Here is a 72,089-nt window from a genome sequence, read left to right as displayed (position 1 = left end):
TTCTCGTTTTGAGATTAATTCATGTTGAACTCGAAGATTATTATTCAATAAATAATATTAAATGAACTTTGATGACAAACATTATCAGTGGGAATTATTCAATTGATTATTTAGAATAATCAGTGTTCGGTATAACTGTATTGTTTTGGATTTTAGTCGAGGATAAATATTATTTGTATTTTCGATATATTTTTTATATTGTTTTTACGAGAAAATACATTTTTCGAGCATCATTTGTAAACTAAATTTCAAGGATGAAAATTATGTTGAATTAGGAGATTATTCAGTCAATGGCCTAAATATTCAATTTGTTGGACTTGGACTACCATTAGGAGATTATTATTAGAGACTGTCTAAGTGATTAATTAATGGGACTGACCTGATATCTCACCCTCATACACAACATCGGACTATTCCCATCCCTGACCTCCATTTTCCCATCGTCTTTTATTTTCGGTCGAATCCAAGAGTTTTCTATGGACCCAACCAGGTATACGGAATCTTCTGCGGAATGTCCCCCAAGTATTCAATAAAAAGAAAAGAAAAGCACAAAAAAAACGAGAAAAACAAGCCAATATATTTCCTCGACTATCACCCGAGAGAATATTTTTTTATTCAACCACACAAAGCAAAAGGATTTCTCATTTCGTGAAAAAAAAAGAGTCACTTAATTCTAGGACTTTATGCTAATGGAAATTAATGTGCCTGCGGTCCTATGAATAAAAGACCTCCTCACTGGTTTCAAAGATTCTTTTTTACTCTGTGAAAAAGAATTCTGGAGTAATTGTTACAAGTAAGCAGTACACAGGAAAAAATTCCACGATGTACTCCAGAATTATTAATTCGGTAGTAAAGTAGTGAAGGTTAATGGCTCGACTTAATAATTTTTTTTTGATAACTTTTTTTTAGAGCGAAAGAACAGCTACAAAAAAGTAACTGCAGAAGTTTTACTGTTCCTCAGATCCAGAGATATCCGTCCAAAAATTACTTCTCTTGTCTGATTAGCCTTTACCACTTCACTTCAAAATTATATCAATTCAAGATTTTCATTTCAATTTTTTACTTTTATATAGTGTTTTTGCCGTTACTTTATTTACATTTTTATGAAAGTAAATACTTCGAACGGTTTTAATATTTTTTATGTCTTCAATCGAGTCAGTCCCCAAGAATAATTAAGTTTGAATAACAAAAATTATATTGCTCGTGAGGATGTTGACCTTGAGTTCATTCTCTCGATAACTATTACTATTAAAACTTGGAGAAGGCAAGTGACTAATATCTTCTCCATATAAAAACCTATTCCTCAACGAAACAAAACTTTTTAAATGAAGAAACGAGTTTTCATAAATCTAAAAACTTTCTTTATAACCTCAAGATGTCTTTTCCCCCGATCACTAATGTCCCCAAACGGAATAAAAAAAAAACGATGTGACCTAGAAAATATGTATGACACTGGCCGTTGATATTCCGCTTTTCACCAACGAAACAAACCGTTGATGCATGGAATTTTTGGCCTTTACAAATACGCAAGACAGCCATTTGGCTGATGCCCACGAAATTCATTTTTAGCACAGTGTCGGACAACCGAAGCATTGAGTCCCCCCCGATTATGCCCCCATCGATGAATAAATGATCCCGAGGTTCACCCCAACCCCGACATCCCGAAATCCCACAGCACCACATCCACCCATCCCATCCCAATCCCATCCTGATTGATCGAATCCACGAACACTAATCAACAGTCACCAATCTCCACCACCCCCACACTTCGATCACCATCACCCAGAACTCATTCCCCCCACAACCTCATCTCCGAGATTGATAAACGACCTAAAATCCACCTCAACCCATTGAATGGCAGATCCACCAAAATCCCAACATGTTTTCAAGTTATTTCCAAGTACTGGCGCCCAGCCAGAAACATCTCGTACATCCTCGGATATTCCAATTCGCGATACACGTGAACAACATCTAGAAATCCCACCAAATAAAAGGAAAAAAAGTAAAAATCCCAAAGCAGACAGCAGATTGTGTGGCAAATTGCTCTAGAATTGGAATTAAATTTACCATATGGCGGGCAGATGCATTAGTGATGTGATACCATGAAGTGCCCTTTCGAGACTCCCTAATGCGTCATCATATTTACGAGTGAAATAAAAAAGAGCTATCAGGTACACCAGATAAAAGGTGTATAATATTTAAAAGCTCCATGTCACTGCTTCGTCGTAGCTTTCACACCGCGACTTCAACAACATTTTTTTACATCGCAACTTTTTATGTAGGTCATTCCAATTTTTACAAACATTTTTCCAACAATCTCGAAAGCGTTTCACGATTGCATTAAAAATTAACTAGGAAAACTCGAGTGCTAAGGGAATGTACAGTGTCAGGGTAAATATTTGTCAGTGTAGAGCCTGAGGTGCACCAGTTCCAACGTATCTGCCTCTGTCGTCTTGTCATTGAAATACTCGCTACACACCGGGGCCAAATAAAACTGAATAATTTAACCCGTTGAGCTGATTGCCATCACCTGTTAACCGACATTCCACCGATAAATAGTAAACAAATGCGTATTGAGAGCACGTGAAACCTTGGGTTGAAAAAGTCTAGATGAATATGTGAGTGGCTTAGATCAACAATCGGGGGATATTATATATTACAGGGTAAATCAGGCAGTCATCGACCGTTTGAGTGTTTATATTTGAGGAGGAAGCCTGCGCCCAAGGTATCACACTCGGTACCTGCCAGGAATCTAGGGGGAAAAAGCCCTGAAGAAGCTCAGCAACTGAAGTTAATCGGCCCTTACTTCACTGGTCAATAAAACAAAGGGGAAATTTTATGGACGATCGACTACCAATTTTCACGTGAGTGACACCCAACGTGACTTCGGCAACGAGAAAGAACGGAATTTATTTCGTTTCACAGGGAATTCAGTGTCTAGAATTTACCCTGACATTTTTTTTCGGAAAAATCACAATTTTTTAAACAAAATTTTCATGAACAGATTGAATTTTTCCTCGGAATATTATAATTTTTGGGACAGATTCACAGATGTGTTCTGTCCTTCGTGGGATTTATATTACCTCTACCTCTTTAAAAACAATAGTGATATATCGTTAAACATAATTATTTTTCACCATAAACATTTTCTACCAGAGACTTCTGGTTTGTTTCTAGAAAGTCAGGGCAAATTTGCCAATGAATGTCCCACTGAGGAACATCGAATTTCAAATGCGAAATTCGAACGAAAAAATTCTTCAAGTAAATATCGAATCTGCGGAAAAATTGCCATTTTAATTACGAATTTATAAATCTCCGCGAATGTATCGGATTTAATTTGCTAATTTACCTGAATCAGATGCTCTCGGTTGCTCGGACGTTGTAGATTGGGGTATTCCTCAGCAGAACGTAATCAACGCGAACAAGTTGATTCCTCTGATTCAAGTCATTGGTCGATTTCTCCTGAGCTTTTCAACCCTTTGTTCTACTCGAGCACTGATTTCCGTAGTTGCGCGTTTATTACATTCTGGTGCCGGTTATTCAAATTCACAATAAGCTCAACGGCCTGAGCTTATTTGTTTTGGTGGTGGTGCGGTTTGTACTGCGGTTATTATTTTTTTTTGTTGTTGCTGACGCGACGTACAATCGTCCTCGGTGGCACGTAGACGAGTACGTTTTGGCGTTCCGGATGAACCGCGGCCAGGACGCGCCTCTCAACCCAACCTACGCGCAACCTCCGCGCAACCCTCGCGCAAGCTAAACGCAACTTACGCGCAAGCTCCACAACACGAACCCATGGCCTTTCGCATTTATACCCGCAAGCACAACACCACCAACTACCGCGTTCGACAACCCTGTCGCCTTTGTTTTTGTTTTTACCCTCTGGCTTGAGGTTTTTCCTACCCAATACGGGAATTTTTAATATTACACGGAGAGAATAATACTCGAAAAAAATTACGGAATCTTCGCGTAATCGTGGGGTGACCAAGCTTTTCAGGGAAAGTTGAAAATTGTTCTAGAGAACAGGAATTTTGACGGAAATTTCGGGAAAATTTTCAAAAATTTCGAATTTTCACATTTCAGTGAATATCTACTCGATTTTCATGCTCCCCTGATATTTTTATAAAAATTTCGAATTTTCAAATTTCAGTGAATACCTCCTCGATTTTCATGCTCCCCTGGTACTTTTTTTGAAAATTTTGAATTTTCAAATTTCAGTGAATACCTCCTCAATTTTCATGTTCCCCTGATAATTTTTCAAAAATTTCGAATTTTCACATTTCAGTGAATACTTCCTCAATTGTCATGCTCTCCTGATACTTTTTTGAAAATTTCGAATTTTTCAATTTCAGTGCATGCCTCGTCGATTTCCATGCTCCCCCGATACTTTTTTAAAATTTCGAATTTTCAAATTTCAGTGAATACCTCCTCAATTTGCATGTTTCCCTGATACTTTTTCATAAATTTCGAATTTTCACATTTCAGTGAATACTTCCTCAATTGTCATGCTCTCTTGATACTTTTTCAAAAATTTCGAATTTTCAAATTTCAGTGAATACCTCCTCGATTTTCATGCTCTCCTGATACTTTTTCATAAATTTCGAATTTTCACATTTCAGTGAATACTTCCTCAATTGTCATGCTCTCTTGATACTTTTTCAAAAATTTCGAATTTTCAAATTTCAGCGAATACCTCCTCGATTTTCATGCTCCCCTGATACTTTTCGAAAAATTTCGGAATTTCAAATTTCAGTGAGAACCTCCTCCATTTCTATGCTCCTCTGATACTTTTTTCAAAATTTTTCATTTTTCAATTTCGGTGAATACCAACCGGGACGATCCTCCCATTGCGTGTAGCGCCCTCCCTCTCTTGGGGTGCAGTACGATGCCGCCGGGGTCACTCAAACCCCCAGAACTGAGCCTCTACTTTAGTCAACCCTCTTTGAGACGATTCTTCCAGGGGAAGTTACCTTCGATCGATTTAAAAGAGTTTCATTTTATTATCGGGTAATATTATGGATGTGCATTTTTTTCCGCTGTCGGTAATAAAATCCGTCAATTTTCTAATAATTGACATGTGTCGGAGACTTAGATTCCTTCCATATGGCTTTCAGCTGGAAGTCTCATAACCTGTAAAAAGTATTTGTGATTGATTGTTGAGAATTTTCCAGTAAACAAATCTAGCAGGTGGGTGAAGTTTTATGGTATTAATAATTAAATGTCGACTTGGGATGCATTGAGGTCATATATTGGATATATTGGCTATATGGATATCCTATTTCTTGAAATGACAAATTATTTTAGCCAACGTGTGACCATTTATAATTACTTAACCTGATAAAATCTTCATTTGTCTTCATTCATAAAGTCTTCATTGGTTATCCCTTTTTTTTATTGTGTCAATTAGAAGTGAAAGTAAAAGTCTATTTAATAATATGGAGAATAAACGATTTCAAAGCTTTCGTCATTTACCCGCATAATTTCTGCCAAAAAGTTTTTTTCTAACTTGAACTCTAATCATCTGATATTTGCATCCCTCCTTTTTGCGCATAAACAAAATTGTAAATTTTTATCAAAGTGGATTTATCAAGAAATAGATTGATAAAAAAAGAACTGTTTTTTTTAAATAAACAATTAAATTTAATAAGTTCAATCTCCTCGATTTTTCATGGGGCACATCAAATGATGTTTAAGTTCGATTTGGCTGACTTTCCCAGTTCATCGATGAATTTGTACAGCGACTTGGCGAAATCCTCTGAATTTCCCATAAAGATTACCCACTTATGTGATGACTTTAAGTGATTAATCTGTCGAAATTCCAGGATGAGACACACGCCATTTATCTCTCGAACAATCCTGGTGCGAGACGGAAACGTTGACAGTGCATTTCGACTGTTGAATCGAATTTTGGGGGGTGAGGGACTTCTTGAACAATACCGAAGGTGCAGGTTCTACGAAAAGCCGACTCAAGTACGAAGAAGAGTTAACTACGAGAGGTGCAAAGCATTGTACGACGAAGACATGAACAGAAAAATTCAGTTCTTGCTGAGAAAAAATCGGGTGGACCCCTTTCCAGGATGTCTGTAGGCCAAAAAGAAAGAATTGATGGAATTATATTTATCCTGTGAGAATAATTAATTAAGTTATGGTGTAATTGAATTGAAAAAAAAATCGTACAATCTGGGAAAATAAATTCAATCGTTATTAGTGACGAGTTTGAGTGGATTCATTTCAGTGGAAATTGGGGGAAATTGAAATTCTACAGGGTTTGGAGCAATTTAGGGACTGACAAGTGGCGCCTCACTATTCCGTATGAGCAACAGAGCGATGGCAATGCAGATTATCCATCGATTTTACATAATTTAAGGTAATTATTTCGAAATCGGGTTACATGGATCATTCTAATCAGGCGAGTCATCCAATTTCATGGGGCGTACTAGGCGTTATTGAGATGTGTATTGGGATATCCAACTGTTAAGTCTAATTATTTCCAGTTTCGATATTAAATTTCGGGGGTGAACCTATTAATATTGCACGTTCGGTTCGCGGTGGTTCGCGACGTCCTCTGAATTATCGAGTTGAGATATCCATTGGTGGGTTGATAGAAATTTATCAGAGGTAAATTTTCATGATATCATAAAGTACCAATTTCTACAACCGAGAGTAATTTATGTCGAAGCGGGGCATCAGCTTTTTTCAATCGAAGAATTTCCATTCTGAAACCATGAAGTGTTTCCTTTATCCGTGAAGCGTCAAATAAATTCGCAATGGAGAATTGAAAATTGTGCGAAACAATTACAGCAATTGATTTTCGATATACGAGTGGGGAGAGTTCAGATTCATATCTTTGTCTTTAAAATTAATTAAAAGTTTATTGTAACATCATAATTTGGTAATTGAAAGTAAACACCACTCCTGAAATGCACATTTACTCTAGAAAAGTATTAATGTTTTTAGAATGGCATTTTCTATCATTACTGTGACAATTATGACACATGAATGTGGAGATATTTATTTTTCAAGGATTTTTCCATGGAAATCTCCGCGTCATTTCAGTATTTTCATTATGAATCTCTGGGAGGATAATCGTCCGCTCCATTTTCACTTATTACAGAAATAAAATTGAAGTTCGGAGATAATTTATCACTGAGTTTCCATACTCCTGTGTTCTAGAAAAACTTGGCAAGTGTATGAGCTTTTCCCTCGCTCACGGTATCTATTCAATTTTTGCAAAGTTGGCGTGACCGCTGCCAAGAAGTCAGGGCTGTACGTTTTGTCTTTTACCACTAGTGCCTGAATTGCGATTCAACACTTGGATATGGCGGGAGGTGAAAAAAGTTTCGGGCGAGAGTTATGAGGGTTCTTCTTACCCTACCGTGGGCTCAGCCAACATTACTGACAATTTCAGCAGATAATTTGTTGAAATATGCATAACACCGTTCTTTTTTACCTAACAATACGGTATTCTTGATAAATTTAGAGAGAAATAATTACACAGATTCCGATCGAGATGAATAACACTTTGCAGGACTTTTGTACTCATGGAACATTGAAAAAAATCTTTCGTCCATTTTCTCCGGCAGTCATGAATGATTATCTCAGAATTTAGGGCTTATATCGAAATTTTAGTTGAAACCCTTTTTTCCACAGTTGTTTACGAGTTGTATAAAAGGTTATTTCAATTATCAGCATGTCTCGATCTATTTAGATCTGGAGATTGGAATTTTCAAGATAAATGAGCCTTCCCACGCACAATACAATCTTAAAGTAAATTAAACTCCACAACGTTGAGAATTCAGTTACAATCGTCAAAGAGAATTCAACGAATTGCTTACCGTGTGAGTAGTGTTGCCCAATTCATTTCGACAAGTCTAGAGCTTGAATCTTAATACTCGAGTCATCAAGTGCCCCGTTAATGACAGAAATGTTTCACGAATTCAACCCTTCAGACTCCACCCGCACCGAAATAAAACGACAAGCAAAGAAACAAGAGGACGGGGATTAGAACTGGTGACGGATGAGTGAAGAGCTGGCAAAGGAGAAACATCATCTCCCAACCGTTCTACCAACAAGTGAGAATACACTTCCGTGCAAACTGTCTTACAAGTACTTGTAAGATAGTTTCGAGGTCCAGATTTTGAAGGAGTTAAGTCAAAACCACGGGGCTCAATTCGTATGTCGAGGTTGCCATCACCGCAGAACTGGGTTTCCATGGACCAACTCAAAATGAGCTCTGCTACCAAGTGAAGTTGACTCGGGGATAGCTCATACCTCTAACCATCTGAGGCTTCTCCGATAGCTTCCACCATTCATGGAGAAATTCAAACTCTGACACGATATCCTGAATTGCCAGTGCTCCATAAAAACTCCCACGTTCTCTGTTGCTTCCGGATTTTAGTCAGTTAATTTTCAGTGTTCATAGTTGTTTCAATCAAACTCCTTTCCCTCTCATACTTCAACTCATTAGTGATAATAATAATTGACTTCGTAATAATGCTTACCGGTAGCTCCCCAGGGCTTCTATTAGTCAATTAGACATTGCTTTGTAATTAAAAATAAACTTCGTGAAAATTATCCCTTCAGATCCATTACACTATCACTTAACGGCGGAATAGAATTAATTAGAAAACATATATATATATAAAATTAACAATTAATCGTTATTAAATTCTATACATAAATATAGATATTAAAAACTTTCATTTCAACACTGAAAAAATATATTTTTAAAACATCAATGGAATGAAAATGTGAAATTTAAATGACTCATTTTTCTCTACTTCTACTGACACTGAAAGATATACATCTATATCTATACATCTCGTGCGCGAATTTACAAAAAAAATTCTGAAAAGAACCTGACTAGATTCAAGTGCATCACCTCCATCGTTTAGACACTAGTTTCGCACGATTCATAACAGATTCACTGAAAATAACTTAATCCCGCAATTTAAATTTATTCGCATTTCGTAGTGCTCCACACAGGATACAACTTTGTCGTGACTTTTTTTTTCTCTCCTTCCCTGTAAAACAGTAGAGATGCAGTAGCTCAAAACCCCAAAGGCAGGAGGCAAGAGGCTTGTTTAACGATTACCCCTGTGTCCGGTGGCTCATGAATATTACTTACCCTTCGGTTACAAAAGCGCTTGGGCCGTGGGTCTCGTGTTCGTGATCCCTGCACCACCCACCCACCCCCTGAGCCCCTGTATATTGCAGTGGCCTGAGCCGACTCCACTACCCAAATTACTTTCCCAGTCACCGATCAACTCCCCCGTGTGGACTTTAAAATACATTCCACCGAGCTTTACATATACGTCGAGACCAAGTGAATTTTTACTTTAAATTTACTTCGGTATCATTATCAACGGAGGCATTAGTAATCATGGCGAGTTCTTTTTAATCTACTTTTATGCTTTCTTTGGAGCCGCGGGACTCTTTTCAGCGTCGCTGGCTTGCATCGGAAATTCTCCCAACTGGGGAATTTTTTTTTTTTTTTCTCCCGCTTTTGAAGCAGTGTCAGAGACGTGTGCATGTATGGGTTTGCATGCATTCACCATTTCTAGATAGATCAATCTCGATACGAGGTCGTTTTCCACACCGCTGTAACGCAATTTTTCTGCCCTGTCAGCCTCACTTTTCGACGTCGTAAAACCGAACAATAAATCAATTCTCTCGGGGGAGGATTTGTTTGAATTAAGGACACTGTTCTTAATGATATTTGTCATTTAAATTGCGTCAGAGAAATAGTGAAAGCCGTTTTTTAAAATAAAAACTGGAGTTCATCATTAAAAAATAATATTTTTTCAATAATCGGTTTTTTTGCTATAATAAATTCCGTTAAGGCCAAACATTTATTATTAATTTTATTATCAACTAACCAACTAATCGACTAACTACCAATTAATTTTATTAGTTTATTATCAACAACTCATAAATGTGTCAGTGAAGTTGGCGGATTATAATTGAAATAAACAAAGTTAATCATTCAATTTGACCCGAAAACAACTTGAATAATTAAATACAGGTTGAAAATTGAAAATCCAATGAAAACCGTGAGTCTAAATAATAAAAGCACAGCACATTAGAATCCCAGGATCAACAAGAATTTGCGCAGTAGCTCCGATGAGGCATTTCAATGTTGAAAATTAAATTCCCCCCGTCATTGAAATAAAAAATGATGTCAGACATAATTCTCCCAATTGACGGTATACTAGGTCAAAGGGTTGATGTAAACGACCTGAGAGGGGTGAGATGAATAGAAATTAATGTTTTGCCTGAAAACGTGAACCGGAAATCTGCAGGTGGATTTCTTCGCTCGTCAATGATATTCCACTGATAGCGTGCCCCATTATTCTCGCTGTTCTGCCGTGTGATCGTTACATTTCCGTGTGGGTGCCCCATTATACGAGTTTTCACAATAGAAAATCCAGTGGCACCACCACCACCCTCTCTCCACCTTTCTTCATCTGCCCCTCGTACTTACCATCTGTTTCCGGCTTCCGGTGCAACTTCTGTCTGCACGATATTCCACTTGAGCTGGATTCTTCATGTACACATAACGATATCATCTGGTTTGTGCCCTGAAACTAACTTCTAGGTATTTTGAATTTAATTAAATTTCTTCGCTATACATCTTTCACTTGTGCTCATTATTCCCCAATCAGCCGTTGAACATTCATTATTTTCAGATTTATTTCGCACTATTGGATTGCACTCAGTATCTATAATTATTCCTCCATTTTCCCCAACAAATTTGATAATATTCCATTGAGATATTAGATTAGTAGACTAATTACGATTTTATTAATATCAACTTGTCAGAATTTTAATTAATCAATTATTTTAATCTCGCCTCAATGAATTCCATTTTATTTGTGATTTACCTATTATTCCAAGGTGCGTTATTAGATTACTTCTCGATCATTCCGATTTGCCATCCCGCGCTTTGAATTGCCAACGGAAATCTTCCACGAGCGATTGGAAATTTATTAATGCCCAAAGGACACGCGATTTTCCACGCGTCAGAATAACGTAGAAACGTCTGGTTAACACAATCGTCTCACGCGAATCCATTTACGTTCACTCGGTTTGGCCCAGTTCATGGAAATTCACTGTCAGTTTATTTTCCTCAAATAACTCGGTAATATTTCAACAGGCATTTCGATCCCTGTGAAATATCCATTGAGCCCGTATCGTCTGGGAATTTATGAATGTATCGGTATCGTTGCGCCAAGAAAAAAAAAGAGATATCGGTGAGATACGCGGCCCTTATGAGGATATTTATTTAATAGACCGTTGGAGAGTATTGGGCGTAGCTTAGGTTTTTCATCTTTTCGAAAAGCAGATTTTCCGCATCGAAACTCACGGAGTGTAATGCCAGTATAAGCCCCTGAGCTCAGCAACATATCGCACTCGTTTACCGAAAACTCGTTGCATAGAAGCCATCCGCAGATATCTCTATCGCTATACCACCGCATCTCTACTTCATCTCAGTCACTTCACCATCGGAGGAGCTTTTTTTTTTCTCTTGCGCCATGACGCCGAGTCTACTAGTTTACGCCACGTTGATGTAACATATTTATTTTGACGCCGAGAACGGAAATCGATGAGGAATACGGGACGAGAATGGAAGATTATCGGGGAAATACGGGGTAAAGAAATTTTTTTTTTTTTAATTTCCACTCAAAACGTGACCACTGATCAGGCATGTCATGCCTTTTTCTAAGGATATCTCCACCTGCCAGCCTCAAGCAATTCATTATAATTAAATTATCATTGAAGTTTTATTAAATTTTGAGAGTAAAAAAATCACTGCTCCTAGCTGAGAGTCGAACTCGGGAGTTTTTCTTTTTTTTTTTTTTTCTGTTGAGAAAGTTTCTGGTGGTTAATAACAAATATTTATATATATGAAAAAAACTTTTTGTAGTAAGCAGATATGAGATATTTAGTAGCTCTCTAGCTGAAATACTAGCTGAGGCTAACGTTATTTTATGAGTTTTATCTTTCAGTATTCGCTTATTATATACTTTATTATTATATACTAGATTCAAGTATTATTTTTTTCCCGGTACGTAAAGTATTTCATCCCAGATATTGTGTGAGCACCGGATGCTCTTACCATCCGAACTACCAGGACACTCACGAATTCGCATTTTCAATTCTCGTCATGCCCGAGTGAAAATTCAACTCAGCTCCCCATCAGGTATAGATCCAATCGGAATTCAGGCACTGGTGAGGCATGTAATGTTTTTTTTCCGTCAGGACAGTTTTTACGAATTATCTCCCTCTTTCTCAATTTTCCTATTTTCAATTTCCGTCTTTTAATTGCGGGGTCTTATCGTTACGAGAGTCGAAGCAATTGGAAAAATCGTTTAGAAATTGTCTCTCAAAATAAATGGTACATGGAAACGACTCGGGGATTATGGGGAATAATGGAGGGCCTTGAGGATCTTCAGATGAAAATAAACAATATTGGAGGTGACTTGGGCCATCTTCGGGTCAACAAACAGCGAGTAAACAACTAGTTTCGAAGTACAAAGCATTTATCCTGGAGTGCCCGTTTGTTGTGACTATCGTCTAGGAAAAAAGAGTAGTACGGGGAATTTCTAAAGGTTCTTCCTTAATTTTTACTCCACTTTTCCGATAAACGGAAAATCAGACGATTTGTGATACTCCGGTTGCTGGAAAATTTCGAATGGAGAAATCCCAGGGACTGAGTGTTTTCTCGTCTTCTTGCAAATTAAAAGGCGTTGGGACAAACTGGGTCACTATATTAATATCTGAATTCAACATGATCTATGTACTGTTTTCAGACAATTCTGAAATAGCACTGACATAAATATTTCTGCCAATTAAATTTATTAGAGTTGCGCAAATGTACGAATGTCGTTTTTTAGATTTTGTATATGTCGGAGTTTTTAATTACTTCTCCAATGAAAAACCAATAAACTTTCTACGGCTAACTGAGAAATATCGTGACCTTTTGATGGAAACATAGTGTAAGAATTCATGACCCCAATAATTAATAATAATTATTACAAATAGTCATGGGAATCTGCATGTTTTTGTGACCTGAATAATGAATATTATTTAATATTAATAGCGATGGGAATGAACGGTATTAATATTAATTAATATTAATAGCGATAGGACTGAACGTTTCAAGATGAAAGGATTAACCCGAACGGATTAACATTGGAGAGTTAATCTAAAATTCATAGTTTAAAGAATTATCACCTTAATTTTCTCTAATTAAAAGAGAATTTCAATTTTTTTAATTTTCTGACATAATTACCTTAAATTAAATGTTCCAATTACCGGGCTCGAGAGTTCTTTTCCTCCGACTTTAAGAGAAATATCCTCAGAGTAAGTGAAAAAGTCATTCATTCGTAGAATCTCACGCTCATTAACTCCCATGAGCATAAAATCCTAGACTAACTTCCCCTAAAAACTGAAATAGCCAAAAAAGAATTTCAGCGCCGAAAAATAGTTCTCTCGATCCCAAAAATTCCTCACGGATTCAAAATAAATAAATGATATACCCCGTGTTGTCCGCGAGCCTGATTTTAACCCAATTTCATTTCTACCAGTAATGAGTTGATTAAATCTGCATAATTATAATCAAATAATGATAATCAGCTCCGGGCTCATCGAAACCTATTGAAATTTCGATAATTGAAAACATGTGACACAAATACGTTTTGTTTATTGAAAAGCAGAAATAGAGGATTGGAGTATGCCATGGAGATGAGAAAAGGGTGAAAGAGGCGAGAAGAGATGGAAAAAAAAATTTTTTGAGCAGTCAGCTAGGGGAATTCCCCGGTGAAGCCGCGGTGTGAATATTTTCTCCTCTATATACACCACATTCTTATTACCCTTTTATATTATATATCATACATCATATATCTTTTAGACATATCTTTTCTTTTATTATCCCACTATTTTTCATCCCCAACGGGTGAGGGAGTGTGTGAGAAAAATCGAAGACGCATGCCGCAGGCCAAACCGTATATCCCAGGCAAAATTGACTGTGAATATGGGCTCGCAGCCTGGCAGTTGCAAAAAAAAAATAACAGATAAACAATAATAATACACTCGTCTGCGTATACGCGGTAACTGGTTCGAGCACGTACCGGCTAAACTATCCGCATATATTACCGAAAATACCGAGTATTTCGTGTTTGTGAGACGGCTCAATGGTGCATTATTCCCAGCGCATGTTAGCCAGCTCCACTTTATATCCAACCCGCTTGTTCAATGATTTTCCGGAATTTTAAATGTGGAATAATATCGTTGGTAAAACAATTAACAACAAAGAAAGTGCACAGTGCGCATCTAACAGGTCGGAAGGGACTTTAGAATTAATATCTCCACCGGAGTTTAATAATCCTCTGGGGTGCGTGAAAAAGCATTTAAGCATTAGTCCCGAGTGTCCATTTTTTCATCAAGTATTTTTCTATTCCACTTGCAGATAAATTGAACAGCCCATTGAATTGTTTTTAACGATTCATTTTTACCCTCCATCCAAGACTCCTCGAAATATTGTCAGCGTTGAGTGGCCGCTGGATTAATTGGAAACAGATTGGTAAGTGAAAACGCGTATTGATTATTCCTCGTACCCGATTCCGCTGTCTTTTCGCCGACATGGGGCAATTGGGTTAATGCAATCATGTCGGATTAATAAATAGTTAAGTACGGAAGGGGAGAAAGGGTGGGTGACAAATAAGCCAATTATTTGAGTTGCAGATAAACCTGTCGTGAATTTTCCAAGCGTGAGGAATTTACAAAGTTAGGGACGTGGCCCGTTCGGAGACGATTCCCAAATCTCATCCCCCGGTGCATCCTTGGCTCGTTAGGGCGTGTTGCCAGTGGGTGAAACGGTAGAGAGAGCTGTCCAATTTATAATTTCCTTGGGGGGAAAACCAGGAGTGGAATCGAGCGAGACAGGGAGCCACCTGGGGAAGTGAGGGGAAAAAACTCCAGGGGGTGGAGTTTGTGTCGAGGCCCAACGTAAACGGAAATCTCATGCGACAGCTCAAATCTTTCGTGGAGATTACATTTTCGTTTTATCTCCGAGTTTCCAATGTAACTCTTGTCTATTTCTTGGCGTCGTTATGTTAGTGGGGGTGGAAGGGGGGAGGGGCTAATCTAATTGGGTTTGCGTTTTGAGGGGAGCAATTGGCTGGAGGGGTGAGGAGGAATATGTTGTGGAGGGGGAGGGGAAGGGGGATTATTGAGCTTAATTTGGAGATTTTTGTTTAAGGGGTGGAAAGGGGTGGTGACAGTGATGGCGAGAAAATTGCGTTGTGTTGTTATTTTTATATTTTGGAAGGGAAGAGATTGTCGGTTAAGGGTATAAGGAAAAATTCCAGTGTCGCTGCTGAGAATTTAATTTGGTGACAAGCGAATTTTTCTCGGGTTGACGTACAGATTTTTATATAAATTCTAGAAACTTGACTAGAGATGTCCATAATTTTTACGTGAAAATCGTAGGTGAATCTGGTAGTAAATGTTTTTCACAGAACTTTTCTCGCTGGGAAAATTGCAAATTTTAAGAGAGAATTAATGGGGCTTGTGAGTGTCCAGGTTTTTCGCTTTGAATATAACTGATCCCTCGAATATCGTTACCGAAACGAAAAAAAATATGGTGAAAACCTGAAATGTTTAATACCAATAGTTGATGAATGAAAAATTTTTCATTCAATGGAATTCATGTTTAGGCAAAACCGCACAAAGTTCTGACTATATTTCAATTAATTTTCGTAATAATTATTAATCCCATTGTTTCATGCATTTTTCACTTGCTTTTCATCGCTTCCGCGAATTTAAAGAGAAAACATTGCACACGAAATGGAATAATTCCATTGTTAATGTTGAAAGTGGAATGATCATTGTGAAAACCTCATTTAGAAAGGATTTTCGTTCGTGCAGTTAACTTGATTATCCCCGCAGTGCAACGATTCGATAAAAATTATTAACACGAAAATTGGAAATATACCAATTGCGGGTAAAAAAACATTGAAGCATTGGATGTGTGTGGAGGGCGTAATACCGAGGCGTTTACGCGTCCGACCGATTACTGATTGTTATCACTGGAAATTGAGTCCGACCGATTTAACGATTATTCCCCATTACAATTCGGCCCTGAAAGGGTACAATAAAAACATAATAAGCTTTCATTATTCAATGGAATGCATTCATCGTTGCGGGAAAAATAAAAGTGCCTACAATATGATAAATAAACAATATCAATTACGAAAACTTTGGTCTGGGATTATCGTATAGAGCACAGACCAATTTCACAACACGTAGCCGATATTTTCTTTTTCATATCCCCATTTGCATGATGACGACACGATAATACAATAATAATAATAATAATAATAATAATAATAATAATAATAATAATAATAATAATAATAATTTCAATAATTATGTCACAATTTATTGGAACATAAAAACATTGATATAAACATTGGAAAAAAAATATACAATAAAAAACGAGGGAATATTTGATTTTTAATTGATAAAAATTCCAGGATTCAACTCAGACAGCTAAATTGAAATTGTAAACAATATACTGAAATGATAAAAGCCCACTCTGAAATGAGTGAATGGATTGGACTTATTCATAATAATTAAGCAATTAAGTAAATTTGTTTAGTGGAAAAGGACTTATTCTGCTTCTCATCTCGAAATTACGTTTGTACTTTCCTTCCAAGAAATGAATTTCTGCGCCCCGTAGAGTAAATTTTCTATTTCATCTGGAAAGTATTACTCCCCCGTGGTTAATCTTTCCAAAAACCCTCTCCCAACAATTCTCATTAATAAAACTTGGTAATTATATTTTTATTCGTGATACTGTGTCAAAGCAATCGGGCGCAATTTATTTAATGGCATGTAGTGATACGGCGGTCGACGAAATGATGGTATTCAGAATTTATATGATTTTATAGACTTGCCGATTCACCTCGCGTGTGGTCATTTTCACTGGAGCGTTTGAACCCGATGGTTCACCCTTTTTTCACCCCTCGCCCCTTTTTTACAACAACAATTACTCCCGTTCTCGTAGCGCACTCGATAAATGCTCTCCGTGTTCCGGGGGAAAAAAAGGGGAAACATAATTAATGATATTACTCAGTGTTTTGACCTGGTAATTAAATATAATGATGTGGTCAGTGGTTTGTATCGTAATAATCTTTATTAGCCACTTGACAGTTTTTTGTTGCAGTTGCCTGCACGAAAAACATAAAGTATAACAATATTTGAGTATATTTTATCGTCGATCGTACATTTGATTTTTTATAAGAGATCGATCAAACCATTAAATAATATTCTTATTGATATTCTATTTATTTAGTGGGCGAGTGGAATTTTGTGGGATACATTAAAAAAATTAATAAATGAATAAACAATAAATTAAATAGATTTTCAAAAATCCATCATTCCTCCTGAAAATTCGTCATGGACTATATTTGGGATAATTTTCCATAATTTTCCCATTTTTTCTCGAATTTCCATTTTCGTGGTCCGGAAGCATAAAATCCTCAGTTGAATAAAAATTCACCGACAATAGAGCCAACAAATTTCGTTCCCTCATTTGGATCCCACATTTTCAATCCGCGAGCACACGAAAAATTCAGCCTCCAATGGATTTGCAAAAACGAAAATTTTTCCACCGCAGTCCATCAAATTCCAGCCCGGATTTCTGTTCTTTGATCTCCAACAAAACAAGCCAGACAAAAAAAAACACAATTAACGGTTGAATTAATGAGGAACACATGAACCCGAAATCCGAGAGTGAGTACACAAAGAGAATTCCGAAAAACCGACAATGAAAACGGAAACAAAAAAAAAGACGTATTATAAACCGGCAGCACAAATGCAAGAGGAGTAAATTCACTGTACGAGACATTCATTTTCCAAATGGTTAATTTCACCGTGGGAGAGATGAGGGGGTTGTACAACGAACGCGTTTATACTAATCAGCCGTCATGTGACGACGAGGACGAAACCGAGCGTGCAAATTTTCCACGAGACTGGCCGCTAATCTTATTTTTTCCGCTTTATCAAATTTACTTTTTCCCCCATTCCCTTCCATTTCCTCGGGCCTCCACACCAACCGCACAATAAAAAAGTGAATAATTTTTTTTATCAACAGCAGACACCAACTATTGAAATCATTCTCCTGTTCAATTTTTTTTTTTCCCAATCGACGGACTGTGTATACAATTTTTTCTCACCTTCTGGATGAAAAATTCAAATTACTCTAGCGTGCCCACTTTTTTGATCAATCAAGCTTCATGCACCATTCATTGAAAGTCATGTACACACGTAAAAAATTGACGTCTATGAATAAAATAAACTGCTGTATGATTTTTGGCGAGTTGACGGGACAAATGGAATGGTAGGGAGTGAGTTCTGTGGGAAGAGTTGAGCCGAATAATTGACCCTGTGTACCATGGAGATTTACCAGAGTGTAATTGCAGAGTGTAACATGAATAAACATAAGTGTACAAATGTGTTCAATAGTATTCCACAACAAACACTGGGACATCAAATATTCGAGGGGTCGATTCGAAATGACGCGGAAAATCACTTCAATCTGGGTGAAAACGTCACTAAAATTGCGGGTGATTTTTCCGCGCATTCTATTCGCCAAATTCAATTGGCATTATTCAATTGGTGAAGGATAATTTTTTTTTCAACGGCGACAGTTTGCAAATGGTCTCCTTTAAAAGGCGTGGAGTTTTTCCGGTGTAAGACTTCCTTTTCCTGAATCTTTTGGAGAAGTTCAACAGATATTTGTAAGGGCAAAGTTGTGACTTGTCGAAAGTTTTTTATCTGTATCTCGGGGAATTCGAGAGGTGGCATTTCAATGCGTGATTTCCGACGGAAAATCCTGGTTTCGTCCTGAGGGATCATTTCATAACCACAAGAGATCATGAAAGACGAAGGGGAAACCTTCTTCAAGGTTTCCAACGACTTTGTTAGTGAAATCCTCCCCATATTCACTGGACTTCACAACTTCTATTTAATTTCAATCTTCATGGTTTTTTAAATTCTTCATTAATAATTCCACAACAAGATTTCGCCACCGGTGAAAAATATTAAGAGATTGTTTCAAATTTAATTAGAATTTAAAAGTGGAAAAGGGAATTTTTATTAACATTCCCTTTAAAAAAATCAATAAAACTACAATAAAGTATAAAATATACTTGAATTAAGTACCACATGTACACTAGAATCAAGAAAATTCTTTCAATATTTCCGAGAGGTTTTCATGTTGAAATGCTGTTGAAATAACTGCCAATTAAACTCTCAACTAGTCTCAAAACTTGCACTCCTCGAAGGCAACGCATTACCGAGAAAATCCGAGTTCATCATGTTAATTAGTGTGTCCCATAGGTGTGATGATTCGTCCGGAATTATTCAGTGAGACGTGGAGCTTACAGTAACACAAATCCAAGGGAAACAGTTGTTACCTCCATCACTTGGGTGTTAGCCCATTGGAAATTCGAACAAGTGGTACCCGATGAGAGGGGAGTCAGACGCTTCGATAAATCACGGGCTATCGTGGTGAAGCAATTATCGAACTCGTAAGCTCAGCACTCTGGCCAGTGAGAAGGGTATGCGATAGAAGTGCCAACGGGAATATAGTTAAAGAGGGTGGTATGTGCACAGGGATAATTAGCAGTCCGTTGACGTGGCGTAAAAGAAACCACCGGATAACCTACAACTGACTAACGAGATCTACTCACACATGCACACCGTGTTCCACTGATTGATATTTCATTCCATTCTTTTATATCATTCGTATTAATTTTTATAATTGAAAAAATTCATCGATCTAGTCTAAAAAAAACGTATCCCATTCCCAATTATTATGGCCCGCAGGGCAATTCAATTTATTTTCTCCCTTGGCTCGCCAAAAATTTTGATTTTACGTTTTCTAGATGACTGTTTACTAACCGCCGTAATTAAATTAAATAATCAAATAATTAATGAAGCTCGGGAGAAAATGTTGTGGCACTTGTTATTATTATCGTTGGTAATATCACTTCCATTTATTTTCTCCCCCGTTTTTTATTAAATAATCAGTCCAATGATTGATATTAAATATTTGAACAATTGATTTTTTAATCGTTATTATTATACTATTAAAACTGGGAAAATCCATGTTATGGGGATATTTCAATGTAATCGAGTTGATTGAATATTTAATATAAAATTCAATCAAGAGGGAAAATTTTCATGTCTGTCCGACATTAAGTATTTTTTCTCCTAAATTTGTTTTTACGTGAATCTTATGAGAATTACTGTCATATTTTCCATTGAAATAACAAAAATTGTTCCTGGATATATATACTTTAAAATGTTAGACTGAATTATCAGAAAGATAGATAATTTATATAAACAATGGATTTTAATAATCGTTAATCTCAATTAATCCGAACGAACCAATGCTGTTCATAAAATTTCTTCATTTTTTTTCTCAGCGCATGACCTCAATTCCCCCTCCCCATTCCCCGAGATTTTCAAAAAGGATACAATAATTAGATATTCTTGATCTTACCGCAAAAGCAAAAAGGACTTTACCATAATTTATTGTCCAACGAGAACTCTTGAAAAATTGAAATGTTCGGGTGAGTCAGTCTAAACAAATGAAAATTATATTAATGCCGTGTAATCTTGATAAGTAGAGCACATGTCATTCTCACAACAGACATATTTACTTTATATCATTACACCACAATACCATTCACTCCAGCAATTTGTAGAATTCCCGGGCCACGGATTCTGAATCATAATTAATTAAATGAAGGATTCAAATTACTTTCCATCACCAGAATTCAATCCACAAAAGTGACTTTGATTATTCCCCGAAAATGAACATTAACATGATCATCCAATTAAATCCCACAATTCAATTAATTTTTATATCTTATTGCATAATTTCTCACTTACATCCATGAATTTAATTAATCCGGGGGTGCTATCAATCCCGCGAGAACACTCCCCATTGGTAATAAATTTCCCAATAAAATTTCCAATACACAGTGTAAAATAATAACAAGGGAAAAGCCTTTATCATTAAACCTACAAATGAAGGTGGATAATTGCACTGGCAAGATTGCCACCATTTTCAATATAAATTAAATAAAATCAACAACGACATCAGTTACAATCCGCAGCCTTTCATATTCAATTTAATACGAAATTCTCGTCGATCCCAGTTGTCTCGTTAGGTGACACCGTTCGATAATTTCCCGACGTTCATTAGCGTCAGTTATGTCCTACGCTGCGTTCAATGATTGACGAGAAGCCGATCATTAAATCGTCGCCCCGATGAACTCTTTTTTTTTTAACCCCTTTGCATCAAGGGCATTGATCTCGATCGTTATTGTTCGTAACACATCTTCACTGATGAGGATAACCCCATTCCCACTACCGTCCCCAAGTAGAGGATGATGGGGTGCATGGACATCCATTAAAAATTCTGCAATTCTCAATTATCAACATTTTTCCATATTGAAAAAAATATAAATAGTTAAATTAAGAATCCAAGGTTAATGGTTAAGGGGTCAAGTAGAATTTTCATTATTGGAAAATTATATTCATATTCATATACAGTAAAGCGGAAAAGACATTCGATATTATTAATTGTTACAACAATTTAAACAAAAACATGTCCATGTTACCCTGTCTTCCCCCATTTCTCAGGATTAAGAAAAAAAAAATGGTTGTTTACGACTTTTTTCATTTTATATCCCCATCCCATTAATTATCATCATTCTCCCCTATTTTTCATTTTTTATTTCACTGCAGATAAAAATTACGTCGAAACCTCGGGACAATTAAACATAATCCTCTCTCATCCGACGCATGGCGCGAAAAAGAAGGAAAAATGTTGTACATTTAGTGCTGCTGACCTCTTTCGCGTACCACCATAGTAATCTCCATATAACTTTGAAGAATTTTATGCGTTTTGTTCTCAAACACAATTTTTTTTCACCGCTATCTTCTGTTTTATCTTCCACCCCCTCTTGTGTGAAACGACAAAAGTTTCGTCATTAGTCTTTTTTTGTTTTTTTTTTTTTCACACCTTTGAAAAGGTTGGAAATGGTTTGACACGTTGTATTCACTTCTTTGTCGCGATGGGGACGGGGGTGTCAGTATGAATCGATAGCCGTTATGCGATACACAGCAGACTTGTCAGTGTAAGGGAATCAGCATCTGGTGAACTTCCGGTTGCCATGGAATCACCCTGTCGTCGTTTCGAAGTCTATCCTTCACCAAGTTTCCGATAATTTAACTCCACCAGCCACTGACAAACTATCGCAATTCGATTCACCGTGCTCAGCCTATGGAATTTAAGATGTCACCGAGGAGAACGAGTTCCCACTCTATTGACCATCAATATGTTGTTGCACCGTACGTGATCTTATTAAATATTCACATCCAATATTTTTACTGCCAAATTCCAATCTTGAATCTTTTTTCGCCGTCTCGCCAATCCTTGATGCATTTACTCGTAATAATTAGTTTTCGCAATATGACATGACAGTCTGCGGATTTTTTGGTGATTTAATTAGTGAGTGGATTCGGGGATTTCTATTTAAAAATCCGGAATTGAATAATTTGATTTTTAAATGTAACAATTATGATTTGCTCAGTCCCGATTTATTTTTGTGAAAGCGTGTCATACACGTTGGGGACGATTTCGCTGATTGGCCGGTATTTTGAGGAAATCGTCAAATCTAAAGGAGATAACGAGATTTTGATGATAATCTTTTTTGTATAATTGATTGAGAGCTACAAAAAAGGTTATTTAAAAAAATCGCTATCTCCCTTAGTTTCTTTGTTTTTTCAATTAATGTTTTTAAGTAGTCTGAATTTTTAACGATAAGTAGAACAAGAAATTGAATAGTTTTCCATTTTTTTTTCTCATATGCTTGGAGATTTTTGAGGCATTTATTTCTGATGAGCATCATTGAAGTGACATCTGTTGAATCAATTTATGGATTTCTAATTAATGCAGAAGTTGGAATATTTAATTATTTGATGCTTCATATTGACTGTTTCGAATTCGAATCACATTACAGCATTCAACTCCAAATAATTTCACTCAATGATTGCACTTCCGCCGATATTACCATAATTCAAAATTAATTGATTACAACAGAACAGATGATATATTCAGCTTATCAAATATTTATTTGAATATTCTGCTGCCAAGGAAAGAAAAAATCGAAGCTGGTTTGAGTATTCATGTGGCAGTCAAGAAAGTTCGTATAAATGTTCGAGACATCTGTGGAATTTGGTGTTCATTTCATCCCCTCGAATTATTCGAGAACTATCATGGCGTATGTTTCCCACATTCCACTATTATTCGAAACATGAAATTTATAAATTAATTGCCGAGACTGGACTACCAAAGTTTAATTATCGCGTATATCAGAGTATTTAATGAATTCGTGATGATGTATTCTCAGTAGAATGAGTTCAAAGGCTATCTCGATTTTTAAATAATTAACCGTTGAGAATTTTCAACTGAACCCTGTCAATTTCGAATAATGCCTTATATTTGCACGGAATGCTTAAAAAGCAACCCTAGCTCACAAAAAAAGGAGCAAAAAATTCAGTTTTTTGTTGAACCCCTCATTTTCCTTAGTTTTCAAATATTTCAGGGCTGAAATAACCGGTTGATGGATACAAGAAATATTTTCTCTTGCCAAAGGAATTCAACATCAAATATTAATTTTCCCTCGGTTAATAAATTACTCCTAACAACAGGTACATTAATAAAATATCTTGAGCAATTTAAAATTCCATGTACTATCCCCTGTAAATCATATTTATTGGATGAAATTCTCTCATTCCTTCTGTTTTTACGTTTTTCTTCACAGAAAACTCTTGATGTATTGGCAGAAAAATCCGAGAATGGATTGACTGAGTCAACAGAACAATAATCTTCACCGGTGAACAATTCACTGTAAAAAAAATGTGTTCTGAATTCATCGCGATAAATTTCGTATTTTGCTCTTACATGGGTGTCGCCAGTGCCACCTGGGTTTTCACATTTATATATAATACGTATATAGCCAGAATCAGTGGTATAGGTGGTACCTGTTGCTTGGAGGCCACTAGCACACGGCGTTAAATGCGATTAGTCCGTCGTGTCGATCGAGCCTTATTCGTTCATGTTACATAAGAACCCCTTCCTCAACCCCTCGTACATTAACCCTGACAAACTGCCCTAAAATACTGCCTTATTCATAACACAAACCCGAGGAAATCCCCACGATCCATGATGACGTGAGGTATTTTTTACGAAAGCAAGAATCATTCGAAATTGGAGACTCGCTGATAAAACCATTAACCCACAATGTTGCAAAATTATACTCTAAATCTCAGGTAAAAAAAAAATTGGAATTTTCAACTGCGAGTTGGTGACGAAAATTTTTTGCAGAATTCTTGACGATTGAGAAATTGGCGAAAGTTTTAATTTTTGAAATATTTTGATAATTTTCAATTTGGGTGTCAATAAAGTGTAATTTTATAATTAATTACTTATTATATAATGGAAAATGGAAATTTTGCATTATAATTCATGAAAAATATTATGCTAATGGTGATCGCTCTATATTTTATTCAGGAATAATTTTTAAAAATCCCAACGGTGTAGTTTTCAGTTGTTGAAGAGTTTTTATTTATTAATCTTAGCGGATTTTCTCTACAAAATTCTGGCAATTCTTCTCTACGCGAAAACTGTCACCTCCCTTCCATGTGTATTTTTCTCCCCGACTCTAGGGTCAGTTTAACAATATTCAACCGAGTAAAAGAGTGGAAAGAATTCATCTAGACCAGTTGTACGTATGCCAGGGCATTCCTCAACCCCTGGAAAAGTGATTTACGAGGAGACGAGGGTCATGAGTTGAAGGGGTGAGTGGAAGAAAGCGAGAATTCACCGCAGACGCGAGAAAATCGTGTCAAGTTTCAAGCCGACGGTTATGAAATTTCAAAGTTTCTCAATGGACGATGAGATTGGCTGAAATATTTTTAAAACCCACCCCTCCACCCACGAATAATGTTTTTTCATCTCTCGTGGGGTTAAATTCTCTCTCCTTGAATCATTGTAATCGCGATCAGATCTTATCCTTTTAAATATCCGTAATTTACATTCAACCGAGAGTTCTCTGGCATCGCCTTGCGTTTTTGAAAAACTTTTTATCTCGTAATAGATGATTAAGAGATAAGAATTAGTTCCGGGGTTTTTCAGAGTCAAAAGCTGACGTGTGGGAAATGATTTTTATGCTTCTTGAATAATAGAGTTCAATTATTCAATGGATTCGTTTAGTTTTTCAATTATTTCCTGATTTTTTCGCCGGACATTTGTCATCCATTCAACTTTAAAACAATAGGTGGAGAGGAAAAAAAGTTGTCGGTTGAAAAGGGAGAAACAAGAGATTACCAATCGATACAATGGAGTGGAGTCATTGCTTTTGCTCCTCCAAACGTAGTCTCTCTCGTTTCAACGATTCCAATCTCATTCGCGGCGAAGGAGCAAACTCACCCCATACCAACCCCCTCAACACCCACCCACCCACTTCCACCCGACGATCGTGAAACCTGAGCCAAAACCCAATCCACCGACTACCCCCTCAATTTATACGAAACTCCAGGCTACAGATTGGTCCCAGTGTATTGGCAGGTTGTTCGTGTCGTATTGTTCATTCTACCGTCGTCGAATAATTTCACCAAAACAACTTCGGGGAATTCAAGCATTCGGGAATCATCCAACAGTATCTAATCTCATTATGGATCGTTATGTCATTATTTTGTCATTGATCTCGTGTCAACCTCAGATTTTCATTTTGTTTCCCTCTCACTATTTCAGGTAAATAACAAATTTTCAATGAACAACAAATTTTCACCGGGTTTATTATTTCACCAGAATATTTGATAAATTAATTAATTTGTTGATTTATTAATGAAAAATTCCGCAGAAATTTCATGTCATTTTGTGTTTGTTAGAAATTTCAAAGTTTTGTTCTCAATTCTTCTGAAAAAGTCTTAAAAGAAAGGAAAATACTTCGAAAAAAATTAAGGGATTGAATTTAATGAATAATTCAATATTGGCGAGCAAGGCTTAACAAGGCTCACATATGAGAGAGAAAAAATGCAAAAAATTTGTTTATTTCCATAAAAAATTTCTCAAAAACAATTTTTCGGGGGAAACTCTTGGGCACCGGAATATCAAATTTATAATTAAATGAATCGATAACTGAATAATTGAGGCTCAAAGACACCGGATAAAATTGGGTGAAAATTTTAGGCTAAATCTGAGAGAGTACCAGGTGATCACATGCTCAGGATATTTTTTACTGGCTATACAGATGGCGGAGCATTGCCTCCGTAAAAAATAAATTCTGAGTAAAAGTGAGAGAATGAGCGTGTAAACGTAACACCCTGAGCAGGCTCAAACTAGCTGGATTGTAAGAAGCTTAGGAGCCTCTCTCACTCGCAGTACTCGGGATTATTCACGATTCGATGCTTTCAATCCTTCGAGATGGCCGTTGCAACGACCACTTTATCTTCCCCGCTACCCCATCATTTCTTTCTCCATGAAAAAAATGAATTATTCCAGGCGAAAAAACTAAACATTTCATCGTATCCTCGCGGAGATAAATGCATAACAAAATCTAATCTCACGTTTTGTAATCGCGGATTCGGCAATTCGTGGATTTTTACTCCAGTCAAAAAATATTAATTCCTGAATTGTCACGCACCATTACAAAACGTCAGGGTAAATTTTATTAAAAATTTATCTCCGTGTTTAACCAATTGGTTTTGTACTGATAAGACTGCCACGAAAATTATGGAATGGACGAGATCACACATCGATGAAAAATCATAATGAATTTTTCCGGTATTTTGAATAAACCTTTAAAAAGCTTTTAGAACGATTCGTTAAAAATTGTATAACCAGTAAATTCATTTTTATTCTGAAATATTCTGAAATATTCTGAAATGTTTATGAAATTGAATGAAAAAGATGATAATTTATTCAGTAAAAAATTGTCGGACCTAAACACAATTGAACATTACTCTAAAAAAATTCTAAAAATTATTTCCATAATTCCAAGAATACCCGCAATTGCTAAGTATGGAAGTGAATTTGATTCCAAATTGATGTCATTCTTGTATCCTTAAAGATCCAAAAAAATGCTGAATGATTTATTGCAGACAAATTAATTTCGCATACGCACAAAAATAGGGAAAAATGTTCTGGATGATTTGGCAAGTGTATCCGTTTCGTGAGTCATGAGCCAATTAATTCTCCTCGAAGGACCTCGTTAAACTTTAAATTAGCGTCGTGGGGTTGGTAACTCTCGAAGGCTAGTGATCCTCGGAGTTACAGAAAAGCTGGTACAAAGAAGGGGGAAAAAAGTTGAGAAGAGAGGATGGAAGAGATGGAGAAGGGCCGGAGTGTCCCCAGCTTTGCCTGGACCATTACCAAAGTATCACTGTACCATTCCGACTAGATCAGGAGGTAAAACTTGCCCACGACTTTTCCTTTAACGAAGCTGTGGATCTTAAACTTATATTAAGTAGGTATTACTGGGGGGCGGCGGAGGGAAACGAGTGGAAATGTCCATTCTTCGAAATTCTCTTTCACATTTTCGCTCCATTTTCTATTACCATTTCTCGACCCACTTTTACACTTGTTACTGGTTTTTAAAGTTTAGCTTCTCGTTTTGTTCCTTCTGGCTTGTGAAAATATCGATGGACCCATTACCGGAAATTTCATTAGATTTTTTTCTGGGAAAAACCTATTACCCGCAGAAATAATAACGTAAATAATGAGCAGCAATAGTACCTCCGGTGGCTTCAGAAATTTTTTATTAAAATGAGAGTAACAATGCAAGTTATTTTTCAGCTTTCGGTTTGCGAAACGAGTTTATCTAGTCTTAGGAAAAATTATACGATTTATTATCCAACGAAAAAATACTGCGGCTGGGGTGATTTTTTTCATTCTCCGCAGTAAATTTTACCGGGGGAGGCCGTTTAAACGGAGTTTAGAGCGCGAGACGCTAATTTTTCTTCTATTTTTTTTTATCTCCGCGGGAATACTTTATCAGAGGGTTTGGAATAATCTATTTATGCTGCTTCAATTTTTTATTATTTTCAAAAATTGTCTGCGCTTGCAAGCAATTATCAATTATTCGAAAACTCAATTTATAAATTTCCCTGCATTTTCCAATAGTACATTAATAATTTTTGCAAAATCAGATAAATCCAAGTTTAAAATTTAACCCGAAATCAATTTCACTCACGCATGCCCACTCGAAAATAAAACACAAAAGATGAAAGTCAGCGAAAAAATTTCTGTTCGCAAAAAATTAAAGTCGACCATAAATACTCAATAAATTTTCTGAAATCGATCAACTGTTCAATTATTGAGGAATCACTGGATAATCGAATATACTCTCCGTATTAAATATAAAATCCATTATAAATCATTGAAGACGTTATCGTAAATTGGCAAATTACTCTCGACAGAGTGGCGCCATAAAAAAGCGCTGTTCGATAATTTATTCATTCACTGAATGCCGTGAGAACACTGAAAATTCCAGGAAGTTCATCAAAGCGCGAGGTTGATTAATTTTTCACATCACCAGTTCTGCATCGACAATGCCCGCGCAGTCTAACTCAATAATTACTAAAAATGACCGTTTACCATTTTTTGGTTTTAGTTGGTAGGATTTTTGCGAGAAATCGGGCAAAAATTCGATAAATGACTTGATAGAATGGCTGTGAAGTGGTTAAGAATCATCGGGCTTACGGTATACACGGGGGAATCCCAGGCGGCTACTGCTTTGTTGCTTTTTCCATTTTTTTTTTTGCAGACTCCCACATGAACAGCAGTCGGTTAATAGATGAGAGAGGGGTGGGTCGTTAACGCAAAGTCCCTCGTTCGCGTCCAGTGTTGTGCATATGCGGTAGCTCGTTAATCGTTTAGCAACTAAACACCCACCCCGCCACAACCACTGGCGCATGCAGACTTTGAATGAATTTAGGGCTGCTGAGGGGCCTCGCCCTTATACAATCGCACGGTTACTACTTTCCTATATTTATTTCAAATGGAAAGTCATGATATCTGCGATAATTCACCTGTCTCCATGAATTATTCATTGTCTGAATTCTAGTGGAAAATTACATTTCAAATTAGCTCTTTCAAAAAAAAAATACAGATTTCTAGATGTTACGAGGAGTATCGTCTTTGGCGTATGAAAATTTTTTTTTATCGTATACATTTTTTGCATGTGTCCTCAAATTATGAATTTAAAAAACTGGAATTTTTCATCAATGACAAATTGACATAAAAATTCTGTAGAATTTTTCATTGACGAATCTGTTAGTTTTTTAATATTCTGGTAATCCTCAATTTTCAGGTTGTGGTTGTGGAAAAATTGTAAAAATTTTGAAAATTGAAAATCCAATTATTTTGGATACCCGAAGAAAAAAATACTATAAAAAGTACGTGAGAATCTCCGTAAAATGTACAGTAGAGTTTTTTTTTTCAAACGAGATTTGAACTCACAGCCTCTGGCACGTCAGCCAAGGATCTTACCCATACGCCAGAGGTTTGTTATTATTATTATGTCGCTCATCACCACACCCCCTGTTGATGAGTCAATACAGCTGTCAGGTTACGTCTTCAGAACTATAAAACGTTCTAGTCATCTAAAAATTACGTGCAATTGATAATCTTTACGACCTTTGACGCCCTTTTTACTAAAAATCCTGTAAATTTACGACTACTGAAAGAAATACGTGACAACACCATCAATTTTTCGGAGCAAATAATAATATATTTCGTAACAAGTGCGAAAAAAAAAACATTCGGCGCTGAAATTTCAAGAAATTTCAACCAGTATAATAATACCATTAAAAATCAAATACTGCCACCAAAAATTTAATATCCTAAATAAATCCATCAGCACCGAGCACTATCCATTATTTACCCACGTGAAAATTAACGACTGCACCAGAGAATCCCAATAAATCCCTAACAATTCTAATTTGCCGTTTACCCTTGCCGAGTAGTAGCTCCGAAAGACTTGATTTCATTGTGCAAAGAGTCCGTGCCTTCACAAGTAGATAAACAACAAGGTAACAAGGTACGTGCCTTCTCCTTTATTTCATCCCCTGCACAATGTCCCTCACCCCCGTACCACCACCCAACGAAATCTCGCGGAATCCCGTCTTAACCTCCATGCGACATTCGTCTTATCCCCAATCTCCAAAAAGAAAAAAAAAATAGAAAATAAGAAATAAACTCCTCATGACAAGAAAAAATAGTATCGAGGTGAAGAAGAAGTGAATGAAGGAATAAATAATGTAATGTGACGAGTTGAGTGGAGGATAGGAGTATCGGGACCCTTAGGAAAGAGATTTTCACACTCAAGTGGAACAGGGGCTTCGTATAAACAAGTTTTATCGTCGAATATGAAATCCGAATAGTTTCGCATCCGCCTATTGCGATACGTCGTTCATACCCTTTTGAGCTGTCAAGTTGTTACGCATTTACGAATCCAATATCCAAGGGCTTTACCCCCCCGTCGCGTCATTGACGAGCACAACAGACGCGTTACGTCGTTACGTCATGCCTCTCTCGTTGCAAAATTACTAGTGAAATTTATATAAAACTCTTGATATCTCCAACAGCGACTTACTCACATTCAATGTTACGACTAACGGAAATTATTCCCGCCTGGAAAATATTTAATAAAAATTACCCATCTTCTCCGTAATTCCCGAGGCATAAGGGGTTGAGGAAATTTTACGGAAGTATTACGCAATATTTAGGGATTGCTCTGTAATTAGAAAAAAATATTATGCTGCCAGGCAAATTTTTTTCTTTGTCACTTGCGGAATTGATGCGTATGTTCAGTAATTTTGATTGAATATTTATTTCAGGGCCATACACTTGAAGATTTTCTGGTGAATCGGGTGAAAGAATTACAGAAAATTATGGGAATATGAAAATTATGGAACCAACACGGAAAAAATGTATAGTTAAGTCATGTACATATGGTAAGTGAAATTAATTTATTAATATACTTTTATTTCAAGCTCACGTGATCGATGATTCATTCATCCCCCAGTTTTTTAAAGTTAAACCTTTTTTAGGGGAACAGTTGATCAATTTGTTTATTTTCCAAATGATAAAAAAGATCATCACCAATTTCATAATTTAAAAAACAATTTTTTACTGACATTGAAAATGGAATTGAAAATAAATGAAATAAAACCTAAAAATATATTTGAAAAAAATCCTTGATTCTTCGTAATCCGATTCTGTGTCGTCACGTGACAATTACGCAAAAATTCCCGTAAAATGTGTCGTTGAATAAATGTGAAAAGAGTGAGCAGTGGTCGCTCACGGAAATTTCACTGGTTAATGAGATTTTTCACGTCCAGCCAATTATCGAGTCCGTATTAACGAACGGCGACTGAACGGATAGACGAAAATAAATAAAATAGAGAAGTTAGAGGAGCAAGGGATCGAGAAAAAAAAATTGGGGATTGGGGATTAACATTTGGACAAGTTAATTCGACTGTTCTGAATGGTGGGGCGCCGTGCATTTGGGTCTGTCTGGAATGGCCGAATGAGCAGTGGCTTTTGGCCGCAGAGCTTCCGGGTTTTGAACACCCAGATCGTACTTCTCTCCACCGGTATTTTAACAGCCTCCTGGAGCCAACCGGGGGACTAGGTAACGAGCCCTACCAAATTTCACCGCTTCCTCCTAAACTTTTATCCCAAAATAAGTGAAAAAAATCGGTGCCATCTGCATCGTCAAAAATTTCATGATATTTCAGTCACAATGTCAAATTAATTTTCAATTATCTGAGTTTCCATTCAATTTCATTGAGAAACTTTCCCCGAATTTCCCAATTTATTATCTACGAAATTCAAGAAATTTGCGTTTTCCACGTGATGACCAATTAATTAATTAATTAAAAAATAACGCGATCATAAATTTTCCAAAATTTCCCTCAACCTGATTCTGGAATCAATAATTTCACGAAATTACCAATTCTCGGTTGTAAAAGTGCAAATTCCATTCCCAATCAATTATTGATTTATTAACAGTTGAATCAATCCTTGATTCAATTATAATTTTGAACCTGCATTAAAAAAAATATTCAATGACAATCAATGGCGGAAAAACATGATTGACGTAAAATTTACTGATTGAAAAGTAACGAGGTATTTCCACCTCGAGATATTTCCACTACGCTATCCCTTCTCATCAGAAAATTAGCCCCACACATGTGCAAATCAAGCCAATCGAATTTTTCCAGTATTTCCCGGGCAATATCAGTGAATTTCAATGGGAGCCCGGATGCAATAAACGGGCGTGTAATAAGGCAGTATCGTTAAATTGATGCTAACCCAATATTTCTGTAAAGACCTAGTCCTGGGTCCAGGGTATCCGGGAGACTCGGAGTGCATTTTCATTGGTGACACTGACTGGAGTAAATGCCCCAAGTAACAATTTCAGTCATTGAGAGGCCCTCAAAATGGACCCCATATTGCATGAGTAGAATAGTAGCTAAGGGCTCGTTCTAGAAATTAGTCTGTCTTCAATATTTCCCTCCGTCCTCAGTCCACTCCCCAGAGAAGAGAAAATCTGATGTACTTGACTCGATTTAAGCATCCAAGATAAATCTCTATATACCGTACTTATATCCATCCCCATACTACTGAGAGCACATAGAATGATAATGGCTTTAAAATTGGAATAAAAATCCCGGGCAATATCGCTTCGAGGAGTAAAATAAAAAAAAAAAGAGGGGAAAAAATTCTAAAACGATAAAATGGAGAAGTATAGCTCCACCTCGTCGATAATCCCGAGTGGGGTTGGCTGAGTTGGTTTTTCTTCGCGAATAAAAAGATGAAGAGGTGGAGGGAGGGGGTGGAAAAAGTGGGCGAGTCTCGATGGCGATAACGTATCGTGACACTTACGATCTGAGAACCCCTGAGCGTGAGAGTAATTGAGGGCTCGTAAATTTTTTCAAACCCCCTTTCTCCTCAGGGTGTCCTCCAGAGTTCTCTACATCGCACGATCGAGGGGGCTACAGATCTTTATACGCGGCTTTAACCGTCGAATTAAATCTACTTCCTCATACTCGAAAAATCGTTAGCCCATTACTCGGGATATCGATGGAGAAAAAATTCTGTTACACCCAGAGAAATTTTCTTAAACTCCAGTCACAATGGAATCGGTATTTTCAATTGTAGGAGATTTAAGTCTATTTCAATTGAGATCGTTCACTGAATTTCTCACTGTTTAATCGTAATTGATTTTTTCATTCATACTGGAATTTTTTATTCATGATTAAGCGAGGTTATTGAAATATAAAAATGCAAGAAAAAAAGGCCATAGTCCCAGGAACTTGGGTCCTCAGAGAGGTCAAATGATTTTTTTGTATTTATTCATTTTCTTTACTTTTCGGGAATTATTTATCATCCAGAGGCATATTCTTGCGGTTTTTTAATTTTAGTATTTTGTTATGTTTATAATAACTGAATATAAACAGATGAATTAAATATTCAGTTATCAGTCGATTGAAAGACTGTTACGTAGAATTCATAAAAAAAAAAAGAAAACCTAAATAACGCGAAAAAATGGCAAATAATAATATGCGTCACAGAAAAATTCGGTTCATGAAGAATTTCGATTTTGAAGAAGTAAGGTTCAGGAGTGGATTTCCCTCGGGGAAATCGATTGAAATTTTTCAGATTAATGTCAAAAGTGGAAATGAGAATGATCAAGGCTTTGATTTCAATGACTCGTGGTAAAAAAATGGAATAAAAGATTGAAGGAGCATCTAGCGAAGCAAGTTGACTTGTTTCACTGGCCTCAGAGCCAACTGGGGTGTCGGTGGTTCACCACATTGCCAGGAACGTAGGAACACCAGCCGAGAGGAGGTTAAGCTCTCCTACTGTCTGCGAGGAACCGTAATATCCCTCTCTACATTCCCTCTTCGTATTCCTCCCTTTAGTTTCAACCAGACAAACTTCATGCTCCTGCACGAGGAGTGAGTTTGACTCCTCGACGCGCCATATTTCACGGGCAAAAGAGAGAGCAACCGCAACCTCTACCCAAGAAGCGGACATTGAGAGGAATTTTTTGTTTTTTATTTGTCTTTTTTTTTTGCAGAAAGTTTTCAGCGTAATTATAAAAAAGGGCGGAGGGCTGGAAGGGGTTGGGAACAAATGGAAGTCATTTAAATTCTCAACTGGTTGTTTGGTGCCAAATTTTACGGAGTAAAAGTGAAATCGAGTTTTAAATGGAAATTACGGTGACTGTCGTGTCATTTTCAAATAATGGAAATAAGACAGTAAATAGCTGTTACACCTCCGTCAATTTTTTTTATTTCAAAGACTAGGGAAAATTTTCCTAGTTTTTGGATTAATTCATTAAATAATAAATTAATCCAGTTGGGCTGGAAAATTCTTTGAAGAAATCGTGTGAAACTCTGCCAACAAGTCTTCAGCTCCTCGATGACTAAAATTTCGAATTTTCACAGAACGCCTCCCGCTTAATTACAAAAATAGAAGAGAACGGAGGGGTGGAAGGGTGGCCAGCGGAAGGAATTGACATTCTCAACTGGTAGTTTGTTGGCAAAAATTTTCGGGGTAAAAGTGAAATGGACTTTTAACTGAGCATCGTGAGAGTGGCACGTACCTCAAGCTCTACCAGGTGAAGATGTGTTATGCCTCGACCCTTTTTTTCACCAGACACTCGTTGCAAACGAAACTCTTGTGAGGTGAGCCCTCACGTGTCCCTAAAGTGAGACATAAGAGAAAGGGTACCATCTTCTTTTATCTCACCCTTGGAAATCTCAACTTGAGCTGGGAGTTCGAGGAGAACACTCTCCTGGGACGTGTTTTGCCTTTATTTGATTCCTCCCTCATACTCGTTCTCCACTTCCCTTGGTTTTTCAGTTTCTTTTAATCCGTGTTTCAATCATGGTACCTCCGGATGGAATTCTTCCTTGTATACAGCTGGATTATTTCACACAGGAAAAAACATTCCTCGGTTTTAATCTTTGCTGCGCGGTAGGTCTGGAGTGAATTATTTTTGCCCCCCAGTGTTTTAGAATTTCATTAATATAAATGTCGACAAGTGAATTTTCACTGAACGCGTGGATATTCAAAAAATGTATAAATGAAAAGCCCCATGTCCACAATAAAAATCCCCGAAAGTTTGGAGAGCTCATGAGAATAGTCTGGACGTGTAAATTTTGAAATTTAAATTCTTCCGGAAGAGAGGAATCTATCATTCCTGAGTATTGACGAGCCAACGGCGAGTGCAATGGAGCAATCACCAATGCATTACGACAATTACGCGGGGCTTAGGATCTAATCACTAGATAGTTGGGGAATTTCAATTTGGATAAAATTCTCAAGGGAATGCATTGACCGGCTGACCCGAATAATGGCAGAGGGGCTCGACGGTTTGAGCTGCATGTACGAATCACCGGTGGTTCCTCAGGGTAGTCCTCACTCCATCTCCTCGAGTACCACATATGTGGTGAGTCGACGTACATAGAGATATAAACCCAGTAGATTCAGCGGTGGAATAGTCGGGTAGGAAGGGGTTCCTGTCACTTCTCGACAGGGTAACCTGGCCAGAGCTCGGGTCCATGGGTGCCTGAGGCAGGGACGCGTAACACGCGATCCGTTTCGACGAACCAGCCCTACCACCCTTCCCTTCCTTGTTCACATCCTCTCCGAGCTGACGTTGTAATTTCACACTGCGTGAGCCCTACAAGCTCCATTATGTCGCGATACCGTCAACTCCACCTCACATCAACAGTTATTCCCACTTCGTTGGATAACACGGCTATTTTCTCTCCACTCTTCACAACTATCGCATTCTTCAATTCTCCTTTCCTCTCAACCATCCTTTTTACCAGTTTCCATTTCCTCTTTCCTCTTTCCTCTTTCCTCTTTCCCTATTTTTGCTTTCTTTTTTTTTTTTGAATTTACACTCAAATTTCAAAATTATCATTCATCACAGAATCTTCAGAGATTCACGGAAATCTCGCGACATATCCTGTCAGGGGACATTCCATATTTTCAGGAAACCAAGCACAACTAGAAATACGTCACTCATTTTTCTTGGGGAATTTTTTTCTAGGGAAAAAGAACATTTTGGGGAGATGCGGGCAGTGGCCCAGGTACTCCTCAATTTGAAAAAGAAATTAAATAATCATTTGTTTATCTTTAGTACCTAGATCAGTGGATTTTTTTGTTGTTAAAACAAATTAATTCATAAAAATTGATAAAAAATACTTCGAGTCCTCCAATTTTCATGATTTTTGTTTTAATATCAACGGAAAAGAAAAACGTATTGGTGTAAATATTCATCTAGAGATAACTAATAATTTGAATAATTTATTTCATACAAAAATCGATGTGGGTGTCAGTGGGGCATTAACCGTATTCTTCTGATCGCGAAATTAAATTAATGAATGTGATATGAAAAAAAGAAAGAACGTAATGTCATTTTTCAACAATTAACTAATAATTTCATTAATTAAATAATAACGAAATAAAATATGACTGAAGGAAGATGCTCTTTCCATTTTTTTCACATGGAAAATATCAAAATCCTTCGTGAGTGAATGGCAATGTCCTGAATAAAATATTACATTTTCAAAAAAAAAAATATGACTTGGTGTGTTCTTCAAATCCGACGGATATATATCTTTTTCAGTGAAAAAATTCATCGATGGCATCAAACCTTTTTCATTAATTAAATTGAATGGAACAGTCCGAGCAGAAAGAGACTCTTGTATTCTATTAGTGACCCGTCAATTGATAAATTTGAAATGGTGAAGTGAACCCGCAGTTGATGAATTCCATTCGGACTGCGAGTGAGATCATTATATCGAGTAAAAATCCTCTTTCTCTTGGTCTCTCCACAATCCTTGAATATTTTTTTCTCATTTACAATGGCATCACTCCTCGGATTTCCATGATGGAAAGATAATATCTCCTCTAATTCAGCAGTGAAATCTACTTGCATATCTGTGTGATTTCACTGTGAAAATTTTGCGATGGCGTCGAGTACTTTTCATATTAATTTTCCCGGCTATTCATTGCATTTCTATACACAAATTTGAAAAAAAAACCTGTCGGTTTTCATTCAATGTTTCACTTCCATTCCTGATCAATTCTTCATGATTCTATGCAGCCATGGGAAAAATGATATTTCATAAACTTTTCATTACACTGCCTGGAAATTACACTTGAAACTTTCAAGTTAACGAACTAGAAATTTTTAACAACGACAAAGTGACGGGAAATTTCCATAGAATTCTTGATTAACGAATTAGATTTTTTAAGGTAATTTTCATAATTGCAAATTTCTAAATCCATATGACCCTAAAAACGTAAAAATGTCCAAGATTCTAGCAATAATTTCCCTGACTTTCCAATTTATTTAATTTATTCAAACGAATTTTATATTGAATAATAAACTTAAAATAGAAATTTAGTTTCAATTAATCTCGTTTCCATCACCAATCAAGCTCCGTATTTGTTCTGCAAATTCAAATACCAATTAAATGCTGAAAACGTTCGATAAATGGAAATTTATGAATGCGTAATAATGAAAATAGTAGTGATATTTAATGAACCAATAATAAATTGATGGGTAATAATGCCTGTGTAAATATACGCGTTATATTTCAGAATTCACAATTTTCTGTATTTCACATAAAAAAATATAGACCCTGAATATAATTGCGCTTGTTTACCTCAGCCCTAAAATCCAATCCTCACGAAGAACAATATTTGATCAAATTTATAAATTAACAATTTATAATTAAACTAATAAATTTTACTAATATAATTAAACTAATAAATTTTACTTCATACATAAATTATAAATTTACTTTAAATGATCAACTTACATTTTTCTTCATAAATAAATGATAAATTTATTGAATTATAAATTTATTGATGGAGTAAGAGCAGACATTTAAAATATTTTCGTAATGAAATAGCAAACTGAGGTATTGGGTTGCCAAGGAACATGCCCTCCTTTTTCTCCAGGAGTCTTGGAGATCTGGCTTCTCCATTGGGTCGGATAATATCCCGGCAGGAGTAATTTAATTGGAATCGAGTGCCAGCAGCGATTTTCTTAAGCGAATGTCGAGTGATACTCGGATTTCCCTCGACCGAGGTGGGAATAAAAAAATTGAGAAAAAATACAGCGAAGGGGGTAGTCAGAACGCGTAAAATTTTAACGGGCATGAAAAAGAAATTTGCACGAACGGAGCGTGACTGATCAATGGAGCTCTTCCTGGATCGTACGATGCCTCTGGCTTGTCACTTACAGCCTCACGTATCTATCCATTTTTTTTCTCTCTCTCTCTATTTAATACTTTTTTTTCCTCCACAAGTTCTTCTGACGATTGACGTGTGATAGACGTATTCGTTGCTGGTGCATTTCAAATCCGTCCGGAACTGAAATTCTCACCTAGATTTTATCATTCAAATGATTGATCGAAAATATTTAACATTCGTGGTTCTGTTGTGGGATTATCACATCGTTTTTATTATTTTAAAACTGAATTTTCTGAAGATTCTTGAGTACCATTTACGATTGCGGTTATAAAATCATTAATTTCTCTTGAAACAAAATTTTTCGGAGGATCCTTTTATCTTTTTTCAGAGAAATTTGATTTAGTTCTTCAATTTCTGTTAATATTCTTGAAACCTAAAAGACACCTGTGAATATTTAATGAACGGAGAGAAATTTTTCCAATGGATATCCTTAGCGATTTTAGAATTACATGAGAGAATAGAAAAATTGATTCAATTAAAATTCAATTAATTATGCAAGTGAATGAGTTTGAACTTTTTAAGTAATATCATATAGGTCATTATATAATATATAATTTATTACATATAATATTTTACAATTTTGTATAGTTCATGAGACACATTTCTTTGCAATTTTGACATGACATTTTAATATATAATCCATGTTCGCTACTGGAAACCTGAGTGGGAAATATATAATATTAATTCGCAGAGGGCTGTCAGGGAACCACTAAGAGAAAAAAATTCTTCTGGTAAATGAAAATACTTCCGCCAAGTAAACTTACTTTAATTACTATTCGCAGTACTGAAATAATTCCATCGAATAATTCTCCACTGTATTTTCGTAACTTAATTAAATTTTAACAATTCGAAGACCGTAACATCCGGAGAGTTCTTCGAACTCGATTAATTTTCTTATGATTCTTTCAATTTCTTATTAGTGTCATTGTAAAATTGAGCATGAAAATTTCTTGGATTCTTCATGAGCCGTCAATAGCCTGACTATTTTTGAATTTCAGAAAAAAATTCTTTTGCTCCCCAACAATAATTTCTATTCCCTTTCTGGAACATGAAAAATTCTTTTCTGCCGTCAAGACATTTTTTTTTAATATCAAAAATTTTTCCATTTCTATAATTACCGCGAAACGGTAGTCAATATTATTGAGATATCAGATTAAGATATTTTTTTTATTTATTAAAGAATGTCGAACTAAAATCTCAATAATTACACAAGATCCCCCCGTGAATTTATTTCTAAAAAACAGTCAATTCATAAAATATTTTGTCTTTACAGCGTAAAATTCCCTCGCACCGCCGAAAATCCGTGAAATACAGATCTGCACGAAAAAGTGGTGAATTTTTGGGAGTTCTCGTTACAAAAAAAAACAGTTAAAAAAAAGGAGAAATACCAGCTGCAATAAATGCGATAACCGATCGCTTGGTCACGCAGGACTTCCGGGTCAATTGATAATTCCCCCTTTTTTTTTCTTCCATTTTTTTTATTATTCGTACACTGGGGCTGAGGTGGGGCCGGCGCCAGTCCGTCAAATTTCGCCTCTCCACAAATCGCTATCGATTGACCATAAAAAAAATTGGGGGGTGAATAATCGAAGACCCGGCAAACCTGATAATTGCACCCGACAGCTGGTATCGGAAGGGCTTCATTATATTTCACAATTGCACAATCGATTTATCTCTTCAGCCGCCTGACCAACTCCTCACTATTCCATACATCCGTTATATTCGAATGGTTTAATTAAATAGAGATATTGCTCACAAAGATATCTCGTTTTTGATTTAAACACAGATTTCATCGATGAAAGCGACGAATACACTCCTATTCACCTGGTGTATCGATAAGGACTCTATTTTTTGTTTTCACTGTTTATTTTCCTTTTTTTACCTTTTGTTTTTGTAATCTACGGGGATGGGTATGGAAGCGTGTCGGTCGTTACAATCGGTGGAAAAAACTTCATTTTTGCAAATGTTCGTTTCACCGACAACGAGCGTTTTGAATGGGTATCACACGGCTAGTTTTTTTTTTTTTTATTTTATTTTCATTGGCGCGGGTTTTTCACCTGAACCGCGAATAGCTTTGTGATCTGAGGATAGAGATTTAGTGATACGATAGATTTCTCATCGTTTAGAAATTAATTTATTGGGAATCAAGCTTGGAAATGAAAGAATTTCACCGCCAAATTAAACCGAGATGGTGTCGTTGTTAATGATTTAATTATCATTTTCATTATTCATCGAGTTAAATATTTCAGAAAAATGGAGAAAAAAAAACAGTCATTTCGAGGACATTGAACTATAGAGATTGACAGTTTCTGAAGTACATACAACGATTCTCAAATCCGTACATTAATTTCGTCCCGCGACAGGGATTAATAATTGAATTATCCAATTAGCTGTAATTAATTAGGTTAATTAGATATAATAATTCCTCGAAAGTACCCTGGATTACCAATAAAAAATAAAAGGTAATAAAATTACGAATTTGCAAATTCAGCGTTATTTAATATTCACAATTCACCCCGCAACCTCCATTAAATAAATACCCTATTTTCATAAAATATTTCCCCAAAAATGATTTTCTAAAACCTCAATAAAAATAGTTAAAAATTTGACAGTTCTGAAAAAATAACGGCAAAAATAATGAACAGATGAAATTAATATTCTGCGGAAGGAACACCAAAGGCAAGAACACCAATCACGACAAAAAAGAAAAAAATAAATTGAAATGGAAATCGAGAGCTCTTTGCCAGTATAAAAAGAAAATTAAATTTCCTGAATTACTCCGGAAAATTTGATCAAGTCATCAACTAGAAATGGAGTTCTCGGCAACTGGTCGGACAAAAGTTGTGTAAATAACCCTTTAACTTTTAAAATACCATCTGCATTCGATGTTGAGGGTGGAGGATGCGGTGGACCCAGTGTTAATCGTCTGAAGCCATTTCCCAAAAGTTTCCCCAATGTCACCCAGTCTGACCCGTCGAAACACACGCGCCCCGTGCACACATTTCCACCGGAAATGCTTGTATTTATCTCAAAACTGTATCTCGAGAGCATTTCACTCGAACAAGTTTCATCCTAACCAAAAGCTCCGGAATCACTTGGGCTTTAACGTCAAAAATCGGAGGGTTGGGGCTAAAAGACTGCAAACACCAGGGAGTTAACTCGACAGGTGTCTTGCCTATGCAAGCCATCATTCAATTCATAACACTCCCCATTGCATTTCCCTGTTTAATTTTATTGTAGCATTGGAAAGTGGGACAATTCAATTCGAGAAGAAATAACAACCCAAGTTGCTGATTGTTTCATCAATTCTTCCCGATCCGTGATTCCATGAATAACCGGAAGTAACGTCATATCGAATTGCTCGACTGGAAATTCATTAATTGATTTATGAATTTTCAGAGAGACAGTTAAAACATTAGATTTGGGATTTGACGTTAGAAAATTTGAAATATTTAACAGTGACAAGGTAATAGAAAATTTATATCGAATTTTTCATTGACGAACCAATTATGATTTCTGGAATATCCAGCTCACGTGAATTCACGTCTTAGAGAGAATTGAAGAAAATTTATGTCCTGGAAGTGATAGTGAGATGACCGCTCCACTTTTTTTATTGAACAAGATCATCCACAGGGGCATCCACTCAAAAATAAATAAATAAATCGATGTTTTCTAAATATAAAAACAGATATTCAAGAGAATGATCAGTCACGAGTTGACCCCTGGACCAAAGATTTATGCATTACGAGAAGAATCAATAATTCTTTGAATTCATACAAACCTGACCGACATACCCAGATATTCGAGTATCGATCAATACAGAATGTGACGATGATAAACCCAACTACATCATCCCGATTATGCCCATTTCCATCTTGGTTTTATTCAATCAACAACGTGCACTCTGTGTCTTATTCTCTCACTGTACCATTCAATAAAGAGATTTTCACTTCAACCTATTTTCGCCTCTAGCTCTCGCTCTTGCCTCGTCTCTTTTTACCTTTCATTTCATGAGACATGAATGATGTCTTTATTAGTCGGAAGGCAGGGAAGAAATGAAAAGAGAGGAAAAAAAAAATGAAGCATTCATATAAGTACATTTGACAGGGCTGACGTGTATGACACACCTAGGTAAAAAACTTATGGCTTCGTGCTGAAGGTTGGCACTTGGATGCGCGTAAAAGAGGATGAGTACTAGCATTAAATCATACCTGCCTGGCCGGATGTCTGTTATTCCTATCTACCTCCGGGTTGTACGCGCACAGCACCCATTAATTTTCATTAGGCATCCAACGAAAATTCATCCGGAAGAGAGTGATTTTGTCGACAGAAATGGAAATTGAGCAATTTTCTATCGGCAAAATTAGTTTGTGAAAATTTTTAACTCGATGTATACACTCAGAGAAAAATTAATACCGGATGAAATTTTTACGGCACTGTCAAGAGTTTCACGGAATTTGAATGACAGTGTCACCCGGATTTAAAGAAATGACAGTTTCAATTCGATTTCAATCCATGGGCACTCACTATTTCATTCGGATTCAAAATTAATGAACTATCGGGTTGTAGTGTTAGAGGATCAGTGGTTTTTCAGTAAAAGCTTGAATTTTTAACGGTCATGAAACGCGAAGTGACACTTGGATGAAAAAAAAGTAGCTAAATTGTTATCGGAAGCTTTTTGATAAAATTCCTGGACTAATTTAACTAATAATTTCAGATTTACACAATTTTAATTCAGTTTCCCAGAGTTCCCCGTAAATACGAAATTATAACGACAGAGAATTTAATTTCTCTAATGAGAACACTCCATTCTGATGATTAACGAAAAAAGCAAAAAAACGGAAATTCAGTTTACAGCGGCGAAGTTTTCAATACTTATCCTAGAAATCAAGGAGGATGCTGAAATTTATCTCGGTACCTTTCCATTAAAAGAGAGTGCGTGTTTTAAAAATTATTTTGATAAAAATCGTTCGCTCTCTCATAGATTCCGCGATATTCCTGACAAACTGCACTAATGGTTTATAATATAAACATTGTCAATTAAACCCCCTTTTCCCTCATATAGCAACAGTCACGACTGAGAATTGAAAATTCCAAATGACGAGATTCCCTTCTGATAATTATTTAAAAAAAAACAGAAAAAAGGTAAATTGCGTGCAAAACTCAATGAGAATCTAAAGATAGAAAATTCGATGTGTATTATATCGGTAACATAATTCGATTATGATTACTGCATTGGGGGAGGGGGTAATAGACAGTTTAAGTATGATTACTTGTGTGATGACCCTAGTGATATTAATATGTCGTATGATGACCAATTATTTTATTATAAAAATATGTAATTTTTACCGACCTTTATATCTTCTAAGGGGCTGGAGAAAAAAAATTGTCCACACCTGAAACGAACTATAAAAGAAAATTATTCTGGTTCAGGTGAAATTTTTCTGTGTTAGAGATTATTGCTAGGAAGACACATCCACCGTTTTCGAACGTCGAAGTTGGACTAACAACAGAAAAATAGATCGTACAGTCTTTGGCAGACCCCCAAAGTTCCCGTTATTTAACCGAACCCGTTGTTTAGACCGAAAATCAAACATCTTAACATTTGTCCACGCACTCCTCAGAATTCTAGATCAGAAAAATGTTCTCTCAAATAACAAGATAAACACACTGCGGAATATAGGATTAATTTTTGTAGCCATGAAATCGTACCTCCAACAATGAGCAATCAAAACAAATTTGTTGATTCAAAGATCAGCAATTGGCTCGCCAAGCCGACGACGGATGACCAATTGGATTTTCGGGTTGAAGATTGGCCTTGGACTTGGTCAGTGGTCGGGTTATATTCCATCCTCAGTTAACCAATTCGCCCTCAAAGCTAAGCCACGGTATCGGTCACATTGCCTGGAATACTTGGAATGATGAAGAGCCCGAGGGATTCTCCTTCACTCGGCTACTTCAACCCTTGAAAATCTCCCCGTTGGCCAGTGGACTCGAGAAATAGCAGACACACAAACGTATAACCACCGGCACCCTTTCCAATTTACCATCTACCTGTTCTTCTCAGTGCACTCATTTCCCCCCTAGTTATTTATTTTTTCCTCCTTTTAACTCGTCCCTCTCAAATCCTCCTTGTTAATTTCACCAACACAATTTCTCTCCCTTGAACTCGAATCCCCCGCCAAAACGACTACTCGTGTAATAAGAACGTATATAATTACCACTGCATTACCATCCGTTCTATCTGGCTTTCTTTGATATTTTACTCTGCAGAGCTCCGAGCTAAATCAACATGTCAATTATAACAATGAATGCGGCAATGAACGGAGGTAAATTGATTATTTATAAAGATGATTCCATAATAATGAGTTCATGTGAATCTACTAACCGAGACGCTTTCGAGTCATTAAAGTGAAGATAAGCGAGAGCGTATCGGCCAAGTGGTTGGTGTAATTTTATAGATCTACAACAAATCCAATCAATGTCCGGTGGGTTAATAATGAATGTTCCGGGTCGAATTTCACCGTGTCGAAGGATTTTTATCCAATGACAGCTGGATTTTTTAATCTTATCTGGAGCGATTCTAAAGTTACATCCGAAAAGTTTCTATCACCTGTCAGAGCAGAGGTCATTTCTCTGAATAATTCAGCATTCAATACTCATCCATGGCTTCTGTGAGAGACTGGAAATATACGCGGGGACAGATGCAGAAAGAAACATTTCATAAATAAAAATAATCGTTTTATTGTAAATATCTTAGATTATTTTACAATGCTAACTCTCAAAGAATCATCCTCCTTGAGTATTGACATTTCTATTTACAAACTTTCATTACTATTATACAAATAAATTATAATGTTTTTATCTCTTTTATTTGCGGATGTCGATGAAACAAACAGCAGTTGCCGTTCCTAGACACTTTTATATCTTAACAATTTTCCCAGACGCACGCACAAATACTGTATGTAAAATGCAGGAGCCATTACGCAAATTGCATTTTCGTCCCTATTTTACATGGTTTTTTTTATTCGTTAATGTTTACGCAAACTGCAATTTCCTACATGAAAATGCAAGCGTACCGCCTCCTCCTTTTATTTACTCTCATTGCTGTTTTTGCGTCTTGCACACAAGTTATTCACTAGCTATTTAACATTAATATGAGTAAAAGGTACAGACGAACTTTGCATATAATAATACTTAGAATTTGGGGCCAACTAAAATATAATCGGCCGACTTCAACGTTCAACAAAACACTGTAAAAGGCAATTTCCAACTTGAAATTTTTCCTACAATAACCATTATCTACCTCTTCACTCGTAAATATTGAATATTCATACTCCCTCCAAATTCTATCAACAAAATTGTGCGCTATTTTATTTACACGTGTGCGCTCAAATCCAATAATTCAATAAGTCCTTCTCATGCTGAACAATCAATTCCCTCAAAGGATTGTAATTATGATAAAGGAATTACCCAATTTTCTCCTCAAGGTTGCAACTTTCCGCCACAATTCTTTGATCTAATAGTGTGAAATTGTGCTGGAATTGCTCCATAAAAAGAAAAAAAAAATCGGATAACTCCTCTTATTTTCCACTGTGTAAATTCTACGAGTCAATAGAGAACTACCGGCAATCGATCCACGCAAGTAACTCCCAAGAATAGAAAACCCTCGAAACCCAGCTAAAACCATCACTTGTTTCTTTCTTTACTCTAGCAAGTATTATTGGTAAATTTAGTGGAAAGGTAGCATCGAGATTTCTTCTCTTCCTCCGAGTAAACGTTTCTCCAATACACTTCGGAGGAATAAGGTCACTTCCTCAAATTTGTGGGAAAAACATTACAATAACACAACTATCCTTGATAAGAGGAAAATAACTAAGCGATGTTTCGAGTACATTTACACAGTGAATTGATTGTTCATTGGAAGAGACAACAGAAGACAGAAATGGGGTCGAGACGAAATTTAGCTCATCTAGATGTACAAAATCCCTCACCCATCCTCAAGAAATACACGTAATATAAAACACAAGAATAACCCTCTGAAAACAAGACCCTTGTTCAATAGAAGAAACTCAGATTTGTTTCAAGAAATAACAAGAACAAAAAAATACAACTATACTTGACAGGTGGTACTTGCCAGTCTTCCTCTTGGTTTCTCACTATTATACACAGTAGACATACATCTCTAAATGCAAGGAAAACTGAAATATTCCTACAGTGAAAAATAAACTGAGAACGGGGGTAGCCAAATAAAGAGAGAACAAAAAAATAAGGAGAGAAAAGAATTGAGGGAGAAAAATGATAGAGGAAGCTTACAGCTCGTTGAATAAAATGAGAGAGATTCGTCGAAAAGTTTCCGCTTTGAGGGTGCAAGATAAATGAAGAAGAACGAATAGAGTCAATGAAGACATGAAGTTAGAAGGACAAGTTAATGAACGGAAAAGTTTGCCAGGACTCGATTGGCAGGGCTTTTCCCCTCCTCTCTCCCCCCTTCTCTTGTTTTACCATCTTTTGAATTCTTTCTCTTCTCCATTTCCTCAGACTTTTTAGATGATGAAGAGCACACAAGCGGTTCAATATTGAATCAAACTTAAAGCTAAAGATGAATTCGGCCAGTGGCTTGATGCAATGAGCGAGGTAATTGCCTCACGTGCGACAGGTTTCAAGTCCAACCAAGGTAGATGCAATATAAAATAACGATTGAGAAAAAAAAATAAAGGATTAATTACTGCGATCTAATTCTTGGCAATGAGAACTTGATAATTTTCACCGTTCATCCGGCGTTATCTGGCCATATTCTCTCTCCGTTCATTGATTTATTGGCTAGCTTGCCATCGTGATTATTATTTTACTAGTTCTGTCGCAGAATGTTGATATTGTGGGGCAAAACTCCTGGTAATTTCTTTGAAATCGCCAGTCTGATGACTCCTTCAATTGAGGTTGTTTAGGAATCTAAATTCAGCTGATGGAGAACGACAGACAGCAGAGGCACTTTTCCTACTTCATTTCGCTGAGTTGTAGACTTTGGAAGATCTTACGTGAAGTATCGGGACGTCAAACCGGATACCAATAGCAATGCTCCACTGATAGTGAAGGATGGACTACTTGAATGGAGGGCGCACTCTCCCTTGTAACGAGCACAGTGCATCTGAAACATCATTTACAGGGCCATGCAATTACACATTATCAATTATTAACGTACGTTTAAATTGGAAAGTTCGAATTGAACTGGTGATGAGGTGATTAATTAAATCATATATTTTGCGATACATCAATTTCTTTCAGTTATTTTTAATGCACATTTACTGAATGTGTATTGCAAAATCATATTCATGCAAAATTCCCTCAAGAATTTTATGGGTTGTCAAATATTTTGTGCATCTATCAGTTACGCAAGAAAAAATTCAATCCATTGGGTAACTTGTGGATATATTGGGGGTAGGGTAGAATCACGTTATAGTCGCACCTCTCCTCAATTTCTTTTTCGCGTATCTTTCGGTTCCCCGACTCTACTACCTCCGGGCTACAAGATGCAAACAATCCATTATTTCAATTGGTGAGGGATCGAATTCCATGAAAAATAAAACTGAAAAATAAATTTCTCTCGTATTCAAATTTTCTATGAAAAAATTGAGTTTACGGTCGCAGCGAGCGTGTGGTGGGGGTAGTTGCCCCGTGCACGCAACTATAACGAAAATCTACGGTAATATTGAAAGATGGTAAACATTATGAATGCAATGGAATTTTCCTGATGTATAGTCCCAAACTTCGATAGAATCCCGGAAAAAATATCCCAGGGAAAAAATATCCCACACATTCAAAACGTCTTAAAACTCGCTAAATTTAATGATTTTTTAATTTAATTATTTTTTTCGTTGTCTATTTTTTCAGGGGCTCTAATTTTCCTATGGTCTATCATTGGGTGGGTTTTAACACGTTTTGGGTGTGTGGGCTATTTTTCCCGGGGATATTTTTTCCGCCTACCACTTCGATAATGACTCGAAAATTTTTCCACTGTTTTCGAATTCTTCCACTATTTTTGGAATTTCTGGAATGAGTACATTAAACAGTTCAATTCAAATACAACGATAACATGAATATATTAAAGTACAAACCTTGATCAGAGAGTTGGCCATAAGATCCAGAAAATTTTTCGTAAATACAGCTGTTTCCTCACCACATTTCCTGCGTACAGTATGATGTGAGCACTCTAGATACTCTTGGAATGCACTAAACAAGAAAGTAAATAAAGCGTAAAATAAAAAATATTTTTGTCGAATGAATAAAGTTTAATTAACAGAAAACAATGAGATTTTCTTGGACAAAGGGTTTGAGGAAAAAAAGGAGGAAAATAACCGGAAAAAGAAGAGTTTAAAAAATTATTGAAGTCCAAGTACTGTTGTGTATGCCGAGAAAAATACAGTAGGATATCGCTATCTTTGCGCTTTGTGTATATCCATTACATGTATTTCTACCTCTGGGTGTTTCTCCGAGTTTCCCGCGGGAATGTGTCGAGTCGGTTGCTCGATGTTATAGTCCAGTATGTAACGTCATTAGCCTATCTGTGCTACGGTCTACTGCAGCTTTTGAACTCTCGTTTCCCGGAGGAGGGATTCCCTCTCTCTTTTCACATTCTTTCCTCTTTCAGCCCCCGAAGAATGAAAGAGTTGAGCAAAAAAAAAACAGAGAAAACGGAAAAAAAAAATGTTCAAGAAAATTCTCCGCGATTTTTTACTCAATAATTCACAACTCCGAGTTATAAATGAGAAGGAGTGTTGTTGAGTTACAGCTGGCTTCTGTGTTTGCTCCGAGTTTTTATAATAAAAAAAAAATGATAACCACACGGAAGGAAAAAAAGAACAATTGGCTTGCAACAAATTTTTCCGCTACGCGTTCATCAGGAATTTGGAATAATTCTCCATCAAAGACAATCGCGGGTTGATATGATGCAAAAATATGTGCATTCGGTTATGGAAAATATACAGACGACTTTTCGACATGGTGTCAAGGACATACAGAGGCAGTTAATGCACCACTCTGCTGTTCTTTTATCGATTACAATGAATTCAAATGAAACTCACCAGCATATTGACTTTATTGGCTCACTAGACCTCGTTTGGTTTGTCTTATCGAGTGCTAGTACTGTGTTTTGGTACTTTTTTGAGCACATTTCATAATCCGTCTGAACCTTCTGCATGCACGGGGCGTGCTTCAGAAATGCTGAAACATTAACATGAAAATCGATATCAATTCGCTGGTCATTAATTAATCATAAATATTGAACGGCGATTTGTGACAAATAGTTCCACTGGAATTTGTGGATAAATTTTCATTCGTTGTGAGAAAAAAAATTTAATTTTTATCAACAGCAATTATTTGGGTGTGGGGAAAAAATATGAAAAATTAAACAATCCTTAATTCTAACCCAGACTTTTTTTCATGTCAATTATTATCGAGTGATTAAACTGAAATTGACCAGTAATTATTTCTACTGATTGAAAAAATTCCAGTCAGAAAATAAATAACAATAAAATTCCGTGGAATTATCAGTAAATTACATTGAATAATAAATTGCCGAAAACGATGAGAATATACGATTCATGAGATTTCATCATATAACCGTATTGTTTCTTCAGAAAACTCGTTGAATATCCTCCGAATAAAATTCAAGAACTACCGTAAAATCCCCATAATCGAATCCCTATTTTTATTTAACAATTATGTTCAATAATTTAAAAAACGCCAGAAACCATTCACTAAAGTTCATTCCAATAAAATTACGATAATCATGAAAACGCAGCTCCTCCTATAGAAAGAATTCGCCTGAATCTCAGCGACTTGACACGGTGAACTCGTTATGGTAAAATTTTCCAGCGTCATTAAAACTTTTTTTCCGGGGCATATCGAAAAAACTCGGTCCAGAGGGAGTTTAATGACTTTAAAAGACCGGTGAAACCAAATGGAAAGGGTAAAATGTCGGTGACAAAGCCGGATAAAGACAAATCGATGGAAATCCATGGCTAGTATAATTGTGCGTAACACAGGACACCGCCTGAGGGAATTATCAGAGATAGGTGAGTTGGTGTATTTGAAGGGTTGCTCCGAGCAAGTGGAGAAGACAAGAGCTGTTGCAGGAGGTAGGGAAGGGCCGAGTATCCGCTCAGAGAGTACCTCTCAACTCAATAATGCATTCGGCACTCACGAGATTACCGGGATAGATGGCGTCGAGTATCAGTACTCCCAAACTACCATCGCAAGTGTCTGATGGAATTCAACGTCAATCCATTCTCCGATACTCCTACTGAGGACATGTCTAATGTGCCGATTACCACTTACATAAATCCCAGAAAAAAAAAAATTTTTTCTTACGAATGTCTTCATTAAACTTTCATTTCCATCAATTCAAGAAGCCCAATTTCACTTCACCGAATTCACCTGGGGGTTAATCCTAATTCTGTCTTCATTCAATTGAAATATTTATTTTTCAATGCTGATCTAATATCACCGAAATTCATTCCATGTATCTATATATATGTGGGATACCACATATATATTTTCACTGACGTTCATGTCTCATGCAATTAAATTTGGATTGTTATCGATGGTCATGGAATAATTGAATGAAATTAGCTTTTTCCGATGAAACTTTAAGCAATTATTCCTAAAGTAATAATGGGGTAAGGAGCTTACTAGTATTAATGGGTTATTGAATTAAATTAAAATTGTCCCTCACCATCTTGATAGGGTCCCTCCTGGCACAGCTCAACGATGGCCATGTTTATTCCTAGGTAGAGATTATTGAAGTGTTCTCGCTCTGTGCCTTTCATGCACCTCAGGGTGTACAGCTTTATGCAGCTCATGCCTTTCTCCAGGTCTCTGTCAGCAGAACAAAAAAAGAGAAATTAAAAATTGAGGGAAAATACTAGAGAGGGGAATGGACAAGGTGGACTTTATGTCCGAGGTAACAACCGAGTTCTCAACAATCAACTGAGCTTTTCAGATAAATTGACTGGAATGGGAGTGTTGTCCCATCCTTCATCCTCTTCTTCCTCACCCCCTTGATGACTTGATCTTCAACCTCGAGTTTAGGACAAACGGCTCTTGAGTACTTTTCATGAGTGGACTTGGGTCGCATTTTGAGTACCCAATGTGGATAATGAGAGGAAGATGGCTGAAGTTGTAACAAGAAGTCAGACGTTTTGAAGGCCGGAATTGAGGACGGGGGATATATTCTGAGGGTGCGGAAACTGTCATTCGATAAACGAGCCAACTTGTACAACTCGTCGTGCTGAGATAACCCTCTTGGTGGACCACTTCACCAATTATCCCGAAATACTGGATTATGAAGTCCTCTGGGCGATGGAGATGGCGATTTTATTTTCATTCGACTCCATTAAATTCGGATTTAACAGATGTTTTGGCTAAATGGGTTTCATTTAGTCCCGAAAACGTTCGTATTAATTTCGTGATTTCGAGAGGAAGCGGTCGGTGACCACAAATCCACCTACGGAAATCAACTCGATGGATCGAATGCCGGAGGATCGGCCTCGTAATTCCAATTACTGATATGAAATTCCTCAGGGATTTAACCTGGAGTGGATATATCTGAGATTACATAAAAACTGAGAAATCTAGAAAAATTTTCAAAAGATTTTTCCTGTGGATTAAATTTATAAAAACGAGAGACGATCTACAATCTTTTTATTTAGTAGTAAATTGAAACTAGTAATTGATTTTTTAATGAAATTAAAGATCTCACATATCAGAAAATATTTTAAAAGACTTGAATAATGGAAGAGTGGATAATTCTGACATTTAATTTCAATTCACAAATACTGAAAGAAAAAAAAAAAGAGAAAAATCCCTGGACAGTATCCACTGAGATAACTCGATGAAAAAGTTGGATGACAGAAACCATTTCCCTGATTTAAAGAAAAAAAAAGCGAATAAAGTTAATAAGAAAACTGTAGCCGGATGAAATTAACCACAGAACGGACTCCAATCTATTTGGGAACTCGCTGATTCAATTCCCTTGGGTGGACGATAAAAAAAATTATATGAAAAATGAAAAATACTTACGGACAGAGTGCATTGAGTTCCTCCTTGCTTGCGACAAAGCCGAGTTCATTGTTGTTTGTAATTTTACCGAGTGGTCTGGCACAGCTGGCAAGTTCCTCACGGCCGCACTCCTCTCCACGACAGCTAGCCAACACTGAAATCATAAAATTTCACCCCATAAATATGGAATAAAGCCCAGCGACCCTCGAATGCAATAGCCATAGTAAAAAGTTGTAAACCAATGGGTTTAAAAAATTAACTTCCACCCCATCATTTATAGCCGTTAAACTACCCGAGATCAAATGGAAAAAGGGAAAGTTTACTGCGGGAAAATGGTTCAAAGGGGATTTAAGTATCTCTACAGTCTTAACAGGGTCTAGAGGGGATGGGAAAGGGGGTGCAACCAAACAGCTCTACCTGGAGGTGGTGTACTGGCCGTCCAATACCCGGGGACTTGGCTTGATCCACTTGAGCCGCTGGCTCTCGCCTTTTTGTCAGATTAAGAGGGATTAAATATAACGTTCCAGCAACGACCCAACACTGACTACCATGAACTAAGGCAATTCTGATGTATTTTACGCCTCACCTATATCCCCCACTTAATATTGAGATTTTCATAATAAAATCAATAATCCGCAATATCTAATGCCAGCCCTCAAAGACGAAAAACCAGAGCTTTATTTATCGAGTGATTATCCTCGCACGAACTAAAAGTTTTTTCATTTGAATCGCTGGGGTTTAATTAAGTAATCTGTGCACTATTCATTACAACTCCAGAAATGAGGAAACAGATGCCTTTTTCCAAGTTGATTTACTGTTTTCAAGGTAGTATGTGCATATTTGCATTTGAAATTTGTGGAAATTGGAAATTTTTTTGTGATTAATAAATTGGTGGAATTTCATTTTTTTTTTCTCTAAAAAATATTGAAATTTCTGTAGCGATTAATACTGGGCGAATGTATTTCTTGGATCGTAGAGCAGCTATTTAAAATGACCAGCGCCTTATTGATGTAATTTAATTATTATCAGTTTGAATGTCAATTTTATTGTCTCGAGCGAGAGTCAGTGCAGCACAGCAGATTAGAATTTTAAATCTAGTCGATGATGTACATTATTATTAGCAATTCTTTTGCATTATTCACGTTTTATTATTTTTTAAAATCTCGCTTGACAGTTCGTGAATCCACTAATTGCCAAATACTTAATCTACCTATTTCATTTACCAGTCGATTCGATAACGAAATTAAATTTCAATGTAAATACTACAGATTTAACCAATCATTTTTGAGGCTTCTCAGTTACTGGGAATTCAATAAAATTTCATCGCGGCAAATCGTAAAATCCATGGGAAACCGCAGATACTCCGTGGATATCCTGATATACAAACCATAGAAATTTTTCATCACCCCCATTTGTCTTCAGTTTCATCCACGCATTGTTAAACTAGAGAAAGCAGAGGGGATTCAGGGGGTTGGAGTAGGGTTGGGGGTGAATCCGATGCTCCAATTTGATGCAACTGGATATCCCCGCGCTTTAATTCTCACAGCTACGAAAGAATTTTTCCACATAAACCATAGATATCACATCTGCCAGGTGCATGGTTTTTAACGATGACGGATGAGACGCCGTGGAGGGGTGCAAGGGGGTGAAATGTGTACGCGAAATTTCAGCCGGTGAATCTGGTTTGCCTTGTATAGCTGTAGAAAAACCATTCGTTCAAATTAAGATGCTGACGCGAATTTAATGGCCCCCCCCTCGCGGCTTCGGGATTTATATATTATTTTTTTACATCCCCTTTTGTTTTACCCCGAAAACCCTCTGCCTTTCCGGGTAATGGAAATTTCTCGACTTAATGCGCATTTCAACAATAATTCTTATTTTTATTGCATTTATAAATTGTACGACGAGAAAGAATATTTCAGGTGTGAATAATTTGCCTATACTCCAAAAATAACCCCAAAATCATTCCCGGAGAGTGGAAACCATTAGCGTGCATTAACAGTGCAATTATATTAATCAAAAATTAATTAAAAGTAAGAAAAATTTGATGGTAAGTCTTTTTGGTAAAGGTAGAAATTGCCGCTCGATTTTTAAAAAGATTTTTTTAATTAGAAATCTTTGTGCAAAGAAAATACAGAAAATATATCGGTTTGGAATTGATAGAAGAATATTTAATTTTCGCGTCAAGGGGAAGGATGAAATTAATTGATCAAGTGATGACATTGACACTAATGAAGTTGATTGGAGATAATTATGATGGGAATGGGAGAGGTAATGGAAGCATCTGGTTGAAAACGCACAGTAATGCTTTCAGCAAGATTTTTTTTATCGAAGCAAATGAAAAAGTGAAATATGAAGTGCAGTAACGTCTGCTCTGCTCTATTCTATTCTCACTCTTATTTTCTCTCTCTTCTCGGAGTTGGAAAAGGTTATGGAAAGAAAAATATCCAACTCTTATATGTTTGTCGAAGAAATGGAGCCGAAGAAAAGAAGTCGATAAGAGAAGCATTGAGGGGAGGAGAATGAAATATGCAAGGTTTGCTATTAGGTTTGTTGGCTTCTCGATAACTCAGGTTAACCCACCATTACAGGCGACTATTCGTGTACCACGAATAATATATCGACTAATCAGATTAAAAAACCCAATTCATCTCCAAAACCCTGGAATTCTCATTCAACTCCAACTCCAACAGTTCTAAAATCGTCCTTTAATTTTCTAAATTATTAAAATCTTTTCCGACACTCAAAAAATTTCAGCGAACCCGAAATAAATTTGAAAAAATCCCCGCATAGCTCCCGTTATCATGTATTTTTTATTATGAAAAATATTTGGAAAATAGAAATACGAATAGAATATAGACATAAAAAAATCGTTTATATATTTTGAAAAATTTTACGTTTAACTGATTCACGATAGAATTCCATCATTGATTTTTTTTCGTAATGACAGAATTATAATTAGACAATTATGATCGAACATTTCAATTAAATATTAAAATTTGTACTAATCGAAAAATTATTTGCAAATAATGGAACCGGATAAAAATTTCTTTGTCACTGCCATCGCGATTCAATTAAAATTATTATCAAAAAAAAAAATTTCTTCTCGGAGTTAAAAAATATAAGAACATGGAAATTCAATTGAAATAATTAATTGGATTGTCTTGAACAGTGTGAGGATGGAATGGTGAAAATCAATTTGTCGAAGAAGCAAAATATGAAAATAAATAATGGAAATTGAGATTTTTGGTTAACCCATGCGTCATTAATCTAATACTCAGGCCACATATCCACCAACAAATATCACGTTATCTCGACGTCCAATCAAATCTCGATAATCGACGACCAGCATATATTCCACAATGTCCATAGTACTGATAGTGGCTAGGGGCGCGGTTTGACTACCACCCGTACCCCAGGAATTACACTCGTTTACACTCGCCTATGTCCAATAGCCGATGATATAAATAAATTTAAATGATAGATAATGTTCCGATTGTTGCCCGATGAAATTCCCCAGTTGCGTGACGATGACTCGTCGATCACAAACAAATATATCGTGGAAACGATTAATTTACAGTTCAAATGTCCACAATTCTATTGATTTACACCCCTAGAAATCGCGGTTGCTTCTATAAATAATTCTACACGTTAAATAGAATTGATTATTGATTTGCAGTACAAATCGTGTCCTCTCATGAATATCCAATTATTTATTAATTGAATTCATTTTCGATAACACCTGAAATATATATCATTGCTGGGAGGTCATACTCGGATTAAAAATCACTCCCTGGAATAATCCACTGTAAAATCTGTCGATAATTTCGGTGAGGTCAATCCAAAAAACTTCAAAAAAGTTTACAGCTCATCGATTTTATTGTGAATATGGTTAATAAAAAATGGTGAAACTTTATTTAAACAATGTTCATCTACCGATTTAATATACCCATCACCAGGACCAGCTCTTAGATAAATATTTACGCGTAAAGAATTATTCAATAAGTATTTATTGATAAGGATTTGCGCGGTAAAGTAATTACTCAACTTTTGTGTTAATTACTAACCAGATAATGCCGTTTTGTAGAAACGTATTAATTATTACTATAGCTCCGTTAATTATTGAAGTGTTTTACTGATTAGTCGAGCTAGTAAATCAATTTGATAATGATAATGTAGCCTAGAAATACTAAATAATTGTTGAATAAAACATTGAGTGGTACTTCTTTAATTATTGAAAGGATGGCATTCATTTGAATTTTAATTTACCTTTTTGTTCGTACAAACTATATGGCAATCTCTATTTTATACCCGAAATGAATAGGTTGTGGTTTCTTAATTAATTTTACTCTCCACTCAGGGGCTAACACTGACAATGGATTTTGAGTTTATCCAAAAAGGGATAGCTCTGAGAGAAGATGAGTCCAGGGATTCCATAAATTCCTGGAACATTTTCCAAAACGTGCCAGCAGAGGGTTATAGCACTCTTGGGAGGAAAATTACAGAGACATTACACGACCGGTCGTTAGTTAATTTTGCTACTCCTGCATTCAGTCATACACCTCTCACACCCTTTTTTCCCATTTCCATCCCTCGCGGACAATAGAATTAAAAATAAATAAATAAATACGTTAATATTATTGCAAATAACAAAACTAAAAGTTAATGATTGCTCGTAATTAACCGAGTTAATTAGGGATTGAGGGAATTAATTTTATCGTTTTGGTAGAGGGAGAAATTACCGAGTCATTGCCCTATCCCTTACTCGCTGCTAATTCGGTAATTTCGGGTAGTTTGCGGTCGTTACCAACTTCGGACCAACTATTTTCAAGCAACTCTTCTGAATACTTTGAGAGTCCAAGTTTCGGATGAAACATTTTTGAAGAAAGGGGAAGAACTTTAACGATTTTCTCTCCCCCAACAGCCGTTTTCAGATGCCATTCGATACTCCGGGGATAAAAAAAAACCGTAACATTGGTCTTATTAGAGTAATCTGACGCTTTATCACTGGTCAACTAACTCGTGATACTCTTGCTACGTGTGAAAACGTGATACTCTGGTGTGGCTCGTGAAAAAAGGGGTTATTCATTTCCATTCACAGCTTTCGAGACCGGAAACTCCACGGTTCCTTTTTCTAGGATTAAAGGACGTCAAAGAAATTCAATTCAATTTGACTGAAAATTCTAAGACAGCGATATTTCGGGAGGCAAAGGGTTTCTCCTCATGTTTAGCGAAAATTCTCTATCAAATTCGCTAATTCGGGAATTCGCTACTAATACCGAGCGCAATACCCAATGATTTTAATCTCTTAAAAAAACATCTTTGCCAATTAAATTCACTAGGTTCGGACCAATTCATTGGGGACCAGAATTTAATTGGGGATTTTACGTCGATTTTTCATGTACGCGAATTTTGGTATAAGCGTCCTCTCTTCGTCATTGAAAGAGGATAAAACCAGGGGAATATTGAATAGTAAAAAATCGCAATGGAATTATCAATGAAAAACGGCATTTGAGACATCTTTAGTTGTGAATTGCCAATGAATTCAAAATTTAATTCGACTCGCATATAAAAATTGACAGTATAAATCCACCCTGGAATATCCAGTAAAAAAAATTCTCAAAGCATCTACTTTTTACATCGCCAATAAAAACCCACAATTTTACAATGGAATCGGGTCACATCAGTTAAATTTCACGAGAGGAATAGATTATCCCAAAACCATAGAAATTCGTGAAAAACCTTTGTAGAACTTCAATTATTGCTAAAAATAAAAATGACCAGAGATGTAAAAAAATCAGTTAAAAATTCATTGCAATTCGCTTATGAGTATCGATGTTTCAATTAGACCTTGACGATCCAACAGCTGATGTCCACTGTGAATGATATAAAATATCTCACTTTATTATTAATAATAAAAATCCAATAAATTCCTAAAAGTCAGTAGAAAAGCGGTAAGATGATTCAATTGAATTCACTTTTCAATAGATAATAAAATTCAGGGAAATTCCCTCAACATATTGAAGGCTCTCCAGCTGAGCTGAAAATAGACTAAGACTATTTTTTCCTCAAGTGACTATTGAAATATTTGAATATTCACGCGCATTGAGGCTGCGCGCCAGACGGTGCGTGTAGTTAACGCCGGAATCTGCAAGGACAGTGCAATATGTTTCTGATTGGCTGAATCGGCATCGTATGACACTCCTGTCATACGTTTTAAATATGAACACAAGCCGATTTCCTTCAATGTACTCGATGTCTGGCCACGCAATGTACGTCAGTATGTGTAACTACACCGCAAATTGCCTCCGGCTTCTCCCACACGTTTTTTAATCTCTTAAAACCTCAAAGAATATTTTTCCACGGGTAATCAACGGTAAAAGGAGAAAATCAGTGTATTCTCTTTTCCGCTAATTAAACGGAATAATTATACCGGATAACTCAAAAAAATCGATTCCACCGGGAGATTCATTTATCTTCCGGTTCAGCTTCATATCGCTCTCGGTTGGAATCGATAAATGGAGATTAATTTTAATTATTTCGAAATTATGCTGCACAAATTAACTCGGATAGTCAATCCTCGGATTTTCTGTTTTCATCAAGAACCTGTCCTTTTATTAGGTTTTCTGAAGAAAAATACGGAAAACGGAAAAATTTTCCGCTCATATTTCCTGTAGAATTTCTGCTAATTCTGATTGTGACATTCAAGTTTCATGGAAAATTCAACGAGGAAATTCCGATTTGCACGAAAAATTGGATAACTGTAAATATCGGTTATCGGTTAGGATCAATTCATTGATAGTTCACTGAGAAAATTTTAGTACATCACTGAATTCTTCTGAATTCTTCTGTGTTGAAAATTATTGGTCCTTGAAATTTCTTAATTAAATCGCAAATGAAGAATTTTGCAAAGCTGTCATGTTATTTTCTCGTCTTTTTAAATTTACAACTTTGCTATTAAAATATGTAATAAATCTGTTGTGAAGTGACATTTTTGGCAAACAGTAAGGAAATTATGATAACGTTTTAACAAAGCAACGACCTGCCCTCTGCCTGGTAGAATGCGAATTTCGTGACACCGTGGGCGACTTCTCGGTTTATAGCCGCTGTATCTAAATGGCATGACACAATTAATCGCAATGAGAAAAAAAAAATTAATCCCTTAAATTATCTGTGAATTGGGGTAGAGATGGTATGACCTACGAAACGTATTTGTTTTTCTCGACTCGAGGAAAATACAGGAAATTGTTCGAGCATTTCGAAGGATCTTCTCATGGCGATTCTTTCTGTTTGAGGACACGATCACATGAGCAGCGAATTCCCCTATCGAAAAGATACGGCAATTCCAAGAATATTTGTCAATTTAATAAAATGGAAACTTCTTCGTCTCTACCTTGAAAAATGCTAGGGTCAACTGGAGTTTCTTCCTCCCACTTTAGGGCAAATCTCCCTTTCTCTTTCAAGATAACTTGCAAATTCTTAGATCATCACACTTTCAAAGGTACAATTCCAGTGTTTCTGGAAAAAAGAATATTTTTTCTTCGAAATGGAAAAAACACCCATGCATATAAAATAAAAAATTCATTCAATCAGGGACATATAAGAATATTTCCAACTCCAGGGGAATTCCGCTATAATAATTCGCGAGTGCGAATAAATCCTAATATGTTTCCAGTAGCCAATAAAAAAAAATCAAGACTGTCACCTTGAATTCTCAAAAGTCTCCCTTCAGCGCAGTAAGTCTTTTAACAAGAAAAAATACAGAGTCAAATCGGAGCCATGAAAAATAAGACGCCTTAATCGCAATAAAATGAATATTCGCAGTGCTTAAAAGAGCCCTTAGGACAGGATCCTATCACTTTATTCCCGGAAACTGTCACTGAAAAGCGAGCTTCCCTCGTACGAGTGCATTGACACGTTTGCCTTGAATGTCATCGCATGACAGTAACTCGTAGGCAATAAAAATAATAATAAAAAATAAAACAAAATACATTATACGAGGGACGCGTCTGCAAACGCAAGTGTAAGTGCGATTGTCGACAGAATGGCGTAAGAGTGTTGGTAGAAATCGAGTCTGAGGGGCTCCCACTCTGTGCCAAATGACGGTGGAATTGATGGTAAAAAAAGAGAGAAGAACAGTCATCAAGAATGTAGAAGTGAGGGGAGACAGGCGATGCACACCCATCACCTCGACCAATGAGCATTCACAACGTCATCTCGTACGATGTAACGGAAAAGCCGAGCCCACGTGGTGGCTGGTGGTCCCTGGTGTGATATACACGCGCTATTTCAGGCACAAACGACAAGTGTTGAGGTGCTCTAAACTGTCTTTAACGATCATTCGAGAAATACTTCAACCTCGGTTTTTCCATCCAGATCACTCGCTATCCCATTGCAATATTCAATTATATGAATGATTTATTTTTCATTGGAGATGTGAATCATTCTTACGTCTTTTTCATTGATTCTGCACATGCGTGATATTCCCATTTTTTAATGGCATCACTCGTTTTTTCAGGCTCTTTCTGAAGATTGAATAGCTAATGGAGTTGAATTTTTAAAACTTTTTCGAGGGAAAATTCGTTCAATATTGAAGGCGTTAATTGAATTGTAGATCGAAAAGGTTTTTTCATTTGAAATAATGAGTGATTTTCGGACAGTTCATGTGATGACAGGTTTGCAATACTGCATTTGCCTCATTCATTAATTAATGGGTAAACGATTAAACAATGTAGTGCTAAAAAATGGAATTTCAACGCATTTTTTACCCTTTAAATACCCCATAAAAATGTATGCAGAAATCACAAACGCAATATCATTCCGAAATTTATGTAGCGAGTCTCGAAATTCTCGTTTCTCCCTACATTTTTATGAACAATTCAACTTGCAAAGAAATGTCTCATAAAAATGACCTGCAAAAACAATTAAATATGATAAATTTTTCGTTCCTGTTTCACAAATGAAAAGCCACGAAAATCTCATGTTTCAGGGATTACACTGCCACTTCCTCTTATCAAAGTTGTATCGAAATTATTTAAATTAATCCTCAAAGAGTTATATAACGCACCAGATAATGATACTGTTATCTCTCAGGGATGCGGTAATTAATATCACTGGTGATATCGAAAACAGTAAAAATCCGGGACGCCCACATGATCTCGATGACAGCTGTTGAGTCACCGATTTCCCTCCCGATGTTTCCATAATTCCAATAAAATCCCGTACTCCTAATCTACTTGCTAGAATCTCTCGATCACACGACTACACAATTGCAGACGTCATCACGCCATTCCGATTGCTAAATTTTTTGTAAACAAGCCAGACAGTTTATATTATTCATCCTGTCGTCATCATATCATTCCGCCTAAGAAGAATTAGACGCAATTTCCGCACGATAAACACTCTATTAGTAAACAAAAAAATTATACGCCCATGTATTGCACATAAATAACAATTTAATAATAGACCAGTGGCAACTGTTATTGCATCTGTGATTACATCAAGTGCCTGATGAAAACAAATCGAAAATGCAAATCCACCTTTTTCAGAATGACTTTCAATCGAATTAAAGTAGAAGTGATTTAATATTCTGTTTATCTACAGAAAGCAGCACGAGCGTAAATTTTTCACTGATTCATTCAGGCATTTTATAATAATTCGTAAGGCAACCCGGAGTCTCATTATCAAACTTCCTAGACTGTCTCAAAAGCCAAGTTTTCACCGAGTAAAAGTTTTCTGAATGGCACAACCAGGGTAGAAGGAAGGATACAATTAATCCACCGCAAATCTGGATAAATCTATCAGTATATACTCACAGGAATAAAACGCTGCCAAGAGGATGGCGTACCAGGACAACTGTTTCTCCGCAGGATTTCTCATTTTATTAATTAATGAGAAACAATAATTGACAAGTCAGATTCACCGACTGATACCAGTGCAAATGCCCCACTCACTTTCCGAATAGTCTCGAAGAAATCACAATGCTCCAAGATAACTCAACCGAGATATATCGAGTTCACACGGAATTTAACAGAATAACAAGGCAGTACAAAATAACTAACAAAAGAGTAAATAATATAAAATAATGGATTGGCACGGTTGCCGGCGTTTTTTTTTTCAAAAATCGGATTATCAACGTATTTGTTATATCGGGATAAATATATCTCGCGTTGCTGAATGAACAACCGGCTGTGCGCGACTGAGACTCAAGACAGATTCTCACAGTTTGTACAGTTTTTGGCGGCAGACAGACTTTGAAGGGATTGCGAGTTGTGCGCATGCGCAATGCGCTCACGCCACCGTATGTCTGTTGGTTGCCAATTCCCCTCTTCCTCCCCCGCGGACCCCCCAACCACCCCGCGATATTGCGATGCCATATACGATCGGCAAAACCACGGCAAGAGGAACAGAACAGGTTTCTCTCTTGCTCTTTCTTTCGTTATCCCCTCCCCCCTGCCCCCCCACACCTCCCACCCACCTCCTGGTCCTTGGTACTTCTACTCACTGTACCCCCCCACCCCCCATTTGCTATCTCAGTCGGACATTCTCGTTTCCACCTCACCCCTCATCTCTTTTCAACTGGCGCCGTTGTCATTATGAACAGTCGTTACGCCTAATGCCACCGAGGTCCAATTGGATTAATTAATTCATTTGAATTAGGGGGGTGGATGGGGTGAGTATTCCTCGGGGGTGGCATTTTTCGAGGCACTAATAAGGGGTAATCCTTACTCGCGTGAATTACGCATCCCACTTTTTTTTTTATTATTGCAATTTTTTTTTTGTTCGCTGCCCCGGGAAAATTGTAATTATTGGGGGAGGGGGTTCAATTTTTTAGTGGTTAATTGGGATTTTCGGTAAATTTGAATAATTGCATAATTGGATAATTAAATTGAGGGATAGTTTATGGAATTCATAGTGAAAGATTCAAAGTTTTTTGAAATGTTTTATTGATTATTAGAGAATTCACTGGTGGATTTTGTATTGATTTCCAATTTTTCTGGTAGGGGAATATTTTCGGAAATTTTTATGTGGATTTTAGGGACGGTTTTTATTTGTTTCCCAATACGCTGGAAGATCATTGCCTTTTTTTAGTATCTTCCTATTAAATTTTCTGCAATTTCGGTGGAAAACATTTTTCAACGCGAAATTAATATATCCTATTTTATTATTCGGCTCGATCTTTTGATTTCAAACAATTTTTATTTTGAGTTGAAACTTTTCTTTATTTGAAATTATTCCTGAGAAGACATCTCGTTGACTGGACTTAATTACTGGAACAGAGATGCTGGAGCCTTTGGCGACATGGACCCGCAAAGGTCCCATTATTTTACAAATGTTTAGACTGCAGAGTTAAATGTCCAAACATTTATCCACGCACTTCTCAGAATTCGAAATAAAAAACATGTTCTCACAAATAACAACATATAAAATTACTTTTTGTAATCGTGAAATGTCAAGTCCAAAAAAATTCCTTTCCATCTGCTGAAATCGATATAAATTACTCCACATGAGTATTTCGAAAAACAAAAATCGGTGAATGCAATATTAAATTCCCAATTAATTGAAACTTCAGCGTTATTTCCCGGATAATGATGTCGGGTCGAAAATTGAATTAACCTGAGGAATTCCCGCCTTCGCGGTGCTTGAAAATGAGGGCATCCTTGAATTTTCAGAGAAATTAAATTTCACACTGAAAATAAAGCCGACGCGTGTCCGTTTATTTTCCCAGATATTCCATAAATGCGTTATTATAAAATATCCCATCTCTTTTTAATGAAACATTGAATTATTCGAAATTCTCCACGGAATGATAAAAAATTTTCAGCCTTATCTGTTTTTTTTTTCAATTACGTGCTATTTGTATTCGAAATAACAGATAAATGCGGTAGAAAGAGCGTAACTCGTAAATTCCTCGAATTGATACGACTAGTATCAGTCGGAGATATTAAAAGCAAATTAGCCGTGTGACTCCTGCAATTGTGGTATTAATATTCCATTTCTTTTATCTGTACGCTTGAGACTAATGCCCAAATCGTGGCAATTAAATACAGACTAATTCACCACCGACTATACATCACGTGGACAAATTTTGGGGATAAACCGAGAGCAATTTAAAGCCACGAGTGCCAGAGTAGATGCTAAGGCTGAAAAGTTTGAGATAAAAGGTAAATAATAGATGCAAACAGATCAATAGTTAGATAGTACAGTGTATTGTAACGTGGAGGTGTTCAAGCAAGGCCAGTTATACATCCAAACAAATCTCCTAGAGTTAAAATCTATTTTAAACACAAAATCAAATTTATTGTTTTTTTTTTGGGAAAAAAAATCGTGTGAAATTATAAGTTATTGGGCCAGATGATAATATTGGTGAATATAGTGAAGTCTGCACTTTTTAGACTTTTCAAGAAAATTGAAATTAGTATTGGAATTTTCATGGAATTTAATATTCAAGGTATCTTTCACAATATCAATGATTACTTTCCATGAAAATCCTGAATTTTATTGTAGCGAAGTCGTAAACGGAGATGAGTTGTACTTATCGCTCAATTGAGTCTTCGAGCAATACTTACGAATCTAAACAATATAGAGAAATTTTTGTAATAACATTTGTTGGAGAACTCAATTGGCTGCGGAAAAAAGGTTATAATAAAAATTTTACTAGCTTCTCCAGATTCTGAGATATTCATTAAACACTTGGCAATAGTCAAAGTGGGTTCATCTCCGTTTAGCACTACTGAATTCGGTTTCAATCGCTGAAAATTAAATCAATTATTAACAGCGTGGAAATTTCTTCGGGCGTAAATTTTTTCAGATTTCCACGTCAATTTTCCGAGTCCATGAAAATGAAGGCATTTCACCGTGCTAGTACAGTCATATCTCTGATATTTGTATCTCCGTCCAGGAACAAAAAAATATTATGAAAAAGCGTTTGCCTCCAATTTCTACGGAATATTTATGATAACAATACAGAGTTATCTCTGAACGTTCCGTAATTCTGACTTTATTTTAATTTTCAAAAAAAAAATCGTTCCCTTGAATATTCAAAAAATGTTCGATCCACAGGCCACCGAAAAAGCCTGAAGATACTGAAAATTCTACCAATACAATCTCTGAATTTTCAATCTACATTAGAAAATTGAATTCTATTTAATTTCTCTTTCTATTTCATTCCCACAAAAATCAAAATTCAATGGTTTTTCAATATGAATGACAAATCCAGTGAACGATTTCGATCATACATACATTCAATACATAATTTACATAATTAAAAATTCAGAGGACATTGTGACTGAAATAAATAAAATTGGTAAGTACAGATATTGACAGATTCGGGTAAAGAGCGAATAATAGATGTAAGCAGGTGAATATTCAGACAGCGGTGCAGTAACGAGAAAATGTCGCAGAAAGACGAGTGATATATCTACAAAACACAAATACATATGCTAGTGGTAAAATTTAGTGTACGTGTTTACACTTTGTTTTCCCCAATGAGCTGTTTCGTAGCGTTGGATATGGAAACATCAGTGTCCCGAGTGGTTCATGAGACCTGGGGTGACGCTGGGGATGACGTACATCAGACTGACAATTCGAGTATTATTGTAATGCAGTCAACCTATGACTCGGCTGTGTGTTTATCTTGGTTTTTTTTATTTCTGTGTCGTGACGAAAGTTGAGGAGATTATTTCGAGTGTTGGGTGGGGGCCACCAAGTCCTCCAGCACTTGACAAACCATGAGACGTTCAGCAGTTTCATTGGATAATGTTTCTCACCTGAGGTTCAGCTCTTGACACCGATGTATTTATGTGTCGAATGATGACACTTTTTCATGAGCTCATTACTGGATATCTCTGGAAACCTCGGGTCATTTTTTTTTAGTTTATCGGAGATAATGGAGGTGCATTCTAAAGTTTCTCGATTTATTGGTCAATGAGACTTATGAGCTCATCACTCATTGTTTCGGAGTAATGACGATGGAATTCAACTGTTGGCGGTTGTGGGGTATATTCAAATATATTCCGAGCAATTTTCCTTCACGGTAATTGCATTTTTCATTGAGGAAAATGGGGTGAATGTGTGACTGAGAAAAAAATTACGTATGTCAAGTCGCACTTGATGCGACTCATTTTTTTTTGCGATCTCACTTTAGTTACGCGCAATTTACTTGCTTTAAGGGAATGAGTGTACGCATTCGAATTTGAAACGTGTGGGTTTTATCGAATAATAAAAAATGAATTTCGGAAATTTCTAACTCGTGTCAGGGTTCACATTTTTTCAGAGCCAATATACTACGGGATCACATTATCCCCGAAATTCTGACACTCGCCTTTAAATGTTACACAAACTTTGTAAGGAAAAAAATTTTTCCCCATATGATGTTAACGTTTTCCTCCGCATATATTTCTGGATATATATTTCTTCATATATATATATATGCAGACATATATTCATAATGAGTGGCTACAAATTTATTTAAAAAAATGAAGAGCATTACCTTTATAGTGTACAAAAAAAATTGTAAAAGCTCGACCAGTCGTCCGATTTCCTCTTTTTATTTCCCAGCTACATCATAAAAAATTAACTCCTTTTGCAGTCAACAGTCGAATGTTTAATACCATTGAACGGGCAATGATGTCCGTCCACGTCAATATCCCATTCACATAAAGCATTTGAAAAAACCTGACGTCATTTGAGACTGTACCCTCGACGATCGACTCCCGTAATTTTCCATCCGACAACCTATAATCCGCGGTAAAAATTCCGTTCATTTCCATTCTTCTCCCGGCCCTCCCCACAAACCTCAACAGTATTACTTTTTAATTGGCGACTTACGGAATGAAATGCCAACGGAATTTGCGAACAGCCGGTGAAAGCTCTCTAAGAGGATTCAACGTAAGGCGATTTCCTATTTGGAATTCGTTTGTTCATATATAGGGAATGAGGTGATGGAATTAGATGCCTCAGCAATGTTGCATCACTGGAAAAAAGCGCATACAGGATAAAATTCAATAAAAATCAATGAATAATTCACGTAATTAGCGGTGGGTAATGGTTTTCGAAAAATTTTCATACCAATGATTTCCCAGAATTGTAATTGAACATTACGGAAACTATCCGACTTTATTATGCCTGGGAAATGAATAATTCTTGACATTTGAACTTAAATTTGTAACTTGAAGTGTATAATTTTTTAACTAACGGCTGCGAAAATAGTTCAATAAATAAGAATAATTGAATAATAAAAAAACGGTAAAACTATATTAGAGCTATTTCCATTTTCAACTTATTCCGTTCCATTATTTTTATTATTTTTAAGTATATCTGTGAAGCATATCTTTTTTTGAAGTGAATACTCATGTAGGTGCACCCCTACTCCGCTTTTCCTTCAAAAAGTTGTTAATTTATAATTAACTAAATAATAATATGAGGTATTTCCACAAATTCAACGCGCAGTTTTTTCCAAAAAAGAGAACTATTACTACTATTTTACATTAATAATCATAAATACGTAATAATAAATAAATAATAATAATGAATTATATACAATACATTTTTCTCTGTTCATTTTCACCACGGAAGAACGGTCTGACACTCAAATCCGAATGGAGGAAATCCATTCGTCTATTTCTCAATCAATGAATAGCTTCCATTCGCTATAATTTATTCGAATAAAAAATGGCTGATGTATTTTATACGCGCGTTTCGCTTCATTTACTCATGTGGCATCGCGAAAAAGGGGAGCAGAAGGAGGGGATGGGTTGAGGATGGTCAGGGGGGTGGTTAGGGGAGGAATCGGGGATTGCTCATCCGCGGGCTTCAAAATTTCTCCCCCAGATCGCACACAAGGCACAACCACCGTATTTCCACCCCCTGCGCGTTACTCAACTCCTCCCTATATCCCAACGAATTTCCACCCCACACCACCCCCTAGCATCCGCCTGGGGAGGGGCGGGGGGAGGATGTGCCCTTCCTCTTTACGCCACTACTCTACGAAACGTTGCCTACGTGTATGGAAATCGCAATACCATTTTCCACTTTATTCTATTTTACGAAACGCTCCCGCGTCGATTCTACCGAAAGCCGTTTCATTTTTTTGTTCCTTTCTTTTTTTTTTTTTTTTCATATTCACTCTCACCATCGGCCTCGTCAACTCAATTTTTTATGCCACTTTTCCAGACGTTTTTGGTTCTACTTGCTTTGGATAATTTTCCAGAAAATTGATCCAGAGATTTTCATTGTGGAGTCATACATTTTTTTGAATTATTATTTATTATATTGTAGTTATTGTATCATTATATGGAATTTTAAATAATTTATTTATTTGATATCATCACATTTTTTTAAATGAAAAACAGTCAACGAGTCATTTTATTTTGGAAGTCGACATTCGTGCAGTGAAATATTTTTTTGAGTCACTTAGGTAATTCCTGCAATTTTTTTTTATTTCTCATTGTTTACTTTTAGCTGCATATCATCCCCATCCTGTCGTGTATTCTACACTGAGAGAAAATATTATTAGCCAACAATATGTAGCTAATTAAAGTCAATTGTCCTCCCCAAATTTGTTGGAGCCAAGAATTTAAATTGAGGTTTTATGTAGATGTTCGGGCATTTACTTGTCTCAAGAATATATTTACTTGACAGGATAGTGTATTTGTGTGTAGTTGCGATGCGCTGAAATGTTTATACTAAAATTTAAACTGCCCCTTAGTAATTATACACCCCATTGGCTCTGCAGGAATTTTCGTTTGATATTACAATAGAAAACAATAACCTTAATTAACAATTTATATTGATCATATTGATTTCCCAATATTTACACAATTTTTCTTTACTTTTCATGAATAATTAAATAATCTTCAACAAGACGCTCATTATTTTAGATATTCATTATTCTCTGATCTAAAAAATTCTTTCGATAATGTTAATTGTTATTACCCTAATTTAAATATATTGCTAAAAAATCTTTTAGCCTTCGAATTTGATTTGATTTGATTCATTAATTTGAAAATTCATGAAAATTTTGTTTTTTATATTGAATAATAATTGCAAAATTATTGCAATAAGAGAAAAATTCAAGATCAAATACAATGAACTCTTCACTATATCATATCGACGTAAAGATTAAAAATTGTAAAAAAAATTTGAATTATTAAAAATTCCAGTAGTATAAAGACATGTCCACGTTGCTCCACACCCCGTAGGCAATTTTTATTGAATATTTCTCTCCAGCTATATGTTATCCCTGGAAGCATGAAACACCCTGGAGGACTGTCAGAAGGGAAGCTCGCACGGAGAGACCGTAATGTATATCGAGGAGGTATCGAAACTAATAAAGAATTAAATGAAACAAATAACCATGAACGCGGGTACGCGCAAATGGGAGCTTTTACGGGGTCTGTCGGGGCCAACTAAAACCTCCTTCGTGCAACCGGAGTAAAACACGACTGCGGCCTCGAAGAAATAGAGAGAGAAATAGGGACGAGGGGTAGCAAAACGAAACACATAAAGTTTTACGGGCACCAGCGAGTGGGCGCGGGTGCGATTCGTTCGTTCAAATACAGAAGCACATCTCCAGGACTTCCGTGTCTATCCCTGTATATTTTCCTTTTCACGTTCAATGTGAAAAATTCACGAGAAAATTTCCTGATTTGCTGCCACGCGGTGAGCGACAACATCTAGTGCTTCGGGTACCATTTATTATGGTTTTTCATCGACATTATTCCAATCCATTCAATAAAAATTCATCTACTTTTCATTAATAATCAACAATATTTATAATAAGTTGTCAGTGCATTGGATTTTTTTGATAAAATAGTCAGAAATATTTTTCCAAAATCCTTCAATGTTTTGGGTATGAAGGCGTTTTTACCCTGACGTTACAGTAAAAATGAAGATTTTGACAAATGAATTTAATCTACTCTTGAAATCATAACACTTGATTTTTTTTTGTTTGTATAAGGAATTTAAATTCGTCTCTAACAAAAATTATTCCGTTTCTTCACCCAGAAGTGTGAATTACGTCCTAAACAATGCAAGTCATTTCCTTCGGGTGAATCAATCATTTTGGACAAATCAAATTACCACTAGCGATTATCGGAGTCACCCCCTACCTCCAGGTAGGGTGAAAATACCCCTACCTCATTAGGCTGAAAATAAATTTGGGTCATTTAAATTCTATAGAACTCCTTATCAAATGTTTCATAAGATTATTATCACTGACATTGATGGAATTGTTCAAGAAAATAATTAAGAAATTTCAAATAACGTCCGTCTCGCGTTGTGCTGTAATGATATTCCGCACGCTCGTATTCACCCAACAGTTATAACCAGGTCGCACGCGTTAAGAAAATTCCGCATCTCCGCGTAACATTTTCATTGGTAACAGTCTCCTTTTATTCCCCCTATCAGCTTCGATCCAATGCCAGTCTAATGCAATCCTCTATTTTCCCAGAATCAATAAAATTCAGTGTTGAAACGAAAAAAAAAAAAATTAAATTTCGCGGACAGCTGCACTGATAGAGAAAAATAATCTTGCCAAGAATATTTCTGAATTTTTTTGGAACTTTATGAGTGAACAACTCCTCATGAGTCCATACACCAGTCGATAATCTATTAATTATATAGGGTGGGGTAATATGGACAAGTTTTTTTATTTAAATTTATGGAGAAGCTATTAACACCTTTGAATGTCTTTTTGGAACACAGATTGACTATCTGAAATGATAAGCGTCTTGTTGAAAATCATTTAATTGTTATCAGATTCAGTGGTAATTTATGGTTTTGGAAAAAATATTCTTGTAATTATGTAACGACGTAATGCCGATAAATTCAGTATAAAAAAATTTCTGGAGTACAGACAATTGCAATTTCCAATCAATTCGACTTTTTTTCATTTTTTACGTGTTTTTTTTAATTTTAGAGAATCCCAATTGACTCCTGTGAATCGACTAATTGTTAAATACTTAATTAATCTATTCATGTCCACTTAAACGCAGAAAAATGTTAAAACTAGAAAATAAATGTGAAAAATAATGGAATCATTTGTAATGGGTGTCGGTATTACCCCAGATCTCCGTTGAACATATCTGAGCATGTACTTACACATTATTATTATTATATTATTTATTATTCCGGAAATAGCACGTGAAGAGTATTTTTTCCGAATGTCGCCGCACGTTTATTAAAAAAATGTCATGAAAAATATATATCCTGAATATATATGAACATATATTACACACAGGTATATTGATGTATCCGTCATATATTTTTATGATTATATTTGGTGTTAACATTTTCTCCAGAACGTGGGGATAAATTTGACCAAAAAAGTTGTTCTCCGCGTATTATTTCCATTTTTGAAACTGCACCATTGATTTTACTCGCTCCGTTGGCACCGGCTTCAATTTTTTTTTCCAATGCGCTATTTCAGTTCTCAGATGGAAAATATTTCGTCCAAGGTTATCAGCGCACCCTCTCGATGGTGACGACGTGCGTCACCGGCGACGGCGTCCCGGCGCCCGGCTGTCGTCTAGTCTTGACGGTTTCCCCATTTTTTTTACCACCCCCTTACCACCCCCTCAATCCCGACGAA

The 72,089-nt window shown here is 36.3% G+C and overlaps 2 protein-coding genes across 3 annotated transcripts in view; both read right to left on the bottom strand.

Moving 5' to 3' along the window:
* The window catches only part of LOC105271109 (uncharacterized), a 27,403-nt gene extending 23,741 nt beyond the window's left edge, over positions 1–3,662 (bottom strand). For both annotated transcript variants that reach the window (XM_011312455.1, XM_011312454.1), the window contains exon 1: positions 3,350–3,662. The gene's annotated coding sequence lies outside the window, so the exon portion shown is untranslated. The remainder of the gene's footprint in view (positions 1–3,349) is intronic.
* Positions 3,663–45,164: 41,502 nt separating this feature from the next.
* Positions 45,165–62,707, bottom strand: LOC105271106 (uncharacterized). Its single transcript, XM_011312447.1, has 6 exons — positions 62,314–62,707; positions 52,520–52,652; positions 51,174–51,316; positions 49,522–49,660; positions 48,556–48,670; positions 45,165–47,588 (listed from the first exon to the last, which is right to left on the bottom strand). The coding sequence occupies exons 1-6, from the start codon at positions 62,375–62,377 to the stop codon at positions 47,475–47,477; spliced, it is 708 nt and encodes a 235-aa protein (XP_011310749.1). The 5' UTR covers positions 62,378–62,707; the 3' UTR covers positions 45,165–47,474.
* Positions 62,708–72,089: the final 9,382 nt, after the last annotated feature.

Source organism: Fopius arisanus, unplaced genomic scaffold, assembly GCF_000806365.1.
Source record: "Fopius arisanus strain USDA-PBARC FA_bdor unplaced genomic scaffold, ASM80636v1 scaffold00102, whole genome shotgun sequence".
Taxonomy (NCBI): domain Eukaryota; kingdom Metazoa; phylum Arthropoda; class Insecta; order Hymenoptera; family Braconidae; genus Fopius; species Fopius arisanus.
The sequence above is the reverse complement of the archived record's forward strand: the minus strand, read 5'-3'. Positions and strand labels throughout refer to the sequence as shown.

What these genes read in the sequence shown, in the direction of transcription:
- LOC105271106 (XM_011312447.1), bottom strand. Translation starts at nt 62,377, where the DNA reads ATGAGAAATCCTGCGGAGAAACAGTTGTCCTGGTACGCCATCCTCTTG. An exon ending in CTTGGCAGCGTTTTATTCCT is followed by an intron (nt 52,653 to 62,313) that starts GTGAGTATATAC and finishes TTATGATTTCAG; the next exon opens with TGTTGGCTAGCTGTCGTGGA. An exon ending in TGGCCAACTCTCTGATCAAG is followed by an intron (nt 47,589 to 48,555) that starts GTTTGTACTTTA and finishes ATGATGTTTCAG; the next exon opens with ATGCACTGTGCTCGTTACAA.